A 72,089-nucleotide genomic window follows, 5' to 3' on the forward strand; every position below is an offset into this window, starting at 1 on the left:
TGTTCCATATCGACTCTCCACCCTACAAAGTCATTATAAATCAATTTAATTAAATATGTCTAATTATACAAAACAAACAATTAAAGTATCTAAATAAAAGTAGAATTACCAGTGGTCGCCCAAAAGATTTGCCACGATCCTTAGACTTGCCCATAATGTGCTCCCACCCACTTTTTTCCCGTCGCATGCCCTTGTTCAACTTTCCCCAACCTTTACTCATCGCATTAATTTAAGGCTCCTCAAATGAACAACGTTCGGGGTAGATCTCTGAATGGAGTACCTGAGAAACATACCTCATGACTGCAGGATCCCTAGCATGTACCTCGGTCACTAATGACATGAAGAACTGACGGTCCTGATCGCGCACAGATAATATCTCAGCCGAATTTGTTCCATCACCAATGGCTAGTCTGTACCAAAATGGATCAATCTCCTGACAGTATAGGAGACGCCTGGTCTCCAAGGAGAAGAAGGTATGGCAAGAACCACAGGTATGTGTAGTCGCTAACAAGCGCATCTACTCCAGTCCCCGTCATGAGCAGAGACTCTACCAAGCTCTGCCTGAATCAACCCCAAACAGTATTGAGAGCAAACACCATTCAACGCGCTATATGGTGGTGAGTCAAACTCAGTCCCATAACTACGGCGGGAGGCTTCAAAGGAGTTTCTGATCTTTGTTACTGTCCGGCAACAAAAGCATAAACCTGCATAAACAACGTGTCGATTGCTTCGGTTGGAGTCGCAATCCACGCCTTCAAAGCCGAATTGAACTCTCGCATCTGTTGTTAGTTGTGTTGCCAAAGTGTCGTACTCGATCCATCCAACATTGCACAAACTTCTCCTTGTGCACAAGCCAAGTCTCGTGGATGTAGGTACGAAAGTCAACGGATGTGGTTTTCCCAAGTCCACCCCACTCCTCTATCATATTGGCTACATTTGTTTCATACTCATCCTCGATTTTTGACTTCATAACCCTAGCCCAACATCCTTGCACTAGTGGAAAAATGAAGAAGGGCTCCGCTGAAAAAGGCCTGTAGGGCTGCGCTTTTTGACAGCAGCCCTTTCAATAGCAGCCCTTCACATTTTTAGTAGGGCTGCGCTAGAAAAGCACAGCCCTTCACTGTGAAGGGTTGCGCTTTTTAGGTAAAAGCGCAGCCCTTCATAGCTAGAAGGGCTGCGCTTTTTAGGTAAAAGCGCAGCCCTTCATGGCTAGAAGGGTGCGCTTTTACCTAAAACGGCAGCCCTTCCTACCAAAAAAAAATAATTTTTTTTTTGACATTTTTTACTCATAATCTCACATTTTCTGAAATTATACAGAAGAGAAGAGAAAGAAATGAAAATAAACCCAAAACAAAAAAAAAGAACGAAACGAAAATGAAAAAAAGGAACAAAAACTAATATACAAAAGTTATAGATCTGAAAATACAAATTAATCAAAACGAATATGAAAATACAAGAACATTAATCAAAACAAGAGAAGTATACAAGAACATTAAATCAAAACAAAGAGAAGTATACAAGAACATTAATCAAAACAAAGAGAAGTATACAAGACTATAGATCTGAAAATACAAGAACTACCTCCAAACATTAACCTAATAATGTTTAAATACATAAAACAAAACCCTAATACATAATTAAGGAAAAAAAATTTCGGAAAAACTTAAAATGGCTATTTGGAGGCTTAAACGAACTCGGATGGCTTAAAAAGCCTAAACTCACGCTAGCTGTGTGTTTGACTCGTTGGCCCGTTCCGCTTCCGAAAAGGTATCACAATAGGCAATCGGACTCCGTCGGCATGACTCGTGCAAATCATTTTAGGCTTTTTGTCGTGTTTGTCGCATTTTCTGGGAGTTTTTGAGAGAGAAGAGAGGATGAGAGAGAAGGAGGAAAGGGAGGAGGGTCGTGAGAGAGGGAGAGAAGGAGGAAAATGGATGAGGACGTGAGAGAGGAGAGAGAAGGAGGGATAATATATTGAATCCCGCTCAATATTTCAAGCCCGCGATTTTTTTATTTCAAATTTTTTTAAGAAGGGCTGCGCTTTTCTTCAAAAGCGCAGCCCTACTTAGTCAGAAGGGCTGCACTTTTTATAAAAGCGCAGCCCTTCACATAGTAGGGTTGCACTTGTAGAAAAAGCGCAGCCCTTCACTCTGAAGGGCTGCGCTTTTGTACAAAAGCGCAGCCCTTCACTAGTAGGGCTGCGCTTTTATCAAAAGCGCAACCCTTCCTCCGCAGCCCTTCCTTTTTTTTCCCCTAGTGTTGGCCGAACTGAATCCCGATCTTCTTTTTACCGCCACACTTCTTCGCTACCCATGCTTCCACATCATGGTTAATATGCCACGTGCAGAGTAGATGAGCAGGCGTGGGAAAAACCTCCGAGATATATTTGCACAAAGCCAGATCTTAATCAGTCACAATGGCATTTGGCGCCAAACTGCCAATGAGGTTTTTCGGTGTCGACAACATCTAACGATAACTCTCAGCATCCTCATGCTGCAATAAAGCCCATGCAACAAGAAAATTCTTGTTGGTTGGTGTGACACTAACAATCTCCACCAAAGGATACAAGTACATGTTTGTATTGTACGTTGCATCAATGTGAATCACATGCGGATACGTACGGACTAAATTCACGGACGTCGGATGTGCAATGAATGTATGCGTCACCCTACCTATCTCGTTCGAATCAAGCCAAAACAAATAATTGCTTTGAACAGCCTGATGAAGAAACTACTGAGCTGCATTTCTGCCTTCTGATCTCACCCTTTTTAACACAACTATACAATTGTAGATATGCCTCATGTTAGGCTTCAAAGACGGAAATGCACCTTCAACGGCTTTCATGATGTGCTGCGGTTTCACATGGGCTGCAGATAGTTCTCCAACTAACTTCTTCGCACCGGGATTGAGACCGCTAATCTGTCGATGACCCTCAGGGTAAAACATAATTGGGTAATTATGAAACCCATGTTCCGCCCTAGTCTCGACAACCCAATACGAATCGTTGTTCTTTGGGGCAAGGAACAACCGAAATGGACAACCACATGTTTTCTCTCTTCGTTTTTCTCCTGATTGCTAAATTGAAATCACAAAGTTCTTTTTTCTTGCCACAATCACAATCTAGAAGTTGATAATTCTTTTTGTGACTGGTAATCGTCAAGAAAAAACCTAACCCAAGAGCAATCTTCGTAATTCCTACACCACTCGACAACATCATCACGAGTATAAAATTCACGACAGTTGCCGAAATATTGATTATAATTAATCCCATCACTAACACGCTCCTGAAAAAAGAAAACAAATTATCATTAATTACAAAATTACGTAAAAAACTAAGCTAACGTTTGGCCAGAACGTTCACCCCATGGGCGCAACATTTGGCCAAGACGTTGCATCCATGGGGGGAACGTTTGGCCTGAACGTTCACCCCACGGGCACAACGTTTGGCCAGGACGTTGCATCCATGGGGCGAACGTTCTGGCCAAACGTTCACCCCATGGACGCAACATCCTGTCCAAACGTTGCGCCCATGGGGTGAACGTTCTGGCCAAACGTTCGTTATTTTAAAACACTTAAAAAAAAATACCTTTTCTTCAGAAGACGACATGTTTCGGTGTTAATGGCGTCCGTGCTGCGTTTTGTTGGAGGTTGACGGTGCCGATGAGTGGTGGTAATTTTAGAGAGAAGTGAGAGTTGAAGTAAATTTGAAATAAAGTAAAAAAATTCAAATGATAAAGTAAAGTAAAATGGTAAAATGTTGAAGTAAAGTGAGATTGGTAAAAACAACAAGGGCATAATAGTCCATTCATATATAGGTTTGGGCGATTTTACGTACTTTATGGGCGACGAATAGAAGTTCAGTTGAAAAGATCTACTTCATCCGTTTTTTTACTTGCATCACTTTTTAAAAAGGGAAATTATTAATTATTTACAATATTTATTACTTTTTTTTGTCCTTTCTTTCTATCTCTTTCCAATTACATGGATCCTCTCTTTTTTTCCTCTTTATTTCTCTCATATCCAAATTTTGCATTGGAACTGATGGAAAAAAAGTGTTGCAAGTAAAAAAAATGGAAAAAGTATCTTTTTGTAGCTCTTTTCTCGAGCATTCAAGAAAACCAATGATTTTTTGTAATAGGGTTGTGTTAATAATTTTACTTCTTTTTTTTTTCTTTGCAATGGGAAAGCAAGCAGTAAATGGAAGATGGTTTGGAGCCATGCATAGGATTATAGGACTATAGGAGTATATGTATTATTTCACTAAATCATCTCCATCTACATAATCGTGTATTCTAAAATGAGAACTAAAGTAGCAATCCAGTCCGGATCCGACCCTAGTCTGTTCTGATCCGAAGGAAAAAATTCGAGTCAACTCCGACAAAAAAGTAATCTGATTACGACTCTGTTTAAAAAGTCCGACTCCGAGTCGGAGGAGGGTCGGAGTCGGATCTCACAAAATAATCCGACATCCGAATCCGACTCCGACTTTGAGTCAATCAATCCTTTTTTCTTATTTATGTTAATGTATAATTTATGTATTACTTGATTTCGACTTTCAGCCAACTCTATTATATAGGATTTTCCCATTACGGCCCGTTTGGTAGTTGGTCATAAATGGTGGTAATGGGAATGAATTTGTATGTAAATTTGTGAAAAATATCATTGTTCATTCCCATGGTAATGCTAATTTATCCTAAAGTGTCTACTTTCCTTCTTGAATGTTCATTCCCATCCAATACCACCTTGTAGATGGTAATGAGTGGTAATGAAAATGACTTCCCCTTGGAGACAAAAACACAAGTTTGAGGGTGAGATTGCTTGCCCATGGAGAAAAAATATCTCCTCATGGAGATTTTAAGGGTGCTTACCTAATAAAATTACACTTAAAATTCATTCCCATTACCGCAATTTATTAACGACTACCAAACGAGCCGTTAAAGAAATGATTGTTAAAAATAATAGTAATATTTAGATTATTTGTACTAAATAAGGTTTCCATATAATTATTAGAATAATTTATAATAATTAGATTATTGTATTATAGTAGACTATTCTTTTATTAAAAAAATGGCAGAAAAATAAGTCTAATCGGGTTCGGAGTCGGATGTTCGGATTTTAAGTCGGATCAGATTCTGGGTTGGATGTTAGGGTTTTAAGTCGGGTCAGATTCAAATTTTCGGAGTCGGACTCAAATTTAAAATCCGACTTCCTATAGGGTCGGAGTCAAATTATGCATAATCCGGTCCAAGTTCGACCCGTTGTCATTCCTAATCGTAAGGTCCTCCTTCCATCTTTATGACAGGGGTTTGATTCTCATTCCTTACAAGAAGGATCTCCAATTTTCTCTTTCCTTGTAAGGAAATTCTCCTTACCTTCAAAAAAAAAATTCGCATATTAAAATAATAAATAACCTTTTAAAAAAACTACACATATTACATGTTTAAGAACGGATAGGCAAAACATATTAGGTATATAAATTGCTGGCTGTGGGGTTCGAACCCACGCGCACTTATGTGCAGCAGATCTTAAGTCTGCCCCCTTAACCACTCGGGCAAACCAGCTGAATGGTTGTGATAACTTCGCAGGTTATGTACAGTACGTTTTAAAATCAACTTTTAACAATAACTTTCTTGATTTCTTATTCTCAATTGTCTGTGTGTCTATGCTAACACGAATAATGCCATTGTAGTGGTATTATATTACTTCAAATACTTTGTCTAATTTCTTAGTTGTACCTAAAGACATTAACACATTTATCAATGCACAACTTCTAACATTAATATTTCAGCAAAGGCTACACATACACTAGGTGTATCATGTATGTGTTACTACTAAAATCTATATCTTGTATATGTGTTACTATTGAAATGTATATTATTACTAAAAATATTACTAACTTACAATGCTTCGACAGATAATTTTATTTTTAATGATTTGTTCTTTATCTTTGTTTAAAAAATCTTTTTTATGAAATTTTCTTTGGTTAGATTTGTATGATCCTTTGTTTAAAACTTTTAAAAAAATTCATATATTAGCTTCATCTTCACCATTTTTCTACTATTGATTTCTACTACATTTTCCTGTCGTTTTCAATTATTTAATTTGTTTATAGAATAAGAATGTTATATTTTTATCCCTACCATATAATAAAATTCAATTCGAAATATAGCATTTCAATCGTCTATATATTATGTAAATTCAAATATCGTTGAATGGCAAAATAGGTTCAAATGATTGTAAGTTTGTAATTTTTTTAGTAACACAATATAGATTTTAGTAGGAACACATACAAAAGATATACAATTAATTTTAGTAGTAACATACATCCAGTATATGTGTGACTCACATACACCGAGTGTATGTGTATCATCTCTCTTAATATCTCTAACTATGTATATAAATAAAAATCATAAAAAGTAGTTAATACTATAAATATATAGGACAAGACGAATCCGATAAAATTCCACAAGGCTATTATTTTCCGTATGTATATATAGTTAAACAAGATTAAAATGGAATATGTGAATATTATTAAAAGTCGATATTGTTGAAGTAAAAAGAACGGATTTTTCACTAGGTACCCCTGAGTTTTGCGAACATTCATCGGGTACCCTCGCAGTTTCCAAAATGCACGAGGTGCCCCTGAGGTTTTTTAAAAATATTTGGAATATCCTTAATGACTAACGACTGTTAGTTTCCTTAGTCATTAAGGCTAAATCAACCCCTAACTAACCTAGTTATAATTAATTAATCCTAATTATTACTAATTAAATATAATTAACTCTAATTAAACCTCTGCCTTAAAAAAACTCTAATTAAACCTCATTAACATTAGTTAATTAAATCCCACCCCTTCTCACCTACCAGCTACCCCAACCACCGCCATGCCACCTTACCAGCCACCATCACCCCGATGACCTCCGCCCTCCTCTTCCTCGGCCCCGAAGACCTCCCCATCCCCCTCCCCTAGTCGTGTGTCGGACCTCCCCCACCCCTGTTTTCGCTTGGTGTCTTGGGCCTCCCCTTCCCCTGTCTTGTCCTGTTTTTGCTTGGTGTCTTGGGCCTCCCCTTCTTCTCCCCTGGTTGTGCGTCGGTTTTTCCCTCCCCATTTTTTCGCTAGATGGGATTCCCCTCCCTGTCCGTGTTAGTCTGTCGAGTCTACTTCTCCCTTAGTTGGTCAAGTGTTATTATCCCTAACCCCCTGGTTGTTATCCCTTTTCCGTCCCAGCTATGTTAGCTAGTTTCGGTGGTATGTCGTGAAACAATTGTAAGTTGTTTATTTGGAGTTGATAAGGTTGGGGTTCGTAGTTGGTTATTGTAATTAATAAATGTTTGTCAGTTGCATAAGAGATGGAGGTGTACTAATATTGTAGTAGTAGAATATGTAGTTCTTCTTTTGGACTCTTTGATGAAGGAACAGTTGGATCAAGAGAATGAGAAGTGTGACCGCGGTCGAGGCGATGATCGGTATCCATGGTTCGGATATGTGTGTTCTGATTTTCAAAGTCAGAGGTGTTTTCGAGAGCTCACAATGTTTAGCTTATTGGCAGTGATCTTAATGGTCCTTGCCTTGAAAAATTCAAATCTGCAGGCGGCACCCCAGTTGCATCTAGGGATGGGAACGGGTAGGATCTGGACCGGATCCTTAAGGATCCAGATCCAGATCAGTTTTTTAACTAAGGATCCAGATCCTACCCGGATCCGATGGGTAATAAATTTGAGGATCCAGATCCGATGGATCCTACGGATCCGGGTCCAAAACGGATCCTACCTTATTTTTCTTCAAAGGAACCTAATTTCCATCCTAACATTAAAATAGTTTAACAAAAGTAAACAAATGAAAAAGTAATTTCAACAAATTCAATCAATACACCAAAAAATCAACAAGAAAATAATTCAGGTTACATATTAACGCAATTTGAAATTACAATGATGCTGATATGTAAAAACTTAATGATGCTGAAATGTAAAAATTTAATGATGCTGAAATATAAAAACTCTATGATGTTCAAATATAAAAATTCAATGATGCTGAATTTACAAACTTATCGCAACTAAAATGATATACAATGATAGAAGCGGACATAAAGCAACAACAAAACCAACGGAAATAATTCAGGTTCATTTCAAAAACGAAAATCAAAAAGAATTTTAGGGTTTCGGCGAAAACAGAAATGAGGACTAAACTGGCTGCTCTGGCGCGGTGGTTCGACTGTTCTGCCGCGATGGTCTGCCTGCACGGTCGTCCGACTACTTGGTGTTCCGACTGCTCGGTGCCGGAATTAGTGAAGATAGAGGAGTGATTGACTGGCGTGAGGAAGTGAGGACTGAGGGTTGCGTGAGCGTGACTCGGTGAAGAGGAGTGAAACCAAGTGAAACGGCGCTTAAGTGATTTGAGTGAATTTAGGGTTTAATTTTATAATTTAAATTTTAACTTTAAAAAAACGGGTAACGGATCCGGATCCGGGTAATTAAAAATTACCCAATCCAAATCCGTTTTCAAACGCGAGGATCCAGATCCTACCCGGATCCGCCGGGTCCAAATTTCAAGGATCCAGATCCGCTAAAACGGATCTGGATCCACGGATCTGGGTAGGGTCCATTACCCACTGCCATCCCTAGTTGCATCTGGTAGATTTCAGCTTGCCCTGTTTCTCATACCTAAAGGAGAAACCTCAAATACTCTCGAGAGAGAGTCACCAGTCACCTAGGAATGTAACTCTTCAACAGATCACAAGCCAAGAATCTCAAGCGATTGAAGCTCGTTGGGATTGCTCATGTGACGAGATGCGAAACTCGTCATTGGTTGTTCGTTGTCCGGATCGTGAACGACATTCGCTTCTCCTACCAATTCCATTAGTTATCAGGTTTTTGACTTTGACTCCACCAGCACGATCATCGACGCCTTCCTTAATATGCGACTCTCTGTCGATTTTATTTGTTTATGTTTTTAGGGCATGTAAGCGACTAAGAGCTAATAAAGCTCTTTTAGATTTTTCTTTGTTTTATATTTGGTTGTATTAGCAGTAGGTTGTACTTTGTTGTTTATTAATGCAAGTTTTCTCGATGTCAAAAAAAAGTTAAGATAACTGAATCGGTAAGCCACTAAGAAGCTTCAATTGCCATATAAACTCTCATCATCTCATCACAAATTTCTAAGAAACATCACTACTTTCTTCTTTTTTTTTAGTTGCAACACTTTCTTAAAAGGAAAATAATTAATTAGTTGCAATACTTTCTACTTTTATTTTTCATTTCTCGCTATCTCTTTCTAATCACATGAGGCCCTCTCTTTTTCTCCTCTCTACCTCCATCCTACCCAAATTTTAATTTTACATTGGAGTTGATGAAAAAAAGTGTTGCAACTAAAAAAAAGGGAGGAAGTGTTACGAATTTATCTTTTACCATTGTTTGTAAGCAACTTCATACTTCAGCTTTAATATGGGCTTCTTCTTTAGCAACATCACAAGAGCGAATTATACCAACTTTGAAAGAATTCTGAGCACCCTTCTTCATCAATTCGAAAACACAAATATCTCCTACTGTTAAATATAATGTTACTGAAGCTGCTAGTACAAGCCAGCTCAGCACTACACAGCAACCACCTCATCTTACATTCAGTTAGTTTGTTACAATGTAGTTAGTTATTCTGTTATGTTTTAATTAGTTTCTTTTCCCTTTTATTCTTTTCTTTCTTTCTTCTTTTTCTCTGTATAAATAGTTAAGAGTTTACTACATTTCATTCATTCAGAAATATAGATTGTAAATATACTGTAAGAATCTCTTCCATCAATGAAATTAGTTCTAAGTCCTGAGCTCCCAATGTAGAGCAGTGAAGGAAGAAAATCTCCTGTGTTCTTCATTGAATTTTTCTGAGTTTATACAATTCAGCTTATGAATTGTAACATGGTATCAGAGCTCCAGAATATGATTCTGGAAATTGATTGAACCTCAAAATCAATCGAGTGTTATGAAGGTATTCTTCATAAATATTCTTTCATACATCTCTTAAAATCTTCTCTGCTATAATAATCTGTAGATTCTTGAATGAAGTTAGTTTGGTGATTTGTGTTTCTGATTTCATTGTTTCATCTGAATTCATCTTCATTATTCATAAATTCAGATTGTTAAAATTCTTTTCCATTCAAAAATGTCAACTCAATCAACTGAAAATTCCGCAAACAGTACACAAAACTCACAAAATAATCCTAGTTCTCCATATTATATTCATCCTTCAGATAATCCTGGTATGAAACTAATTTCTATTCAATTCAATGGAAGTTGTTATGGAGATTGGAAAAGATCAATGTTGATCAGTTTATCTGCGAAAAATAAAATAGGTTTTGTTAATGGAACAATTCCAAAACCTAGTTCTACAGATTCTTTGTTCAATGCTTGGGAAAGGTGTAATAACATGTTAATTTCATGGTTACTTGGTGCTCTAGATCAGAATATAGCTAGAAGTGTGCTATATTTTGGTACAGCCAGTGAAATATGGAACAATCTTGAAGAAAGTATGGACAATCTTCTGGAACTCAATTGTTTTCTTTAAAACAATCATTGAATGATCTTAAACAAGGTCAAGACAGCATTTCTGCATTTTATACAAAGTTGAAAATGCTTTGGGATCAACTTGACTCTATTGATCCAATTCCAATATGTGAATGCACGAATTGCACATGTTTAATCACAAGGAAACTTCTGAAATCACAGCAAGATAGAAGGTTGATAGAATTCATGATGAAGCTTAATGAAGGATATGAAGTTGTCAGAGGAAGTATCCTAATGATATCACCTTTACCTCACATCACTCATGCTTATAGACTTCTAATGCAAGAAGAAAAGCATAGACAATTGTATAACAATTCAAGCAGAGAGGATAACAATATGGCTTTTGCTGTTGCCAAGAGGAGATATCCTGATTATAATGATAAGTCCAGAAACTTCAACAACAATTACAATAATCAGAATGACAGACAGAGATGGAATAGCAATCTTTACTGTGACCACTGTCATATGTCAGGACATATAAAACAGAAGTGTTACAAGATAGTTGGATATCCAACTAGTTACTTCAAGAAGAGAACTGCTGCTACAGTTCTCACTTCATCTGAAGAGAAGAATAATGATCCACCTGAGAAGAATGTCTCTCTCACAGCTGAACAGTATGATATCTTTGTTCAAATGATGAATCAACAACAAACAAATGTTGGTTCTAATAGTGCTCAGACAACATTTTCAGCAAATGTTGCAGGTACTTCTTGTTTCACTTCTTGTTTAAATACTACATGGATAGTAGACAGTGGAGCTAGTGACCATATGTGTCATGATTTATCTCTTTTTGCTTCATATAAAGAGCACCAGCTGATAATTTCATTACAATTCCTAATGGGAAGCAAGTCAAGGTTACTCATGTAGGTTTGGTTCATTTGAGTAATGGCATACATCTAACAAATGTGTTATTTGTTCCTGAGTTTAGGTTTAATCTTGTTTCCATACCTAAACTCTGCACTGACTTGGGTTGTTTTGCCACTTTTGACAATGCTACTTGTCATATACAGGGCCCTTCAATGAGGCCACAGCTTCTTGGTAAGCTCAAGCATGGTTTGTACTACTTGGATAATTCCCTGGTTGCTGCAAACACAAGTTCTACTGCTTTGGTTAACACTGCTGATAATGTGAATAAGGTGAAATTGTGGCATTTGAGGATGGGGCATCTACCTGCCTCCAAACTTCATCATGTTCTTCCTTTCTTTGACAATAAAACTACTCTAGAATGCTTGTGTCAAATATGTCCTTCAGCCAAGCAAACTAGGTGTAGCTTTCCTATTAGTAGCATTAAATCTACACATGCTTTCCATATGTTACATGTAGATGTGTGGGGCTCTTTTAAAATTGCTACTCACAATGGGTGTAAGTTCTTTCTTACCATTGTAGATGACTACACCAGGATGACCTGGGTGTTTCTTTTGCACCATAAATCAGATGTTATTACTATCATTCCTCAATTTTTTCAATACATAGAGAATCATTTTCAAGCATCTGTTAAATACATAAGAACTGATAATGCTCCTGAATTATGTGAAGGACCTCTCAAACCATTTTATCTCAATAAAGGCATCATTAATCATAAGAGCTGTGCTGATACCCTCAACAAAATGGAGTAGTTGAGAGGAAACACAGACATCTTCTTGAGGTTTCTAGAGCTCTCTTCTTTCAAGCTAAACTACCTTCACAATTTTGGGGAGAATGTATCTTATGTGCTGTTCATCTTATAAATAGGATGCCTCTCCCAGTTCTGCAAAATGCTAGTCCTTATGAAAAACTATTTGGTCACAGTCCTCATCTAGACTATTTGAGAACTTTTGGTTGCCTATGTTTTGTTTCTACTCCTAAACACAATCGTTCTAAGTTTCAACCTAAAGCTTCTCCACATGTTTTCATTGGCTATCCTACTGGCCAAAAGGCCTACAAAGTTCTTAATCTAGATACTTTTAAAATTACAGTATCTAGAGATGTTGTTTTTAAAGAGCAACACTTTCCTTTTCACTATTCTACTTCTCCTAATTCCTCTTCATCTTTCCAGTTCTTCTTACCCACTACTACTGATTACACTCCATTCTCTTTTGAAGATATACCTGATGTTTTTCAATTTTCTCCACCTCTTCTTCCTATTCCTATCACTTCTCCTCCTACTTCCCCATAACTTCTCTCCTCTACTTCTGAATCTTCTAATGATACTTTAGTTGATCTCAGTTTATCTTTACCTCTCAGAAAGAGCTCTAGACCTCATATTCCTCCCTCACATTTATCTGACTATGTCTGTACTACAGCAGCTGTTACACCTTCTTGGTGTGCTCTCATTGCCTTCCATACTCTTCCTCCTTCTCACATTGCTTCTATTTCTCTCACTGAAACTCTTACTGAACCAGTTTCTTATAAAGAAGCAGTTACTGACCCAAGATGGGTAGCTGCTATGAATGCAGAAATCTTAGCCTTGGAGAAAAATCACACTTGGCTTCTGGTGGATTTGCCTCCTTCCAAGAAACCCATAGGATCCAAGTGGGTATACAAAATCAAACATAAGTCAGATGGTAGCATTGAACGTTTCAAAGCCAGATTGGTTGCTAAGGGTTATAATCAACAGTGGGGAATTGATTTTGAAGAAACTTTCTCTCCAGTCATCAAAATGACCACTGTGAGATGTTGATTGCTTTGGCAGCTAGTAGAAGTTGGGATTTATTTCAATTGGATGTTAATAATGCATTCTTGCATGGTGATCTCAAAGAAGAAGTTTATATGAAAGTGCCAGAAGGTGTTCCTAATCCTAATAACAAGGTATGTAAACTTGTTAAATCACTATATGGCTTGAAACAAGCCAGTAGACAATGGTTTGATAAACTTGTGGGAGAGCTTCTCTTGAAGGGTTTTACTCAGTCTAAAAATGACTACTTTATTCCTTAAGCACTCTTCTGGCACATCACTATCCTAGCTGTTTATGTGGATGATATTATCATCACTGGTAATGATCTCTCTGTGATTGAAGACATCAAAGCTCATCTACAACTGTTTTTAGTATCAAAGATCTTGGCAAGCTGAGTTATTTTTTAGGTATTGAAATTGGTTATCTACCTTCTGGTATTTGCTTAACCCAGAAGAAGTTTACCAAAGAGTTAATCTCCACTGCTGGCATCACTCCTACTAGAGCTGTTGCCACTCCACTGCCTATCAATCTTAAACTCTCTGCCACTGAAGGTGCTCTCTATGATGATCCCAGTCACTACAGGTGTTTGGTAGGCAAACTGAATTTCCTTACTCACACCAGACCAGACTTGGCATACACAGTTCAACATCTGAGTCAGTTTCTACAAGAACCAAGAATACCTCATTATGATGCTTTAATTCATGTCCTCAAGTATGTTGCTTCTACTATGGGTCAAGGTATTCTTTTACATGCTTCTGATCATCTAGTCTTGCAAGCTTATTCTGATTCAGATTGGGGGGCTTGCATTGACTCCAGAAGGTCCATATCTGGTTATGTCTTATTACTTGGCAACTCTCCAGTGAGTTGGAAGTCTAAGAAACAAGGCATTGTTTCTAAAAGCTCTTCAGAAGCTGAGTATAGAGCTATGTCTGCTGCTGCTGCAGAGGTTACTTGGTTGGTAAGGTTACTTGAAGAACTTGGAGTTACTAACCTTAAACCTGTCACTCTTCACTGTGACAATCAAAGCTCAATCCATATTGCTAAAAATCCTGTTCATCATGAAAGGACAAAGCACATTGAGATTGATGTGCATTTTACCAGAGACAAAGTATTGGAGGTCTTCTTCAATTGACTTACTTGCCTACTACCTCCCAACTTGCTGATGTTTTCACCAAGATCCTCCCTTCTCAGCAGTTCACTCATCTGCTTTCCAAACTAGGCATGGTTGACACCTTGCCAAGTTTGAGGGGGGGTGTTAAATATAATGTTACTGAAGCTGCTAGTACAAGCCAGCTCAGCACTACACAGCAACCACCTCATCTTACATTCAGTTAGTTTGTTACAATGTAGTTAGTTATTCTGTTATGTTTTTAATTAGTTTCTTTTCCCTTTTATTCTTTTCTTTCTTTCTTCTTTTCTCTGTATAAATAGTTAAGAGTTTACTACATTTCATTCATTCAGAAATATAGATTGTAAATATACTGTAAGAATCTCTTCCATCAATGAAATTAGTTCTAAGTCCTGAGCTCCCAATGTAGAGCAGTGAAGGAAGAAAATCTCCTGTGTTCTTCATTGAATTTTTCTGAGTTTATACAATTCAGCTTATGAATTGTAACACCTACACGTAAATTATTGTGGATTGCAAATAATTTCCATCCTTTGGAGATCTTCACATGTTCATGTTTTCGATTGGCTTTCACTGGCCAGGTTTTACCAGTCACGTTTTTGAGTATGAAGTTTACAGCTTCAGTGCTTGTGTACTGTTTGAAAAATGCGGATGGTACATTCTGCAGTACCAAAAAAATCAAAAGTGGAATTTCCTAACATAAGTTAATAAGAACATTTTAATGCATTAATTAAGAATTTTTAATAGAAAGCTCACCAAAACAAATGAGTATTGTACGTAAGATGGTCGCATTTTGACAGCGAATGAAGGATATCCACACTGATAAGCATAAGATTCTACGTTCTTGATTTCTTCAGGTGTAGCACCCCTTGTATTACCCCAAAATTTACTTCGTTTTGGTCCAACCATCCCTTTAGCTGATCAACAATAAGTTGTCACACATAGTATTTTACAATAAGCATTCACATAAAGTTGCCACCTTTGTCAGTACAAAATGATTTTTGATTTGAAATTCTCAATATAGCATATTAGCATTACTCACGTAAGAGTAATTTAAGGTCATAGCGGATTTACTACTGTTTCTTTTGTCATTCATATAATAGGTTAATTAAAATGCATGATCTTTACTAATTATAATAATTAGGATTTTTTGTGAGGAAGGACTAATTAATATAGGGTTTTCGTGGAAAAACAACTCTTATAATTTTTTTTGAGGGAATGACCAAATAAAATACTTATGTTGGCAACTAAACACTACATTACAATCTTCAGATCAAATTGTCAACTTTCCGGCGTTAGTTGGTTTTCCCCAAAACCTCGGATTTTTTTTCTCAACTCACATTCTTTGTTTTCCCCTATTTAATTCACGAGATCCTCATCTTTTCCCCCTCTCTCTCTCAAATCTTCATGTCGTCTTCTTCTCCTCCTTCTTACTCACTCACTTCTCCTTCTTACCCACTTCTCCATCTTCTCACTAATTAACATTCTCTCTTCCTCTCTCCTCACTCACTCACATTGTTCCAAATTTTCGTTTACCAACAATAACAAGCCTGATTTCTGATCTGGGTTCACCCGTTTCTACTCTACGAACTCGGGCGAGTGCACTTGCTCCGAGTTCTCTAACTAGTACTACTATCCGCTCCAAGGTTGAGGATGAGAGCTTTAGTTTCAATGAAATGAGGGAAATTGGGAAAAATCAGGGAAATTGAGAAAATTAGGGCTTTTAAATAATAAGAAGGGGAAAATAAGACCAAAAAAAAAAAACGAGGTTTTAGAGGCAAAGAAATTATCAACACCGAAAAGTTGACAATTTGGCCTGAAAATCGTAATTTGGTGTTAAGTTGTCAACGAAAGAATTTTAATTGGTCTTTCCCTCCCAAAAAAAAATTAAAGTGGTATTTCTCAAAAAAAAAAAAAAACCCCTATTTTAATTTATCATTTTCCACCTGTTTTATTAGGGAACCTCCTTATTGACCTAGACTTCAGGTTGTCTATATAACTCTGTTTGTTGCTAATGAGAGGCAGAGCCCCGAATTGTCTATAAATATTGACACAAACATCACACTGTTGTAATTCAAAAAGAGATATTGACAATGCGACAAAAAACAAATCATGGGAAGTGCAAATTCCTAGAAAGTAGAAGTATATGAAGTTGTTTGGTTGACAAAACCATGGGAATTTGCACTTCCTAGGAAGTTCTACTTCCTCCAAAATGGAGGAAGTTACTTACCTAGGTCCCCTTAGGTAAGTAGAGCTTCTCATAGGAAGTTCTACTTCTCATTATCAAACAAACACAATTTTACACTTCCTAGGAATTTCAAATACATGGAAAAAAATAACTTCCTAAGAAATATGACTTCCTATATACAACCAAACAAGGCCTTAGAATTGTAACGACAGGTAAAAGTAGCCGCGCATATATATATCAATACCTTTATGGGAAGAACTAGTTGGTGCATTCATGTTAGCATCCTTATTATTATTGTTCTCCCTGATCTTTCTCTTAAGGATTTGCTTGCATGTTTTGGTACGAAGAGGATAATCGATCTCAGATGCACTCATGTCAAATATATGGACATTGAAACGCAAACTTCCTGTGTATCTAAACATCAAAGCATAACCGTGGGAAATTGAGTAGAATTCCACAAATTTTGGCCACCCATTCTGCAACCAAACCCTTGTATTTTTTTCCTTGACTAGTTTCACTTTCCATATCTTACCAGTTGGAATGTTGAGGTATACAATGTCTGTCAGATCAATCCCATAATTTTTCATGAAAACCGTCGGAATTTCCTGGCAAACATTACATTAATGGCCGATAATGGAAACAAAAGAAAATTTTAAAAGTAAGTTTCTAGTGTAGCAATGCCAAGAGATCAGGATTCAGGAATGACACATCTCAAAGATAAATATGAATAAATGTTGCTTTTTCCATAATACTCCACATAGTTCACAACTTTTTTAGTTTTTTCTTTTAGGTAAGGAGAAATCTCAACAAGTTAAGCGAGTAATTGATCCCAAGACCTTTTTGAACCCAAAGGGATGCTCTAACCACTGAACTACCCCTTACTCTCATAGTCCACAATTGGATAGACTTAACTTAAGTTGATGATAGCACAATCAGATATACATGACACACACAATTTCAAGACTAGATCGAATCTGACTCAAACCATTCATCGTAAACACACTAAATAAAATAAATTCACTCGATCCAAAATAAATTAGAAGGACTCACATGCATCAACATAGCAAGAGACAATAATTTAGTTATCCTAATATAGCAATGTGGATAAGAAAATTTAAACACAAAACAGAAAACCATAAAAAGACATGATTCAAACAGGCTAAGTTTAAAAGTAATTATAGCAGCCAGCAGGGCAGCAGAAGTGAAATTGAGCTAGAAGAAAGGTGAGAAAGATGAATTATTACCAATTTATGAAGATCAAGTCTGGGTGCAAGAATCAACTTGAAGAAGCTGGGAAACCCGGATATTATATCATCATTTGTCATGATATAAAGAGCTGAGAATATTATAATGGGTATTGTATGCTTAATTTCTCCGGTAGGAAGCCTACTTACTGTCGACAAGAGGGTGCATGCAGGTGGAGAAAGAGAGAGAGGGGAAGGGTCACTGGCTCACTGCTAAAAGTAAAACAAGTCTCTTGTAATTATCAAGGCAGTACAACTTATGACAGCCAGTCAACCACCCATTTTTACCTCAACTACTAACAGTATTATTGACTTAGGGTATGTTCAGTTCACCTTATTTTTGCTTATTTCAGATCTAATCAGATCAGATCAGAAAAAATAAGTTCAGATCAGTTCAGATCATGCTTATATTTAAAAATCATTATATCTTTCATTACATATTAGTAGAAATTATAATAATTGAATATTAATAGAGTACTCATTGAGACAAATCAAACAAGATCCCACATGACTACATTTTTTCTTATGTATTGAGAAAAATCTAAAAGATAAGATCTTGTAATCAGATCAGTTCAGATCAGATCAGAAAAAATAAGTTCAGATCATATCAGTTAAGTTCAGATCAGAAAATTTCAGGTGAACTAAACATAGCCTTATTCTATGCTATTTCTTCAATTTTAGAATTGTTTGAACATTTTTTTTTTTGGATTTTTTTACCAAATACTCCCGTGTTTTCAAAAAATTCACCAAATACCCCATATTTTCAAAATTTACTAGGTACCCCTCAATTTTATATAAATAAACCTAAGTACTCTTACATCAGAAAGTCTCTCTAGAGGAGCGTCTTCTAGGGTTTGAGAGGGAGTCCTGGTTCTCCTTGTTTTTTGCTCGATTCTTCGAGTTTTTTGATCCCTATTGGGATTGGAATTAACTGTCATGGCTGAAGAGATTGCTTCTAGAATCTCAAACCTTAAAATAATGGCCGAGGAAGGTGCTGTAGTAGATTTCGAAGATGTGTCGAGTGATGAGATAAACCAAAATATTAATCTTACCCTAGTAGGTAAAGTGTTAACTGTTCGATCATATAACTTTGAAGCCCTAAAGAGAACCATGAATCAAATTTGGTCCTTGTCGAAGGGCGCTCTTTTTCGCGCTATAGAGAACGGATTGTTTGTGATCCAGTTTGCGAGTGCGCGGGACAAAGCGAAGGTACTAGCCGGAAGACCATGGACGTTTGATCAAAACTTGCTGATGTTGAATGATATCGATGGCAATCTACAACCATCGGATATTTCAATGACCTGTTGCCCTTTTTGGATTCGCTTATATAACCTGCCATTAGGATGTCGATCGGCGAAGCATATTAACTTGGTGGCAAGGAGTGTGGGGGAAGTTCTTGAAGTCGAGACGGATGGGGTAGGATGGGATACGTCGGCTCGGGTTCGCGTGATGATTGATGTTTCGAAACCATTGAGGAGAGTGCAAACTATCTCTTTGAGAAACGGGACTGCGTTGGTTGAAATAAAGTACGAGCGACTGCCTATGTTCTGCTATGTGTGTGGGATTATCGGTCATATTGAGCGAGATTGTTTGATGGCTGTTGATGATGATAAACCGGAGGACAAGCAGTGGGGTTCTTGGTTGAGAGCATCTCCACGTCGTGGTAGGCAAAAGATAGAGGAGGAAACCAAAGCTTTCTTTAGTTGTGCTCGGGTTATTAGCTTTGATAGCCCCCGAAAGGAGACGGAGACGGGAAACAAGTTCGTAAAGCCGTCAGTGACTCGCACCCCTATAGCTGGAGAGAGGGAGGGCCTTTCGAACTCTATGGCCGAGTTGGTGTCGGCAGCGGTGGTTCATAATGTGGGCGATGGTGGTCCTTCTCATGTAAATAGCGAGACTACGGTCGAGGCTAAGGTATCCCATGCTGTTGCGGTCAAGGCTGCTGCCACGGAGCCTCTTGGTGGCGTGGGTGTGGTGTCGGATCCGTCTACCATGAGTCCCCCCTTGGATGTTGTTGAAACTTTTCCGATCCAGGTGACTTTAATAAACAAAATATCAACCTGTATTCTTTTGTTGCTGGGGAGGGGAAGGTTGCCACAAAATTTAAAAAACAAAAACAAAAAATTCGGTTGACTAAAAGAGCTGGGGAGGCCCTTATTGATATTAATGATGTGAACCCATACAATATTGATTCTGGGGGTCAGGTAGGGGACAAAAAGAAGGATTGTTGATCATATGATTGTGGATGATATTCATGATTCTGATAACTTGAGTTCCAAGAAACCTAAATTAAATGATTTTTCGGACAATGACAAAAATGTTGATATTGTTGAGGCAGAGGTTGGTTGTAACCAACCCCGCCAGACATTATGAAAATCTTGTGTTGGAACTGTCAGGGTATGGGTAACCCTTGGACAGTTCGTCAGTTGAGAAGGCTTATTGCCTTTAATACCCCCGACATTCTCTTTATGTCGGAAACAAAGGTTACAAAAAATATTGTAAAGGAGAGTCTTGGATTTTCCGGGGCTTTTGGAGTCTCGTGTGTTGGGAGAGCTTGAGGTTTATGTATGTTTTGGAAGGAAGAAACGATCTCTTTTAGGATGGTGTCTTCTTCCCAGAATTATATTTGTGGTGATGTGGGGAGCAGTGGGGGTGTGCGATGGAGGTTTGTGGGTATTTATGGATGGCCGGAAGAGGAAAATAAACATAAAACTTGGGCTTTGATAAAAGGGTTGTGTGATGAATATGAGGGGCCTATAGTTTTTGGGGGTGATTTTAATGAAATCTTGAGTTATGATGAGAAGGAAGGGGGTGCTTCGAGGGAGCGGAGAGCTATGGTGGGGTTTCGTAATGTGATGGATGACTGTAGTCTGGGAGAGTTGCGTTTTGTGGGTCAGTGGCACACTTGGGAGAGAGGAAGGAGTCCGGAAACTCGAATTAGAGAACGCTTGGATCGGTTTATCGTCTCGCATTCTTGGATGAATTTATTTCCAGAGGCTTTTATTGATCATAAGATGCGATATTGTTCGGATCATGCTGCTATTGTATTACGTTGTCTGGGAAATGAGGGGATGCCGAGTAGGCGGGCTAGAGGATTTCGTTTTGAGACCTTTTGGCTTCTAGATGATGCTTGTGAGGAGGTGGTGAGGGATGCGTGGAGTGCAGCAGGAGGTGGTAGAATTTGTGAAAAATTAGGGGCTGTTGCGAGGGAGTTGCAGGGATCGAGTAAGAAGGCTTTCGGGTCTCTTAGGAAGAAAATTGAGGTAGTGGAGAAAAAGTTACATGCAGCCCAATGTGAAGCGATTTCGAATGACAGTTGTGTGAGGTGTGCGATTTTGGAACAGGAGTTAGATGAATTACACGCTAAGAATGAGGCTTACTGGTACATGAGATCGCGAGTGGCGGAAGTGAAGGATAGGGATAGAAATACTTCCTATTTTCATCATAAAGCTTCTCAAAGGAAAAAACGGAACCTCATTCATGGTATCTTTGATGGTAGCGGGAGGTGGCAAACGGAAGGCGAGGAGATTGAGTGTGTGGTGGAACGCTATTTTCAGGAGATCTTTACTTCTTCCGAGCCTTCTTCTAATGATTTTCAGGAAGTACTGCAGCATGTGAAGTTGTCGTGACACAGGAGTATAACGACATCTTCTGAAGCCTTACTCAAAAGAGGAGATTTTTGCAGCTTTGAGTGATATGCACCCTTGTAAAGCCCAGGGCCTGATGGTATGCATGCTATCTTTTATCAGAGATTCTGGCATATAATTGGTGATGAGGTTTTAAATTTTGTTAGCAGCATTTTACATAACTATTCTTGCCCAGGAATGTTAATTGTACTAATATTGCTCTTATTCCCAAAGTTAAATCCCCTATTGTTGTCTCTGAATTTAGGCCTATAAGTTTATGCAATGTATTGTACAAAATAGCTTCTAAAGCTATTGTTTTGAGGCTTAAACAATTCCTCTCTTGTATTGTAACGGAGAATCAAAGTGCGTTTGTCCCTGGAAGAATGATTTCGGACAACTCTCTCATTGCTCTGGAGATCTTTCATACTATGAAGAAGAGGAATAATAGCAGGAAAGGATTGGTTGCGATGAAACTTGACATGAGTAAAGCCTATGACAGAGTAGAATGGGGTTTTCTCAGGAAGCTACTATTGACAATGGGGTTCGTTGGACGATGGGTTAATTTGGTTATGAGTTGTGTTGCTACTGTTTCGTATTCCTTCATTATTAATGGACGAGTATGTGGTTCTGTGACTCCCTCCAGAGGATTACGCCAGGGTGATCCTTTATCTCCGTTCCTGTTTATCTTGGTTGCTGATGCTTTTTCTCAGATGGTTAAACAAAAGGTGGCTACGAAAGAAATTCATGGTGCGAAAGCAAGCCGGAATGGTCCAGATATCTTCACCTTCTTTTTGCAGATGACAGTCTTCTCTTTACAGGGCTACCCGACAGGAGTGCTTGACAATAGTTGATATTCTCAACAAATATGAAGCAGCATCCGGGCAGAAAATTAATTATGAAAAGTCGGAAGTATCCTTCAGTAATGGTGTAAGCTGTGAGAAAAAAGAAGAATTGATTAATCTTCTCCATATGAGGCAAGTTGATAGACACCAGAAGTATCTTGGTATTCCAGCTCTTTGTGGGAGGTCTAAGAAAGTGCTTTTTCGGGAACTCTTAGATAGAATGTGGAAGAAGTTAAGGGGTTGGAAAGAAAAGTTATTGTCGCGAGCTGGGAAAGAGGTTCTTATCAAGTCCGTTATCCAGGCACTGCCTACATATCTAATGGGGGTTTATAAGCTTCCTGTTGCTGTCATACAAGAAATCCACTCTGCTATGGCTCGATTCTGGTGGGGAGGAAAGGGGATGAAGGAAAATGCATTGGCTAAGTTGGGAGAAAAAGTGCAAACCCAAGTGTATGGGGGTATGGGATTTAAGGACCTTGCGGTCTTTAATGATGCTTTATTGGGTAAACAAGTTTGGCGATTATTACATAATAAAGAGTCCCTTTTGAGTAGGGTAATGAGTGCCAAGTATTATCCTCATGGTGATGTTTGTCAAGCGCGGTTAGGATACTCGCATAGCTACTCGTGGCGGAGTATTTGGGGTGCGAAGAGTTTGGTTTTGGAGGGTTTGATTTGGAGGGTTGGAGATGGTACGAAAATTGACATATGGAGTGCACCATGGGTGGGGGTGAAGAAGGTAGATTCATCAAGAGTGCTCGAGTGGAGGGCCTAGAAGTGGTGAGGATTTAATGGATGTTGAAAGGAAGGAGTGGAATGTGGAACTTATTGAGAGCCATTTCAATGAACGGACAACAATGTATTCTGGCCATTCCTTTAAGCACTAGATGTCTACAGGATGATTTAACTTGGGCGTACTCTAAGGACGGCACTTATTCGGTGAAAACTGCTTATATGTTGGGAAAAGGGGGGAACCTGGATGATTTTCATAGAGTGTGGAATATTTTATGGAGCTTAAATGTGTCGCCTAAGGTACGTCATTTCCTGTGGCGTGCCTGCACAAGTTCTCTCCCAGTAAGGAAAACACTTCAGAGACGCCACCTCATCAATGAAGCAGGGTGCCCCTGTTGTGATAGCGAAGATGAGACGCAACTACATTTATTCTATCGCTGCCCGATGTCGCTGAAGTTGTGGGAAGAGCTGGCGTCATATATTATGCAGGGGGGAAGATGAAGCATGTGTGATACCCTCGTCAGATGGAGTGAGATGGATGCAAAGGTGGTTCAAAAGGGTTGTTATATCCTATGGAACGTTTGGGTTGAAAGAAACAGGAGAGTCTTTGAGCATAAAAGTCACCCTGCCACTGTTGTGTGCCAGAGAATTATGAGACAAGTTGATGATTTTAATAAATATGCTGTGAAGATTTATGGAGGAGTGCGTTCCCCTGCGGATCCGAGCCCAAGCCGATGGCATGCTCCCCCGGTCGGCGCTATTAAATTGAATAAGGATGCAAGTTTGGCGAGGAAGGATGGGTGGGACTTGGAGTGATAGCCCGCGATCGGAAGGTAAGGTGTGCTTTGCTGCAACTAGACGTGTGCGTGCCTACTGGCCTCCCGAGGTAGCTGAATGCAAGGCTATTTACATGGCAACCCGCTTGGCCAAAGCCCATGGGTATGCTGATGTGATTTTTGAATCCGACTCTCTGGTAGCAACGAAAAGGTTATCGAAAGCAGCAATTTTCTTCTCGATTTGGATGCAATACTTGGGGACATTCTTTCTATGTGTAATGCTTTTCTTCTGTTTCTTTTCTCATGTTAAAAGGGATGGGAATACTGTTGCCCATAACCTTGCTAGAGTTGTGCCTTTTGGTGTTGACAATGTTGGGAGCATCACTGCCTAGTACTGTAACACCTTATGTACTTATGGACACTTTGTCCCTTTGATTAATGCACTTCTCTTTCCCCTCAAAAAAAAAAAAACCTAAGTACTCTTAATGACTAACAGCGTTAACTACTGTTAGTCATTAATCCTAATTTCTCCTAATTAACTTAAATAAACTCTAATTAACCTAAATAAATCCTAAAACCTAACTTCTAACTAACCCTAATCACCACCCAACCCTCTCCACCACCACCCAACCCCCCTCCTTCACACCCACAGCAGCCCGACCCCCCGCAGTATCCCGACCCCCCTCGACACAGCAGACCCTGGTGATTTCCTCCCCCATTGATTTCTTCTATTTTATCTTTCTTCGATCAGAGATGTTCAAAGTGCAAAAATTCAAGGGGGGAGGGGCTGCGGAAATCGAGGTGACTGAAACGTGCGAAAATTGAAAGGGTGGGGGTTGCTGGGCTGCTTGGGTAGGGGAGGGGCTAGCGAGGTTGCGGGGTGGGGATGGGGTGGGGGAAAGGGCAAGGGTGGTAGGGCGGTGGCGTGGTGGGAGGGTGGTGGCGTGGTAGGAGGGTGATGGAATGAGTGGTGGGAGGATAGATTTGGGTTTGGGTTTGGGTTTAGGTTAGAGGTAGGAGTTGTGATTAGGGATTAATTAGGATTAAAAAAATGAAAATTAGGATTAATGACTAATGGTGATTAATGTCGTTAGTCATTGAGGATATCTGGGTGTATTTACATAAAACAGAGGGATACCCTGTGACTTTTGAAAACATGGGGGGTACCTAGTGAATTTTTTGAAACTCGGGGGTACTTGGTGAAAAAACCGTTTTTTTTTCCAAATAATTAGTTTGAATACTTTCATACATATATATATATATATATATATATATATATATATATATATATATATATATATATATATATATATATATATATATATATATATATATATTAGAGTGAGATCGGTGGTAACTCTGTGGGTCAAGTAGGAGAACCGCTCCATTCCAGGACCGTTCCTGAATATTATTGGGCCCGGGACAAGAGAAAAAATAGGGCCCCTAAAGCACAAGAGATTAATAAAATATGCACTTTTGTATACCACCTTTTTTTCAAAACTTTCTCTTATTTCATATGATCAATATCTAAATCTTTTCAGAAAGATATTAACACTTGTTGAGACACTTAATTAAGGTGATAAATTATAGTATTATTATCAAATGTTATTGATATTAAAAAAATAGATGTGATCGGGAGTTCACTCATGGTACACCTGGGTGTACCATGAGCATGGTACACCTGGGTGTACCATGAGCATGGTACACCCAGGGGTCTTTTTGTAATAAATTGGAACTCCAGGTGCTCATTTGACACCAAATTTGCTCATATGGACATTTTGCTCATTTACTCATTTGCTCATTTTGCTCATTTTGTAATAAAAGTGTTTGTTCATTTTCTTAAATGAGTAGAAATGTTTGCTCATTTGCTCATTTGTTCATTTTGCTCATTTGCTCATTTGGAGAAAATAGTCTTAGGTGTACCATGAGCATGGTACACCCAGGTGTACTATAAATATTATTCTCTGTGATCGGAGTTGGTGTGGTATTTTTTTTATTGAAAAAGAGAGAAAAGGCTTAGCAATTTTTATTGTTGAAGATAGATTGTGGGCCAAAGGGGTTTAAGAGAACTAACATAATTTATAGTGCGATAATGCTAAACATAAGTGTTTAAATCGAATTTGAACAAAGAAAAAAAAAAAAGAAAGTGTTCAAACTATTTTGGGACGGAGAGAGTAGTCCATAAGAACTTGATAAACCAATAACTTGACGAATAAAATAGAAATATCGAAATATAAAATTAAATCACAAGGTAATACACTGGTGAATGGTAATAGAAAGGGAAATCAAAAGTCAAGTTGAACTTTTTGCAATAAAATAAAATAAAGTAACCAAGGAAAATATTTAAGAAAGGAAAGAATTGTCATGAGTTGGAACCATGGATTTTGTGCTATGCCCCCCATCCCCGCCCGCCCCGCATATTTATTACTAGCCTTCATATGCACGCGATGCGTGCGTTAATTTCAAAATTTGTTAGTTTATTAGGAACTCCATTCGTACTTTATTTATGATTAAACTTAAATGTGAAAAATTCAAAAGTTAGATGAATTTAGATATATTAATTCGCTAATGTAAAAAAATAAAAAGGTTGTGAGTGATTGTTAACATTAATTTTTTTGTGAATGAATATTGAACAGAAAGAACAAAAATAATGAGTTGGTTTAACTGAATTAAAGAGTATCAAAGGTAGTGAATGTTCAGACTTTTCATGTGCACGCTATGTATGCCATCTTTTTTTATAAGGTATAAATATTTTGTCCATTTAATTTTTGATTGAAGTATTTGATGCATATACCATTTTAAACTTGTTTTAAATGGCAAGTTGGAATGAGAATTTATAAATGATTTGCTTTGTAATTTTTTTCATTCCATTAATTAGATCATTAAGGGTATTCTAGTCACTTCAAAAGAGGACACCACACCTCCTCCCTTGGCTTATATAATAGAGATTAAAATTCTATTTATATACTTATATTAGTAATTTTATCTTGCAAAATATAAATATGAGGACATGACGTGGGTACAAAGCGGTGCGAGTACCCATGGAGTGGTGGGATGTGGATGAAGTGGGTACGACATTGGTACGAAACGGATTCAGGTGCTCATGTGGGTGGTGGAGCAAGGATGAGTTCAAATATGTACCTGCTGGTGCAGGGATGGGTCTGAAATTTTCCCGCGCAATGAGTTTTGGGGTGGGGATGGAGATGAGAATTTTATGCGGATGCATGTGTAGAGGTACCATCCTCCACACTTTCCCCAACCAATTGCCATATCTAAGTATAACACTTTGAAAACCAGGGCATTACCCAAGGTTTAAATCCTCATCTCAACAATATGTTGGGGATCATTCTTGTGGTGGCAGTGAGCTTTCGGGCCTGTTATTTCATGGGTTGTTTAGCCTAATATTCAACCTCTAATATTATGTGTTTGGCACGCTAATAGTCTAGTATGGATCGGTATTCGGGCCAATTATCTTTCCTAATAAAAAAGTTATACTTTTTGCATGATTTTAATAATATTATTATATTAACTTTCTTACATTCCTTTGTCTCATACTCTATCTTTATCAATAAAAAGTATCCTAACTTTATCTTTCTCCTTTAATTAAAGAATACTCGACCAACTCCTATGACGTTTACTTTTTAATGAAATAATATTTAATAACCAGACTACGTACAATTTATCACCTTAAACTACATATCCCAACAAGTGCATAGATCTTTCTGCAATTGAAGAAGTATATATATGTCCATTCTTTTAAAAATGATCACTTCCATTATCTAATTATAAATATTTATCCCTCTTCGACTTTTATTCTATAATATATATCATCCATATAAATGAGTTTGAAAGCTTGAAAAGCACACTCAATTATTTATTTGTTTGATATATCAATACACTAGTTAGCTAGTATGACATAAAAGTATAGAATGACCCTTTATCAGGAGAGATAGAGAGAAATAAAGTACAATAATATATTAATTATAATAACATTTTCCTTTTAAACAAATTACAATAACATTTTTTTTTCTAAAATAATCCCTCCATCTTTTTATTTTTCATTCTTCCGGAGACCTAAAGAATAGGGAATATATTGTGATTTGTGTTTAATGTAGCACTTGTACTATATTGGAAAGTAAAAGTTTTTATTTTTTTAAAACAAAAAGGCAAAACAACATAAATTAAAGGTATTTGCTAGTGTTGATTGTTCCTACCAATAAAATTAACTTAATGAACAAAAACTACTAATAGGATCACAATAAAGTACATAACTAAAGACCCCTAAAAAAAGTAAATAATTAAAGTAGATTGATATGAAATAAGAACATTTTCTAGACACCTACAAAGGAAAACAAGTATTATATTATGGGACGGAGAGATTACTAGATCTAAATTCACTTTCTATTTCATTTATGAGGATTGTTAATCTTTAAGGTCACCTAAACATTTTCCTAATATTAATACTTATTATCATGATAATAATATCTTGATAATGAAATTGAATTTGGGAAAATGCCTTACTATATCAAGGTATTCCCAACCCAATATGAAATATAGCACCTTAAGGGTAGAGGAAAGGTAACAATAATCACGTACATTTCCAATGTGGCCTTACTCATTAGTGATTACCAAGAAATTATAAGTTCACTTCTATATCAGTAGACCAAAACAAGCTTAGTATTATGATGACTAATGAGAAACTAAAAGAGTAGGGATTATTTAGCATACGTGAGTGTATATAAGAAAAAATATATGTAAAATAATAAAGAAATTCGTCACTACAAAACTTTGTTAGTTACGCCTTTTTAGAATAAATGACTCGTAAGTTTTTATTTCCTGAGCATATATATCATGTGATGTTAACGTATGTTACCCCTCTCTTATTCTTTGTTGTTCTTCTCAATCAAAGGAAAAGATTGAGGTAATTGTGGTAATCCTATGTCAGTCTCCTAATTATTTGTGTAATGTGTGGAATATATTGTTATCTAGAGTTTGGAATAAAGTGTGCTTTTGAGATGTACAATCTATTTACTTATTTATCATTTTACCTGACTATGTATTAAAATTAATGACATACCAGCGCAATTTAGTAATCACAAGCAAAGAAATGTGGAATAAACAAACAAAACAATATTAAAGTGACACGATAAAATTAGGATAGATACTTGAAAACTGAGAGAACAACCACCAACAATGATACAATGTATAAACTTTCAACAATATGTATGATATGATGATATGTATGATATGCTAACATAGCCAGACGCACTTTCTTGACCTCAAAATGAAAAGGTTTTCACTTAGATAGATTACCAAAAATAACTTTTCAAACAAGCTTGTGTAATTGTTTTCAATAAAACTAGTTACTAGATTGTTGACGAATAAAAATGAATTATATATATACCGCCTTCGAAAGCTACTTCTATCTCATTAATCTCAAAAGCCTTTTCTTTCCTATTTTTTTCACTTTTCAAAAACACTATCTCAACGATCGTGATTTTGTTATATTAAAAAAAAATATTTCATTTTGATATGTATTTATTTAGTTTTCATTTATATTATAAATATAGTATGACTTTAAATTAATGAATTAATGTTAATTTCCAAAAAATATTAATTGAATTTAGTCAAATCTTGTAAACGATATTTAAAAGTTTGATAATTACATCTACTATGAAAGGTGTGCCCCACATTAGTTATCTATTCTACTTGGCATTGATGATCCCTCTAATTTACTCAAAACCCACTCACTCCTCCTTTCAATTTTACTTTTTACCATTTAATATATTTATAAAAACCCAAGAAAAACATTCATTTTCATTCTTCACATCCCTCCAAGTTCTCCCCCAAATCAAGTTCCCAAAACCCACCGAAAGAACTCTTCTTCATCAGACATCAGCAGCTCATTCACAACTCACAGCAAAATCAAAACTTTATAAAAACTTGTACCATTTTTTTCCTAGTCTTCACCAACCATTCTCATCTTTTATCCCAAGATCTACCCTTTTATATTCCCCTAATCAAACCCACCAAATAAACAGTAGCTTACACTTAAACTTTGAGAGGAGAGAGAAAAAGAGCACAAAAAAATGGCGGGTTATGGAGATGCAAGCCAGAAGGTTGATTATGTGTTCAAAGTGGTACTTATTGGAGACTCAGCAGTGGGTAAGTCTCAGATTTTGGCTCGTTTTGCAAGAGATGAGTTTAGCTTGGATTCAAAAGCAACAATTGGTGTTGAGTTTCAGACTCGAACCCTCGTCATTCAACACAAGAGTATAAAAGCCCAGATCTGGGATACTGCCGGCCAAGAACGGTACTTTAGCTACTTTTCTATTCCTCTTCTTTTCTTTGAACTTTTGGTTTTTTTTTTTTTGTAACTTTTTTGGATATGGTTTGATTGTTTTTGTAATAAAGTTAAGATTTTTGGTGTTTAGTTAGATAATGTTGTTTTTTGATCTGGTATATAATGATCTGAGCTTGCTAGTTTAGTGATTTGTTGCTTGTTTAGTTGAGATTTAGCTGGTTTAAGTTCAATTGTTTGGGAACTTGAATGCTGTATTTTAGGTGGTGTTATTCTTCTAATAGAAAGGATACATATTTGGTATAATTTTGAAGTTTTGGTTTTTAAATTGAATGTTATAAAAATAATTCGTATTGTTCTTTTTCAGAATTTTAGTGGGATCTCTTAGATTTTTTGTTGGAAGCTTAAACTGAGCATTTCTGTGTACTAGCCTTGCTTGGACATCATTCAATTTTCTACCATTTTGGTTTAGCTTCATTTATTGATCTTTTAAGGTAGTAAGTTAATTATTCTTTAAGGTATTCATTGATAGAGGAATATATTACTTCTTTCATAGATTTTGTGTTATCTTTGATGTGTTTAACCTGTTTTCAAGGTGAAAATAACCATTGGATATTGAAAATTTCATGATATTGTGTTAGACCTTGTTTTGCCATGAGGCCCATGACGTAAAATGACATGGCCTTGCCCGTTTATAGTAATCTAGTCTAGCAGCATGAGAGATCCATAAAACCAGCGCTGCTTTACTGCCTGTTTCGTAGCCGTTAATAAATGTTGTTAATGGATGAATTGATATGTAATATCGTGAAGAAAGTAATGCCAATAGCCATAGTGATATCACATCATCTTCAAATGTGTTGTACTTCATAAAAAACTTCGTTACAACTCGATAGTCAATACCACCTCTGAAGTGTATTAGAAGTTTGTGGAGAAAAGAGGTAAGTGGATTGATGAGCATTACCATTGGCATTGGCATGAGATTTTTTCCATGATACCTATAAGTTCATTACCATCAGTAAGAACTCCTGGAAAACAGACCATTAGGGATTTTTCATATGGTGGAATACTATGCGGGCAATTTTGTGTTTGTTGGGGGCGGAGATGAACAAATTTTAGGAGTTGGAGTTTCATGGAGCATTGGATCTCACACAAGTTCCACTTATCTTTGAGTATATTGTTATTCGTGCTGATGGAGTAAAAATGTAGAAAGGTTCTTATAACACCTACTTCGTGTCTACTACTTTTTTTTTCCTAAGCTATGGTCCTTGAACTCAAGTGAGCAATGATATTCCCATACCGGGTATGTGCCAATACCATAGCATTTATGTAATTTTGATGACAAAAGTAATATTAAAAAATTATAAATTTTTTGTTTTTCTTATTTTTTTTTTTGGGGGGACTTGTTAGTTGAAATCTTATATCATATCATAACAATATCTTATCATATCAGTTAGCTATTAAATCATATCTGAGCTACATCTAATCATATCAAGTATCTGGTATGGAAAAAGTTTCCCCATGCCGGATATGGGAGTATACTTTCTCGAACTCAAGTACTTAACATTAACATCTTTTTTAAAACATATGTAGCTGAAACTTCAAAACAGTGTAACTACATGAGAATCATCTGGGAGATGACTTTTCTTTGAATGAGATAGATCATAGATTTTCCCACATGTAATTAAATTATGTCATGCCTGTAAAGTTATTGCAACAAAAATAGGGGCATGTGTTATCTTTGCTAATTCTCTCCTTGCACAACTTTGGAAATGACAACAGGTACAGAGCCGTCACAAGTGCATACTACAGGGGTGCAGTCGGTGCTTTATTGGTTTATGACATAACAAAACGGCAAACCTTTGAACACATACCACGATGGCTTGAAGAGTTACGTGGCCATGCGGACAAGAACATCATCATCATGCTTATCGGGAACAAATCCGATCTTGAAGATCAACGAGCAGTGGCAACAGAGGATGCCAAAGAGTTTGCTGAAAAGGAAGGGCTTTTCTTTCTTGAAACCTCGGCACTTGAAGCCACAAATGTAGAAACAGCTTTTATTACTGTCTTGACTGAGATTTTCACTATTGTAAACAAGAAGACCTTGGCTGCCAATGAGGATCAAAGTAACGGCAATTCTGCGCCGCAGGCTGGGAAGAAGATCTTAGTTCCTGGCCCTGGTCAAGAAATTCCAGCTAAGAAAGGATTGTGCTGTAGTTCTTAAACATGCTTTGAAATTTTGGTCTTATAGTGGTCGGTCGTATAATTGTTTGCTTTCCATTTTAATTTCTACCATATTTGAAGACGGAGAAGATTGTATCTGATGATGAGGTTGAGGAGAGATTTTTGGGTGGTTGGTTGCTAAGTCTGGTTTGTAAAAAAGAAAAAAGTGTCGGTTAGCTTGTTTGGAAGAAGGTACAGCTAGTTGATCTCATGCGTGATATTGTTGATTTATCCTTAAATATTACAGTCTTAATCCAAGCGTATTACATGGATAACTTAATTGTATTGTTCTCAAAGCCCTAGCTCTTGTATGGAACTGGAAGCGCTTAAGAGGAATGACAACTATTCGGATTTGGATCGGATTATGCATAATTCGACTCCGAAAATACGATTTGGATCTAGGGATGGGCATGGGTCCAGGACCCTACCCGGACCCTGTTGGACCCGACCCTAATTTAAGGGTCTGGGTCCAACTTTTTCAGACCCTAAGGGTCCGGGTCCGGGTCTGGGTCCAAGTAAAATTTTTAGGGTCCGGGTCTTAAAATTTTGGACCCAGACCCGACCTTTAGACCCTAAACTTATTTAATATATACATTTTAACTTTTTTCAAAAAAAAACAAAATGATTTTCTAAAAGACTAAAACCTAAACTAAAACACCAAAACACCCATTCTGAACTCTTATGTAAGTTGTGTTTGTTTCTTTTTTTTCAGTTTGTATGTTTTTGTTTCGTTTTTGTTCAGTTTATATGTTTGTCAATTGTGTTTGTTTCGTTTTTTTTTCAGTTTATAAGTTTATGTTTGTGTTTGTTTCGTTTTTTTCCGTTTATATGTTTGCGTTTGTTTCATGCTAATTCTTATGTTTGTTGCATGCGATTTTTTGTCTTTGTTGCATGCGATTTTTTGTGTTTGTTTCATGCGAATTTCAGATGATTTATTGATATTAATAATGCTGAAAATTTAGCAAAATAAAAAATTTAGGCCTGGACCCTCCAGACCCTCTAGACCCTCCATACCCTAAGGGTCCGGGTCTGGGTCCAATTTTTTCAGACCCTTAGGGTCCGGATCCGGGTCCGGATCTGGGTCTGCAAAAATATTTAGGGTCCGGGTCTAGGGTCCAGCTGCCCGACCCAGACCCTACCCTTGCCCATCCCTAGTTGGATCCGACTTTTCCCGCCCTTTTTTTTCTAAATGATTTTTTATGATACAAATAATCAAATAAATTATTACTATTTTTAATAATCATATGGAAATTATATATTATTATTATTTTTAACAATCAATTATGCAATGGAAAAATCTTATATACAATGTCCTAGAGTTAGAGTCAGATTATATACATAGTACATTAATATAAATAAAACAAGGATTAACTGCCTTAAAGTTGGATTCATATGTCGGATTTTTTTATTGGATCCAACTCCAACCTTCCACCGATTGAATAGTACTTTGTAAACGGAGTCAGATTTAGATTATTTTTTTATTGGATTCGGCTCGAATTTTTTCCTTTGAATCGAAACAGACTATAATCGAATTCGGACAAAATGCTCTCATACCATTTGTAACAATCCATCCAAAGTCGAGTCTATTGTCACCAATGCACATCCAGAATCAACAATTATCGTCAATAACCAAAACAAGTTCTCTCTTTTTGTTAAGTAGCCCTTTCTTTGCTTTGGTGACAACTTCTTTTGGGTCTGGAATAAGTAGCTTGTAGCTACATTGGTTGTCTTGACCAAAAATGGACTGCCAAGCTGATAGTGCCTCCAAACCTTGAGACACGGCCCGGACTCCCACGGGGGGCAGCAGTGGGGAATCTTGGACAATGGGCGAAAGCCCGATCCAGCAATATCGCGTGAGTGAAGAAGGGTAATGCCGCTTGTAAAGCTCTTTCGACTTTTTTATTTTAAGCCTAAATAAAAGAAATAAGAGGGAAGAAAATTGGGAATTTTTTTTTTGAATGGATTTGTCGTTTTTTTATTTATTTATCGTATTTTACCAGACTAATTTCTACTCTATACTCCCAGAGTTTGAAACTTGATTTAAATCATTTCGAGATATTTGTTGCAATCTTCTTTTTTTATAATCTCATTGTAAATCATATAAATACAATTCGGATTTAATATAGCGATTTGTGCAAGTATTTTACGATTCCGACGCATTTTGTCCTCACTCATGCGCACGCTGGGAAATTTTTCAGGAGGTCCCCCATCCCTGGACTACTCCCAACCAAGCATGCTTAACTATGTAGTGACTAAGGAAATAAGCTCACTAAAAGAAAAATAGATCTTGTTGGAATAAGTAGCATGTTAAATCCCTTTAAAGCAATCATGAGGGGTATTACATACACTCCCACTTGAGAATAGCAACGTGCTCGTTGCACCTGAGGACTCCACATATTCAGCATACAACCTGTGGTTCGCCCCAGTCTGAAAACTGATCACGTATTCGACACGCAACTCGTGATCCAGCGCCAGAATCCTCCCCTGGCTAGGTGACTAACCTTGGATTAATTATCCACGCGATCAACACGCAATCGCAAGGTTGCTCATATACCATTTGTAACACCCGAAACCCATCCGGAGTCGAGTTTACCGTCACCAATACGTATGAAGCACGCTTAACTATGAAGTATCTAAGGAAATAAGCTCACTAAATGAAAGATAACATCTTGTTGGAATAAGTAGCATATTACATCCCTTCAAAACAATCATGAGGGGTATTACAATATTATTCAGACATACTCTCTATATCATTCAAACACACACACACTATATTATAAATAAACTCACTATATCATTCAGACACACACTATATTATACAAATCTCATTATATCATTCAAACACACATTATATCAAGCAAAAACTCACTATATTATTTAGACACTCACTATATCATGCATAAACTAAATCATTCTATAAGTTAGAACACGTGTCATGATATATACAACACTACTTAGATCTTCTTGTATGTTAAAAAATTAAAATTCATCCACCATATTGCATATCATTTCATTTGATGTTTTCCGTTAATAAAATCTACTATATTGTATATAAGTTCAGTATATCTCTATAGAACTCACTATATGAAGTTAATATCAATTACCAACCCGATGCATACTAAATTAGTGTGCACCGGGTCCATCTGAGTTTTTTTTATTACGCATATTGAGAGAAATAGATTTTCTGACGTTTATAATGCATTACCAATATTACCAAAATACAAAATGCAAAAAGAAAAGAATAACATTAAATGGGACCAAATTAAAAAGTTGAGATGTCAGCTTTCAAAAAAATTAAAAACCAAAAAAAGGCGTCAAATGTCAATTTTGAGCGGAGGAAGTGCTGAGGCTGATCGCCTACCGGACACCGACTGTTAAAACAAAATAAGACCACATGAACTAGAAGATCAAGTAGTATCAGGCATCTGTCGCTTTCTAGGTTTAGATCCACATATTGGGGCCTACAGTTTAAACAAATACCACAAAAAAACAGCCATCACTTCACTACTAGATATCCCATATCCCGGGACAATTTAACAGGAAATCCATGACAAGAAAAGACCAATTTTATGCTTTCATCCTCTATTTTATGGGTTCATTGGCAAGCAAGCCTAATGGCCTGATAGTGATAACAAATTAACAACAATAAGTCTTACATGTGGATGGTATGAAACTATAGGCTAAGAACACATTCTGATTAACACTAGTGTTGTATGAATGCATTGGTACAAGAAAACGACATAAAAACGTCACAAAATTGTAATCCCCCTCGAATCTTCGAAAATGAATAAAGTAGCAAGAGGGGAAGAAAAGAGACTGTCCTTCAACTATAATGCTACCATGTCAGCAGTTGTTTCCTCCTTCATGTCAGTATCATTCGGGCTAGAGGCTCCATTCACCCCACCATTTTCGGGTTCAGTTGTCTGAGCATTATCAGTTCCTGTGCGCTTCTGAAGTCTTTCAAGCATATCTGTACAGTCGAGTGCTGTCACCATGACATTTATGTTGGATCTCCCTTTCCAGCAGCCAATTGCAACAGTGGATGAGTCAACTTGGATGGGGATGGATGATGCCTGGTGAGCTGCAAACAAGGACATGAAGGGACGATAAGTGGTTTTAGAAAGCGAAGGTTGATTTATTTATTTGTTCAGAAAGAAAGTAGAGCTGACAAACCTTCTTTTAGAACTACTACACAGCATCCGAGTACTAGTTTTGATGCACTCTCAACCAGTTCAGCATCAACAAGATCGCCAAATTTGATGGATTTGTATTGCAACAGGTGCTTGAAATCGACAAGGGGTGCAAGGAGTATTTGCTTGGTTATGTAAGGGAGGAGAAGGGGCAATCCTTCGGAGGATATACGATATCTACATTCTGTGGAGTTTCCATCCTTGGAAGTCTGCCGCTCCTGTGATTCATAGCAGATAATACAAAGAGCACTAAAGTTACTATCATCAATTGAAAGATGCCTCCATAAACATTTCAAGCTTTCACTAGGAAAATCAAGCAGTTATTTAATGTCCAGTGGCTTGATTAGATCCGCATACATCACACAGAAGCTAAATATGGAACTTCTATCAAAATAAATCTCATTTATATTCCCTAGAGCTCAATTAACTTTCTACTTGCACTTTATCTCATTCATGTTCCAATAATTCTGTACTCGGAACACCATATTGGTTTAGAATATATACTCCTATCTCCTATGTATCTGTAGCTTCTACCTTAAAGCATGGAAACTCTACACGTGGATGACCATTTTGAATAATTTCAAAGAAAAGTCTCTCCTGCACTTCATAAATGTTGCTATAAAGCACAGAATTAAGAATGACCAAAATCTATCAGTTAGAACTCACTGAGATCTGAGCTCCTATATACATTCATAATTTCTTGTTCAACATCTATTCATAGCTCTCCTATGGAGACACCTTGCTATGTCTTTGCAAACATTTCAGTAGTTAGTGCTAAAAGTAAATTATACTAAAGTACTTAAAGAAAATATCCTCAACTTTGAGCACCAATGATAAAAGAACTGTGAGGAAACAAAAATGAGGTACTTACAAACATCTTCAGGCCCACGGAAGCTATCTTAAGCTGCTGTCCAGCAAGAATATTCAGTTCCAGAACATCTTTGACTGACTTAGATATGTAGTATATTCTCTTCACACTGTCAGTATCATTATTTCTTGTGACAAGGTGACCATACAAGGGAAAAGAATCGTCTATTCCATAGAATGCTTTAATACTGTTGATTACAGATTCTTCTTTCAACAATATTACTGGGTCAATACCTTTCCATTTTCCTTGGTTCTTTAGCTTCCTCTTCATTCCGACTTTCTGTGGCTCAGATTCGTTTTCACCTTGTTTATCCTCTGGTTCTTCATCTCCCAATGCTTGGTTGGGCTTATTGTCCAAAGAACGTGCATCTATTTCTGCATCGCCAACAGAAGTTGCTTCACATAAATTTGCTTCCAAAATATCATCTGAATTGCTTGCAGTTTCCCTTGCAGATTCAGCAAAGTTTTTGTCTTTATCGAGCAACTGCCCGTTTCCAGTTTCGTTTTTGTCTTCAGCTGCAATAGTTCAGATTCTAACATTAATTAATATACAATTACCTATGATTAACTAACATTCAACAAATGCCTTGACTTGAGTCTAGCCTGGACAAAAAAGTGGTGTGACCACTTTTGACCAGTCACTTAATATTTTCAACTTTTGGAATAGATAGTAACACTATCTAACAGCAATACAACATTTTCAGGATGAGGCAAAGTCACCTGGAAAAGGAGAATGCTTGTGAAAGACTGCAATAAAGAAAGCTCCAGTATTCTGGTCATGAGGCACAATCCTCATGCAGCGTTCCAGAGGTAAACTAGAGACTTCATCGTCATTAACTTCAGAATGTGATGAAGTGCTATTTATTGTTGGCTGAACGGCGACATTTCCATCATCTCTCTGTGCTTCTGCCACTCCTTCATCATCACCATTATCAGATGAATCAACTATGCTTCTCCCTGACGGAAACATGCTGGAAAGCATACCAGGTCTACGATATACAGGAACATCCTTATAAGAAGATAGCCAAAGACCTTTGTCTCGGACCTGCAAGTCGGTGCTAGCAATGTCTTAAACTTTTAACATGAATGGTCATCATAAACAGATATGTACAGTTTCTGGCTCACCTTCCATTTCTTTAGACCAGGACGACGAACTAGCTGAGGAATTACATCAGAGACATCAAGGAGCTCAACTGAGTCACCACACCTCCGCAGGATCTAAGAAATAGACATCAAGAAATAGTTATCCTAGATGGATTGCATATAAAACAGCCAATAGAGCAAAGAAGACCTAGAGAACATATCCAAAATCAAATCAAGCCAACAGCTCCTCAAGAATAAAACATACCAAAACTTCTTAAAAACTTAACCATGGTGACTTTACAGGTAAACCCCGACTCCGGTTGTTAGACATAGACATGCGTCCCTTCATTCAAATTACCAAAACTAGTCAACCGTTATCCCCTACAATGACTTTCCCCCAGAAAGATAAAGACAAGAGAAATGATTTATGCACCCCACGAATCAAGATCGTTCGCCTTAAGCACTACTTTCTCTCCATAAACGCAATTGCAGGTCAAAATCAAGGTGGTTAGAAGGAGGAGAGCGAGATGATCCAGATTGCAACACTGCTCATAGTTTCAGATTAGTTGATTGCAGCTTCGTTTCTTTCTCCTAAAGTCCTAACCCCCGAAACAATCTTCTCAGTCTAACATCCTGCAAAATGTTACTAATTTCCAATAAGCCTAATCCAGCACCTATAAACTAACGTAATGTAATTTGTTATGATATTGTTGAACCAAAGAAATACTTAGAGGATGATATCCAAAAGTAAGAATATACCCAAAAAATTCAAATTTTCATGGCCACAGAACCAGATGACTCCTCCTAAGAAGATGGTGATCGCGTTGCTCAAAATTGTGATGCATGATTACTGAAGGGTAAATTATCAATTTCATTTCTTTGTTGATTCCATGGAGTAAAAAAATGGCTGTTCTATAATAAACAATGTTTATAACATTAGCTGTTTTAACTCGTTTCTAAAACCATTATGTATATTTTATACAGTTGAATTTGCTTATAGGATACAATTATGCTCATAATTTTAGTTAGTCCAAATGGTTAGAACATTTTTTTATAATGATTATAACAAAATAGGTTCTAAAAAGTACTCCCTCTGTCTTTCATAGTTGCAATGCATTGATTTTAGCGCTTTGATATACTAAGTTTGACCAGGGATACAAAACAAATTTCAGTATCTGAAATGTTGGATTTATCTCAATGTCTGTTACATAATATCAAATTTCTAATCACTCATAGATAATTCAAGATAGCAATGATCAAAGTTGTGTTGCCAAGTGTTGTAACAAATAAAAGAAGTGTGTATATATATATATATATATATATATATATATATATATATGGGCGAGATCACATAAGAATGCTCCTTACAAGAGAAATGAAAATGAATCTCAACCACACGATTGGATTAGAGTTACAACACGTGTTCATTAGAGTCATACTTTCTTAAAAAATTTAAAGCCCAAAATTTTTAATTTTTTTTTAAATTTTTTTTCTAAAATTCTTTTTTTTGGAGTTACGTCACTTTTTCATTAGAGTTATATCACTTATTGATAAGAGTTATAGCGTGTTAAATTCATTCTCATTTCTCATGTAAGTATGCATTCTCATATGAACTCACTTCTATATATATATATACATATTTAATGAATATTTACCAAATATCTTGAATTACGATAATAGAGTGGATATTTTCAATTCGTCAATTGATGATCATGATTGCAGCGAAGTGCATTGGCCGCAAGATCGGCTTCCGTGACTCTCAAGTATTATCCCAATCGCAATTGCAATCAGGACTTCTTTCTATGGTTGATTCTCTATGATCGCCCTTTAAGGAGTATGAATAGGGGCATTAAGACCAGTTGCACACTCTCATGCCGAAGACTAGAGCTAGAATTTTCTACTGCACATCATGCAGGGAAGACTACTCATACTTCCACCATATAAACAATTCAAAGAGGCAACTGGCAACCCATAAATATTTTTGACATACATCTAGATACCAAGTTCGAACATTAAGTTTGAACTGTGGAGCATTACAAGAATATTACCTCTGCAACCACAGCCTCATTTTCCACTGGATTCATAGAGCATGTGGAGTAGACCATTCTCCCCCCAACCTTAAGCAGAGATATGCCTGCCAAAATAAATAGATGACAACTTCACAAAATCAACAATCATTACTAGGAGCCAGGAAAATGTTTCTATTGATATGTGCCTAGTAAGGGACTCATAGAGTTCAACAAAGAAGTAACAGAGAAAATTTCTTAGGAAAACATATGTATTATCTTCTCAGCATATGTATGTACCAGTTTCCCACCTTGTCATCTCTTAAAAAGCATTTAGTTGTCATTTTGTAATACGATCACTGTTATTCTACCACTGAGTGATCTTGACTCGATTAACAGATCATCACACCAGTTCAAGCAGTAGTACAACTATGAGGAAAAATGTCAGCTCACCAAAAGTCTAAGTTAAGCTGACAGAGAAACTAGCATAGCATATCTGTTAACAAACTTCTTTTCTTTCCTTTTTGGGGAAGAAGGGGGGGTTGAAGTAAGAATCAGATTGAGTAAATGAACCTTCAATCTAAATCATTCAACAACGAGAGGGGAAAAAAATCAAATCAGCTCAAAATCCCCAGCAGATCAGCAACTGTGTTTAAAACAAGGCCGTAAGAATCAAGGATACTTCCTACGTCTTCTGATCATTGAGGTTCGAAAAAATATAGATGGAATCACGTTTGAGATTGGCAACAAGGTTGCTGGGAGATGATGGTGTAAAGCTCAATTTGCTTTAACTGTACTGCATTTAGCATTTATATTTTACACTCTTCCCAGTATTTTGGTAAATAAATTAATCTAGCCCTTCCATATTTCTGTGAGGACTGGATTCTAAAATCTGGAGGAAATTCAAGATGACATAATTTTGAATCAAATTCTTTTGGAAAGGTACCTCGCATAGCTATTTTAATCTGCAGACAGTGAAGACCATTACCCATTCCGACATTCCTGCAAAAGATGACCATGGAGGATCAAGGGAAAGAAGTATCACCCAACTGAGAACAGTTTAAAACAACTTGCAAGAATTACAAGAGAAAAAGAATTACCTCTCCAAAAAAAAAAAAAAAAAAGAGAGAGAACAGAAAATAATTGGAATCACAATTACCATTTCCTCCAGATGTCAGGGGCCTTCCTGAGAGTTCCATCACCACTGCAAGGTACATCACACAAGACACGATCAAAGACAAGCTGATTTATACTCAGCCCATTTGCAGATTGAATATCAGAAGAATTATGGTGAAATTTGCTGAGACGGCAGCCAGGAAAATCCTGCGCTTCATGGTTCGTGACTATTAGATTGGCAGTGCACATCCTCTTTGTTTGATGGATAAGAAGATTGCTTCTTTGCACATCAACATCATTTGCAACAACCTATACAAAAGATGAGCACAATTAGATGCAAAGAGCAGTTCTAATGCCAAAAGCAATGGTGGAACGTTTCTGATAACCAAGTGATTGTACACCAATACAAAACAAAACAGAAAGAAGGCCAATCCGAACACAGAGCTTAATAACTACTTCCTCCGTCCCCGAATACATTTCCCATTTGTCCTTTTCACGTTTGCTAATGTATATTTTGTACCATTAAAATCTCTAATTACATAGTAAAAATTATAAAAGTTTGATTTTTGTATTGTACTCAGTGATACGAATTAAACAAGACTCCACATGACTATATTTTTTCCTATATATTATTTGAAAGATTTCTTTACTCATGAATAGTGCAAAAATTAGAAACGGGAAGTGTATTGTGGGATAGAGGGAGTATTAATTATATACCATTCCACTTGGCAATGTTCCAGGTTTATTTGCACGATGAATTATCTCAAGTAACTGGAATGTTTTTGACCCTGGCGCAGCACACACTGCAACAAAGAAGTCACATCCATTAATTAAGCGCAAATTCCCGATAACAGTAAATAAGAAAGCTATCTACTTATTCTCCAAAACAGGTCTAAATAAACTAAAGGCATGCTTAGGTAATAATCATTGCAAGACTTTTCCCACAAGGATGAAAACATACTCTACAACATGACCACGTCTTCGGCCATATTAATAGATTGAACAGAAAACAGCATATACTTACTGTCTAGTACGAAATGATCTGGATGCACATCCAAGAAGAGAGGAGGTACCTGTTCATGATTGGCAGTGGAATCAGTAAAGGTCACTTAGTTTCAAAAACATACTCACTTAGTTTCAAAATACAAGACACCCTTGCTTTTATAGATTGAAATTGTCTGTCTAAACGCCACGAAGTACATTGACAAACTTTATAGAGCTATACCTTCATATTCACATAAAAAGTACTTCCCTTATTTACTTTTACACTTTATTTGAAAGAAAAAACAGTAAAGGTCCACCAGAGAAGTCAATGAGATGGAAAAAGGAGTACTTTTAAACATGCAAATAACAACTTACCATGCTGACAGCCTCCTGTCGTGTTATGTTTCCTATTTCATGCGCTAGCTTAAGAAACTCATGGAACCTGGAAATGGAGCATCATAAATATAGTAAGAGTAGAGTCACTACTTAGCTCCTGTAGAAATATCATTTCACATTATCCTACACGTCAATATTACCCAAACACCTCACAGAATGCTTACAACTGTGGCACAGTGGCAGGGTCAAGGAAAATTAAATGTATGAAGATTTACCCCTATGATAAGAAGAAGGGCTTTTCTCAATTGACCCTCGACCAAAGATGCAATAACTGTCTACTTTCAAAATGAGAAGGGGAAAAAAAGTGCAGAGACAAAAGGGAGAATAAGATATACTTCCTCCTTTCCGAATTAAATGCAACAAATCCACTTTTTCACTATTCACACTTTTCACTTTGACTAAAATTTGTGATTTATACATAATGAAAAATATAGTCAAGTTGGATCTTATTAGATGCGTCTCGTGACGTACTTTCATAAAATGTAATTTTTATAATTTTTACTTATATATAATTATAGATATCTGTAGTCAAAATAATGTCTCAAGACGCCTTAAAGTAGATTTGTAGCACTTAATTCGGAACGGAGGAAGTAGTAATACATTCCTTCAAGTTTAAGAAAATTATAGGCTTGCCTCTCCAGGGTCTGGGTTTTCCTCAGCTGTTTACGTGAAAAATTGGAATGCCAGGCAAGATTCTCTGGATACCAAGGCAGTGGCCTAAGAGCTTCTGCTTCATCCCCAGTGAACTAAGCAGGAAAAATAACAGAAGTTCAAGATACTACATCCATGTAAACTATTAATGCATGAGCCATGATTAATTACTGCAAAATCATATAAATAATAAACAAATTAGAGCATGTGATTCAACAACCTCGGATTGAAGAGATTTGACAAAATCATTCTCTAGTTGTGAGCGGATGTCCAAACAGAACTGGCTACTGCAAAATCACCAATGAAGAGCTCGTTGTGGGTCAGTTAAAGAGCTCAATATGAAATGACTTGAGTAACCCACCAAAAAAAAATTCATAAAAGTAAGAGCAAAGATTTCTTATTCTTTCACGCCCTTTTCTTTTGTCTGCACACAACCCCAAAATCAAAGAAGGGGGTGACATGGCGATGCCCGGCAAGCAACGTATGAGAATATCAAGTATCCTAAATATGGGAAGAAGCATACATGCTCCCACTAGTTCAATAAATTAATGAAATAATGTGGCAACCCCATAAACGGATTGCAATTGGGTTGCCAGGCTCCCACTAAGCAATGGGTATTATATCAACTTAGCTATTTTGCAAACTCAAATCCAAGACAATTAAGTATAAAACCAAATTTTTAAAAAGTTAGAAATAAGACTATACTCTCTCTTCCTCCCTCTCCAGTTGACTCTCAATGGCAAGTGATATTAAGAAGCAAACTGCTCAAACTCCAGCTGCATCCTTGAGTCCCACTTTATTGACAAATGACAATATTTCCGAGATGGTGCAAGTGCAGCCTTAGTCAATGACAAAAATTCTCAACCTTGTCAGTAGGCTCGCCAACCCTCAAAAATTATTCCCCTCACCATCATCATCTCTACTAACTCTGCCTTCCTCAATCTACAGGAAGATTAAGCTCCTTTGATTCATAATTTTCTCAAAGATTAACAGTTTAAGTAGATAGATTGAAGGATACAGAAGAGGCAAAGTGGACAAGAAGCATGGGATCAAGGAGATTTGTTAGATGTGTCATTGCACAGAACTACGTAGCTAACTAAATAAGCTGAGAAGCAGGACTAGCTTCTAATCCCAAATAGATCACCTAGCCTTAGCACGCAATACGCATAGGAGGAGAACATACAAATCAACTACCGCACACATATCGACATCCCAACCGCAACGAAAATCTCTTCCACATTAACTAAACCTCCACAAATATAAGAAAGTGTATTCACTACTTCATTTTGCATATTTCTCATTTCTCTAGTATTATTATAACCACATTACTGAAAGTTTATAATTATGTTATTTATGTTCAAAGCACCCTTCTCAACACTATTATTTTCTCTCCTATCAATTCCCAAAGATGTTCATCAAGCTGCCAAACATATTCCACTTATATCTAATACAACAACATAATCATAATTCATCAAAATGCAATAATTAACCAATAAAAACCTCCTATAAACCCTACATCACCTAAACAAAGATTATAGATCAAACAAAAGCACCTCGAATTGATTCGAAAAGCAGCCGGGAGCGGCTTCCGTAGAACTTCAATAAAAGTATCCCATTCTTCCGTCGTCACAATCCCTTGCTCCTGCCAAATTAGCATTGATTTTCAAAATGAATCATTTCTTCAATTTAACAGAAAAGCAAAAAGAAAAAAAAAGAGAGCAGAGATTAAACCTTGTAGTAATCTTCAAAAGCAGCGTTGTGAGTTTTCAAAGGCTCCCAACTATCCTTCTTAGTAGCTTCGGCGTCGCCGGATTTATCGGCGTCAGCGGCGGAAGAAGCGTCGGATTTAGAGCTATATTTCCAGACATTATCTCTGCTTTGTTTGAAGTGTTTTCTTTGAGTGCGGCTTCTTCCTCGGCCTCCCATGGCGTTTTCTGGGAAGTAGGAGAGAGGAGGTGAGGTAGGAAAGTGGAGGAAGGTTTTAGTGTTGCTTCAACGGAAGTGGAAATGAATCAGGAACGACGAAGTTTAAGTGCGTCACTTGGAAGTTGAAATAGCCCACTAGACCTAGTTTGTTTGTCGAAACTATTTGTTAGAACAACTACAATTACAAATTACAATCACTTGTAAGTTATAACTTTGTGTGCCACATTAGATTTTCAAACTACAACATTCCAAAGCTACAATCTCTCCCATTACAAAACTACAACCACGTGTAGTTTTGTAGGTTCCACATGTCATCATCATAGATTCATAGCATTTTTGTGGGTATATTTTTTACAATGTTGTTACTCCTATTTATAGACTAATATATGAAAAAAAAAGTTGCATATACTGTAGCACAACATTATCGTTGCAAATTACTCAACATCTCAAGTTATTCTATAGATCTATATTTTTTACTGTTGCATAACTCCTATTATACATAGAAAGTGTATTGGAAAGTAAAATGTGAAAGAGAAAAGTGAAAGTGAGGCCCACAAAAAATTGACAAAGCAAGTAGCTTTGGGGAGCTACTTGGCTTCAGAAAGCAAGAAGCTTGCTTTCTCTCCAACAATAAAGCTACTAGCTCTAACTTTTAGTAAATTGCAAGCTAGGACCTAAGAGCAACCGGTGGAGCTGCTCTTAGCTACCCACTCGCAGTCGTTGCATACTTCCTCAGTTCTAAAATAAATGTAATATGAGGATACGTAATATTTAAGAAACTCGTTTTTTCGCGATATCTTCCTTATTCTAAACTAAATATAACCTAGGAGTATGCAATATTTAAGAGGCTCGTTTTTTCTGGCATCCTCCTCCTCCACATGACCACCAAAAGTAGAAAGACTGAATTTTTTCCCTTGATTTTACTTTTAAGAGTGGAGATTGAGTATAAGCAAGCAGGAACTATGTGAAATAAAAAAAAATTAGAAGTTAGAAAATGGAGGAATTAAAGGCAAACACACGTAGGTTATGACTATTTTATCTACTTCAATTAGTTTAATCTTGCTATATCTCCCTCCTTCCTTCTCTTTTTCCTTTTCCACTAGCTAGATATTTTGCACACACTATCAAATCGTTTTTGTATATTTATTATTCTTATGGTCGAAATTATAATTTATATTCTACATCATATATTCATTATATATGTGTGTCATTTTTCATATAGTATATCACAAGATTTCAAGACAAGTAGTTAGTTGATGATTTGAATTATGTGAACTTGATATAAGTTATTAGTTGTATATTTGTATAACGTAGTATATGGCATCGAAGCATCTGCTAAGTCCATTCGCAATAATTGTATATTTTCGAATTATTTACATATTTGTAATCTTCAACCTACAATCATGTAGATCAAAATCAGTTCAATTTAGCCATTATTGAGCCTAATTTGAGGAGATGATTTGTAATTTTAGGAAATGAACCGTAAATAAATTTATCTGATTTGATTTAGTTTAGGTAAGTGTAATATTTTCAAGCACATTTAATTTTAGTAATTCAATTTCCACTTTTTTGATAAATATAGGCAATCAATTTAGTGTTGTTTATTTATTTAAAGTTTTAATATGCTACAAACAATCCGAATTAGTATTGTTTCATCTGCTATAATGTATTCTGAAGGATTCTTAATAATTCCAATTAACAAGTACGATAACATAAAATTGATATTGGCTATTTTTGTGGAGTTAACATACTGGCATACTAGCTATTAGGTAGATTTTCCTTTTATGAGCGTAGTCAGAACCATCAGGTCCATACTCCTCTGCCCTAAATGTTACCACCTACCCTCCATCGATCATTTTTTTATTTTTAGTAGCTTTTTTAGTTCAATTGCAGTTTTTTGGTTTTTAGTAATTATAATATGAAGAAGTTGATGATAAAAGAGGGGTGGAAAATAGGGAAATGAACTATTATAAATCTTATTGACACCGATCAACTAGCATAAAACTAATCATCAAATAAATATTGATATTGGCTATTGATTGGTGTCTATCTTCTATATCTATATTATTATCTAAAGTAAAATCATAAATCTTATTTGACAAGCTCATATTCACCAATCAAATGAAGAGCACAATCAAATCAAAGTTATCACATAGATTGTCCACGTGTATTTGATTTAGTGCATCCGAAAATTTTAAGTTTTAGGAATTGATTTGCGTAAATTATGGAATAAATATGGCAAGTTTATATCATGATCCCCAATCCCCATTTAAATTTGGCCGAAAATCATTCACTCCCATATTGACTATATTTTGGATTTCTAAATTAGTTCAAATATGGTAATGAAATTAATTTATCAATCATGCATGATCTATGTTAATTGTCAATCAACCATAGTTGCTTCCTATATTCAAGACCTCTAAGGTAGTGTAGCAACAACATGCACCAAAACAGAAGCCGCGAGATTCACAAGTGAAGGATGTAGTATAAGGGTTGACCAAGATTATGACAATCTTTTTTTTTTTGAAAACCAAGATTATGGCAATCTTTGATACTCTTATTGTAAATAATTAAGTAGATATATTCTAGGAATTATTTTTCCTTGATTCTAGCCTTTGATTCTCCTTAATTATAGTCCATAATTATAACTTCTACTAAGCACTAACCGTGCAATCCTACTGTAATTCCTATATATACTTGGTATCATCAATGAAATGAATACACTTTTCTCTTCTCATTCACTATATACTGAAATCTTCGGATGCAATTTTAGCCATTTCCTCACCACCTCTAGATGAAACTTCACTTTCACTAGAATTTTGGACTCTTCTAACACTATCAAGTAACAATTCTTATAATACACTAAGAATGAAGGCCTTTGATTTTTGACTCATTATATACGTCATGAATGTTAAGATATTTTCTAGACATCGTCGATGATACCATGAAAGAAGATAATTTCGTTGGTTTTGTTCTATATTCAAGACCTCTAAGGTAGAGTCCTAACAATTTTTGCAATGAATAGAGAAGAGAATAGCGATCCTTACTATTTACAAAATGTCGGTTCTATGCTACTATTGCTCGAGGCCGTTTCATGATGTACTATGTGTACCTATATAAAAAAAAGTTCAGTGAAATTAGATTTCTATGTATATCTAATGGTTGTTATTAATGCACCTTCAAACTTGAACATTGTTATTTCAGAAATTGATTAATAAAAGTCGAATTTTATCATGATTTTTATGCAAATTTCGCATTTCGATAAATTTTGTTATATAAATGTTTGTGTATTTCGCTATGATCAAACCATAATTATGTTATTATTGAGACTATATCATTAGAGGTAAGTACACATTCAATATTTTGTTAATGCATAATAATTTCTAATAATTGTATATTCAAAAGATGAAAATAAAAAAGGTTGCATTTTTCATGACGCTTTAAATAAGGTTTTAAACATCATATATCTCATATATGTCGAATAATTGAATGATGGACATCTCTAAGATTCATTTTTGGTAAAAAATAAAATTATGAATTGCTATAGAAATGGTGAACGCTATAGAAATGGTAAAATATAAGTATAATTGACTTGCTATAATATATAAATATATATTAAGAGATAATGAACGCCATAGAATTAATTTATATTCTAAATTGATTGATATATTTTTTGTTTAGATTATAATTTGGTTTTTTGTCTAGATTATAATTTTTTTTTGGCTACAGCTACAATAAATATTCTAGATTATAAAATATTTGTTTGGCTACATTAGATCCTACTAATAATTTTGGGTGATAAGATATTTTTTAGGGGTTTTTTTTCGGATACCCCTGTATTTTTTACTTATTATTTTTTGTTCTACATAGTTTTTTTCAACTTTGTAGATTATACTACACCACTAGCGTTGAAGTATGTAAAAAGATACTCGCTCTGTTTTATTTTGTTATTCCTATTTGGAATCTGGAAGAAATGAATACAACTCAATAAATGGGCAAGATTTCAATATTTTAAATAAAATTAGAATTAACTTAAAATAAATATTTTATCCTTTTGAGTTATTGGATGTTAAGATACCAATGATACAAAATAGGAACAACATATTGAAATCCAATGAGAAATTTCATTCATAAATTATACTATATATGGAAAGATTAAAATAGGAACAAGATATTGAAATTTTCCAATTGAAAATACAGAAACAACAAAAGAAAACGGATGGATTATGGTTTTAGCCTCATAACTATTGTTCAGAATATTGTCTATAAATAAGAGTTACAGCTTTAACTTGAAAAGGATGAAACTCTACCACAATAAAACATTGTAAATAAAATCTAATAAAGGTTCGAAAAACTATGGCCTTGGGCCTTTAGCTCCATAACTTACACTTAATATTTTTTCCACAGTTAGCAACTAAATATACATAGAGAAAACAAAAGACAGGACTCCTGTGATTACAATTGTAATTTTAAGTTCGAATAGATACTCAAGTAAAAGTCCGTTAAAATCTTATGCTTATCCAGGTTGCAGTTTTAATAGTACAAAGCAAAGACTACATTATTTATCTAGAAAAATACAATTTATCCTCAATTGAGGAGAAAGAATGTAGTAGTTTATCCTATGCCTTCATCTTTTTTCTTTAAAGCATCAACAAATCTATTATCAGTGTGCAAAAGGGAAGCCAGAGAGAAATGTGAGCAACTGGAGACGAAGTGGTTGAATGATTGGGTCCCAGTAGTGTGAATTATAATTTTAATTTATCTAATTCTCAAGGTAAAGCAATGGATAGAGAAAAGAGTTTCTAAATCAACTTATATTAAAAATGGTTAGTGACATTTTGCGCCATAACTAGGCTTTAAAATCAAAATATGATTTTTGGAATATGATGTTATATGACTATACTCGATATTGTTTATTTGCAAAACTTGAAGCTGCGATTTAAGCAAATTTGTCATGATGCTTTTTTTTTAAAAAAAAATATCGTGAGCAGACGAAAATCATAATTGTGCAACGTGCAAGTCATAAGCCCATTCTAATTTTTCTCAAAACAAGATCATAACATCTAAATCACAAGTTATTAGTTTTGAAATTCAGATAGAATTGTTCTCATGAAGTTCTCAAACTATATATATAGTTAATGATATTGATGGTAGTATGTAAAAAATATATTTCATATTGCCAATTCAAAAGTATTGAACTAAAATTCATATATCAAGTTCAATTTACGAAAATCATAGTTATAAAACATGTGGATCATAAGCCAGTTTTAATTATTCTTATTATAAGATCATAAAATATAAATCACAAGTTATTAGTTTTTAAATTTAGATAGAGTTATTCTCATAGAGTTCTCAAGTCCAAAAGCATTGACTATAGGCAATGACATCGATGGTAATATGTAAAAACTAATTTCCTTCTTTACAATGTCCATTCACTTCTATTTCAAGGTCCAGAATTTGAAAATTTTAATATAATTTTAACTTAATATCCTGTATATGTTAAAAATATCGTATAAGATATAACTAAATCCATTAAATTTGTTAATGATATATTACAAAAAGTTGATGATCAAATGTTTGCATTCAAGATTCTATATAAGCAAAGATAACAATATTAAAGAATAGAGTGCGATGGTGCAAGAAGAGAAGAGAGATGATGAATGGGACTGTCAAAAGTGGGAACGAAAGCGGGTGTATAGCTTAGTGTCAGTGGTTGTGCGAATTGTAATTTATTTAGACTTTAAGGAAAGCAGTAGACAGAGTAAGGGCTATTTCAATCAACTATTATTTTTTTAAAAAAGGGGTGACACGTGATCCGCCATGACATTAAATTGCATCAGCCACTAACCACACGTGTTAGAAGTCAGGTTTAAAATATTCTAAATTCATGATTATAATATTATAAATCACAATTAATATTCATCGCCATGATTTTAGGAGAAGCTTGTTAAAATATTCTGTTCATATAACAAAAAACTTGGAGCCCAAACAAAGGAAAACAGAGAGATGATAGATGATTGCATTTGATTAGAGAAAATAAAGGTAATATTTAGGGGTGATCATGAGAGAGGAGAGTGATAATGGTTTTTGCATAGTATGAGATGGAGAGAGTGCGTGTGGTTGTTGAACTTTAATTATATTGCCAAATAATAATGTTAACACTTAGAATTATTAGATCTATAATCGTACTCAAAACTATTGTTCGAGCCTCACTTTACAAATTGCAATTACAAGTGTAGAGATGAAAATTTCAAGTTTATATATAGGAGTAATAAAATAATGTGGGTAATGGTAGTGATTGTACACTCAAATCTATTACTCCTATTATTATTTGGGTACTGGGTTAATGGGGGTAACGGATAATATCAATCGTACTTAAGTCGCAATTCGCAAGTGTATAATAGGAGTAATTCACAAATGTATTATAGAAGTAACTCACAAGTGTATCATACTCAATTAGATGTATACATTTTTATAGAATGTACAATTTAAAGGGACATGTTGTATATGAAATTGCAAGTATTAGTACATCAAAAGACATCATCTTACATAACTAAGTAGCTTGCTTTTGGATCCGCGCAAAATGAACGGAAAAGTTCTATTTTATCAACATGAAGTATTATGTGTTAAAATTCCAATTTATATGATGGTAAGTGCTAAGGTGTAAGCCAATTAGTATTACTAATATTATTTGTATGGGTTAAAAATACTAAGTCGTGATTTTCCTCATTATAACATTTTTTTTATAAAATAAATTACGACAAGATATTTGACACACACACAACTTAACATGAGTAACATATAATCTATGATATAACTATTTCATATAAATACTTTTCGATAAGTTTAAGATTTTAAATATAAAAAATTTCATACAAGTACTTTACGATATATTTCATATAAATTTAAGATTTTAAAATGCGTTCCTTGGAATATAAGTGCTTTTCGATATTCTAAATATTTCGTACAATTATAGAGATTGGCAGATTATGTAGATAAAGTAGGAGACACATAAGAGATCATTTGGGTAACGTTATATGTATTACATATGAACTCATAATAATTATTTTGAAGTCATAATAGAATAACGTATAAAAAACGAGTATAATTAAATCGGTACATTCTATATGATATGTTTTTATATATTTATCATATTTTCACTAATAAATGTAATAATATTTTCAAATTATGAGCAAAATTGACAATAAATTGGCCTTAATTCATGTTAGGCATTAGAAAAGAAAATGGCTTTCTACTTATATGATTATAAACTAAATTTAACAAAAAATAATAATATGTTTACATTCTATATGATATGTTTTTATATATTTATCATATTTTCACTAATAAATGTAATAATATTTTCAAATTATGAGCAAAATTGACAATAAATTGGCCTTAATTCATGTTAGGCATTAGAAAAGAAAATGGCTTTCTACTTATATGATTATAAACTAAATTTAACAAAAAATAATAATCTTAATTATATTATTTTACACGAGATCTTGCCTATAGTACTTGAGATTTTAAATTATCCAAAATTATGTTATAATTTATATGATGACTAGAATGTAGCATATTCGTTAATAAAATATCCGAGAATCAAAATGTACTACTTAAATGGAAGGATTCAAGTCTGGAAGGATGTATATACATATGAGGCATTGCTCAAGGCATGCATGTTGCAAATCTAGGAGGATGCAAGGTCATGTGGCGGCCACAAATCAAAAATTGTTTCAGCATATTAGTGTGCATTTCATCATATTCTTAAAAGTACATGACATATCTTAGCAGAAAAAACTTTTTGCGCTATTTTTTCATGAGAATAGGGGAATTATCATTAATAAAATGGCATACTGCATCTACAATAATATTAACCCTTATATTAAAGATAATATAAAACATCAATCTGAATGTTTTAAGCCAAACTACTAATATAGATGCTTCGTGAACGATGTCGTCATATGGTAATATTCTATATAGTTCTTTTTTGAGAAGAGAAGGGGAGCAGGCAGGGAGAAAGTGCGAACCAAGCAATGGATGAGTCAAAACTGAGCAAGTGGGAAAGGAGATTCTTGAAAAATAAAAGGATAAAATCATTTACAAGAATGAATTAAGTGCCATATAGTTTTTTAAACCCGTTAAATAGGCTTCTTATCTTTCAAAAAAAAAATATTTCTTTAAGTCATTGGATCAATTTTTGAAGACATGTCCCATAATTTTTAATATTTCTTAAGTAATTCATAGTGGGAATTACTAAAAGTAAACGATCATAGTTTCCATTATTGTGGTCATTTTCCCTACAATATTTTATTTTTTTTAATTGTAAAACCATAATAATTAGAAAATAATTGTAATTTAGAATCATAAGCATGTTTTGTAATTGCTTCAGATTTTGTTTAATATGTCTTTCTGTATTTTTTTTAAAGTAAATATAGGTTACTATGACATCATATTTTAAATAAAGTTTTTAATATGTAATTATTATTAGCATTATTACGATCTTGAGTGATTTTAAGGTAATTTTTTTAAAATGTATGTAAGTATATTTTTTTTCATTTCTTTTTTCTTCCTATTCTGATTGTGCTTATTTTCCACTACACTTCTTTGACCTTAAATATCTTTCATTACCTATTAGTTAAAAATTATAACAATTGAATTTTATAGAGTATTCAATGAGAAGAATCAAACAAGATCTCATATAACCAATGTTATTAGGATATGGGCCCTACTTTGGACCATAGAATCATAAGATATGGATCCGAATTTTAACAACAATGTACATGACTATATTTTTTAAAATAATTTTTTTTTTGAAAAAAGGTTGATAAAGTGTTCTACCATAATATCAACTACATTAGTTACTAAAAGCACGGGAGTGATTTTCCAGCTTTTTGACCATTTTAATACATGATGACTGTAAAAAATTTTAAATCACGAGCTAATATCATACCACATTTTTAAGAGAAACATCTTAAAAACTAAAAATTATAAAACAAAAAATTATCAATGTGATCATGAGTTAATATTTAAAAGTGCAACTCACGGGTTGTAAGCAATAAGTCACAAGTCATACTTATTCAACTCACGAGTTGTAAGTCAATTTCACCATAAGTAACGCGATCAATACTAATTATTACAAATAAGTCAAAAGTCATAATCGCAACACTCACGGGTTATAAGCCAATTTCAAATTATTCTGAATTAATTTTACATTTTTTACTCTTTCAACTTTATATGCATGCATTCTGATAATAATGCATTTAATAGATTTGGAACTGAAAAAACTACTCAATATATTAAAAAATTTACGTGCATTATGCACAAGGGACCCATTTTCAGACACAGTCAATTTTATGTTGCCTTTTTAGAGTGACGAGCAAAAAGGGTATGAAATTCCTTCCGTTTGATAAAGAACACGATGTGCGTACAAATATAACAAATGTAGTTTACAAGGAAGTGTTCAAAAACGTATAAATTGATTTGAAATTACATGTGTAATTATTGTTTTGTCACCAATCTTACTTTATGATTTTATAATTTTGTGTGATACGGGAAGTTAAGTAATTGTTATTGTGTGACTTTTAAAATATATTCTGTAATATAGTCAAAAATACTCCTATGCATTATGCACGGGTCATAAAGCTAGTGACACGAATAAGAAAAGATATCCCCCCACATAAACCCCCTAAATTCCATGGTCGACTGTAAATTGGCTCGAATCCAAGGGGTAAAGTCCAGGTGGGTCGACGCAGGAAGATTTGCTAGCTCCCAAACACTCACATCATATTGACAATTACGAATGATTTGGGCCGAGTCTTCTTCTTGTATCAGACATCTAGGACAAGAGCTCGACACAACAATATTTCTTTGCACCAAGAGCTTGCATTGCGGAAGCCTATCATACCAAGACTACTCAAATACATTACTCATCTTGGAAAGTCATCTGAGTTCTTGTAATCTTTCAACTGCATATAATGTCTTCCATTTTTCTCTTTTCTTTTTGTTGCCAATTCGGTCAAAGAGAAATGTATAAGTATTAAGAAAATATTAACGAGGTGAGTCACTATCACATTATGAATTGGTGCCATGTAACCAAACAACTGAGATTCAAAATCATGGCAAATTGGCAATAATCTAAAACAGCTTAATCACCTTCAAAAACAAGGCAAGTTCAAATATGAGGCTTAATTACACGATGAAAGTTAGCGTCTGATCTCTTTTCACGAGTTTGCTCAGGAATCCATCTAGAGATGGTATGTGCTTCTACGTTACAATTCTCCAAGCATATTGGAGAATCAGTCTCGTTACTAATGCCCAGGACATGTAAAACTATCAATGTCTTGGCAACGCCACCACAAAGCCGAATTGTGCCATACAAATCAGACCATAACTTCAACCGTTCATTCGAAATACCGTCTCTTTCTGAAAGGACAATAACTGCATATTCTGAATGGACCAAGGCTGGATGGTGGCGATACACAACATAATCAACACCATACTGGGATCCTGACCTCACTACCCAATTATTCTTTCTTAGATGAGAGTACGCCTGAAAAAACTTGGGAAACATATCAACTTCTGAAATCATGAAGTGCCACAACTCTTTGTTACTTTTCACAACACCGTCATCTCCAATGATCTTCAAACAATTCAAGGTATAGCACAAGTACAAAGCTTCATGTAAAGTAAGCTCATACCATTGTCTATCCTTCTGGCTGGTTACAATTAATCGACCAAAACATGCACGGTTCAGAAGCTCAGATTGTTCTGTGTCTGCTTCAATCAAAACCCTGCATCCAGATATTAATCCTTTGCATTTGGATGTGGTTAGAGATGACCGAAGTGCTAAAACTATTTCCGACATGGGTTCTGCAAGGGCTTTAGCTTCTGAATCCTTCCCTTTCCATCTTGGGGCCATGAAGTCTCTCTTCAGAATATTAAGGATCAGGAATATCCACACAACAATTTTTTTTGTAGTAGTAGTACAATTTATAAGTTGCAACCTTAAACAGACATCGCGTCGTCTAACTGCAAATGGAGAAAGTCTTCTCAATACAAGAACATGATGGTCAGCAAGAGCTTAAAGCTTTGTCAAGACTCAAGCATTAGAGCAACTTTTGTCTTTCTTTTTATCATCTCTGATTTTCTCCAAATAAAGTTACCAATATAAGTTATCTCTTCATTTTAATCTGATGCACACACTAATGGTCATTAATCATTACGTCATTTTTTATACAAGTTTAGGCAAGGAGACTAGAAGAAAACTATCTATCTGTAATAGAGGGTAATTTGCAGCAAGAAAAGAATGAACAAGAATACAAGAAGATCAAATATACAAGGTATGTTATGTTGTATTCCTATATTTCGTATTTTTCCTGTAACAAAGTATAGGGCATTTGAGAGGCAAACTCACTCCCAAGAGAACTTATAATTAGAAATTTAGAATATAATTAACCTGGATGCCTCTAATTCCCCTCCCCTTCCTCATTTATACTGCTATCTTTCTCCTACCTGTTCTCACTCTATAACCAACTTTTCTGACAAGTTCTTTTACCTAATGGAAGTCCTCCAGCATGCACTTCACTGATATCATAACAAAGTCAAAGTGTGTTGCCTGAGTTGCCCTTACTTTGTTGCCTAGAGCAGGTGAGTCTCACTTGTGGCCAGGGCTGAGCAGCTTGTCTGTTACACTGTCAGAATACATTCCGGAAAAAAGGTTCATACAACTTAGAACTAAGTCACGAAGATGAAGATCTATAGCAAAGTAATCAACAAAGTCATGAATGGATGACAAAAAAGTCAAGAAAGTCATGTATAAACTCACAAAAGGCTCTAGTAATCTAATTCAAACTAGCTTATCTTTTCCGTGTAAAAATTTCTTTTTTATATGATCAAATGAAATCAATGTTCACTTATGCAAGGAACAAAGGACCTGCAAGGAATCTTGGGGTGTAGTGGGTCCTTAAGGGAGTTAGTTATCAATGGATAATTATGTCTTTCAGTGGACATACGCCATAAAAGCCAGTAAGAGGAAAGTATGGAAGAAACGGTAAGTTAGTTACGGGGAGATCTTAACTTGTCAAAAGTTAAGGGTTGTGGGAAATTGATTTCCCTGTTCATCCAAATACAACTACTATTTCAGCCTGATTCATTATAGTTGATTTCAAATAACATTTCCTTACTCTTGTAGTTGATTCCTATAGAGAGTTGCAAACAAAACTCTTCATCTACACTAACTCCTTCATTTTTTATAATTATCTATTCTCATTTTGATACTCAAACTCATATTTGAAACCAATTTCAGTAAGTTCATCAACTACATTTCAATTAGCACATTTGGCCTATACATCATAACAAAATTTAATGCTCTAATTCTAATTTCTAACCCTAATTAATCCAGTAAGGGAAAGAGGGTAAAAAATACTTCTATATATAAACCCTAAGCAGCTACCTCTCAACCCACAACGCAAATTGGATTAGCGAAAGAACACTAATGCCAAAAATGAATTTCCTGAATTCAATTAAACACTATAATATCAAGATTGACAATTGAGAACAACAAATTGAAAATTCATACGATTGCAAAACAAGGTATAAAATTATCTAATTCACATTCCCTGCTACTTAAAATATAGTGGCGGATCCAAGATTTTGCGAATGGAGGGTCACCCTCTTCCATCAACCACATATCAATCAATAGCCAATGCATCGATAAAAAAAAAAATCATAAAAAGTAAGGAGATGATTTAGAGTCGGTGTTCTTTAGTAAAAAAAAAACAAAAACTTGATATTCAAGTCAATTATGCGTTCGTTCTTTTCATTCTGAATTAGATTTGGTCAAACTATGTAATTGATAAGGATTATTAACTACTTATTAAACTTTTTTACACAACAATATAAATAATTTGTTCAAATTAGCATAATAAATAAAAGAACAAATTAGTTAATTCTTGTCCAAGTACTAAGTAGTAACAAACTAACAAGAAACAAAATGAAACAATGAACACAATCCAATAAAAGCATTAAGCATAAATTCGAAATTAGCATACAATTAAAATTAGAAAACAGAAACGCTAATAATGTTGATGTAGAATAAAAATTATAAATACGACATTGAAACAACAATCATAAACAATGGGAAATGAAAACTTGAAATGGGAATAAGTAAAAGAAATTAAGAATGAGGAAATAGCAATTAAGATGGAAAAGATGAGTTAGTTTACCTAAATTCCAAATCTGGAGTTTGAAATTCAAATGATTATTCACAGAGACAGAACCTCAAAAGTGCAGTGAGCGTCAGTTCGGACTTCCGAGAGAGAGAGAAGATGAGTTGCCAAGAGAGGCAGCGTCTTGGACTGTTGGTACTTGGTACTTAGGAGTTTCTGGAATTCTTTTCAACAAAACTAAATTAAGATTTTACAGCAATCCGTTGTAGTCTAGTTGGTCAGGATACTCGGCTCTCACCCGAGAGACCCGGGTTCAAGTCCCGGCAACGGAATTTATTTTTTGATCCATAACATTGTATAAATCTTTTTGAAAAAATTGACAATAATAATCCAAACTATTACCGTTTCTCTCAAAATAATTCTAATTATGGATTATTTTAGAAAAATTCAATCTTTTAATTATCCTATATATAATGACCCAAAAGGGATCATTGAAGGCAAGAAAAATAAAAGTTTAAATTATTTTGGAAAGGTATCCCAAATAGTTTGAATTATTTCAAAATAATTTAAAGTTGGGATTATTTAAATGGACCTATCATAGTGGGATTAATTCCGTCAATTTTTCCATTAAATTATGACAACCACATCAAATTCCCAACTTTCGCTTTGATTGCGGTTCGAAATTGAACTAAGATAGTTTTGCCAAGTTTATACGTAGAAAGTGTTTTTGCTTCAAATGCCTTAAATTGATATTACCTCCGTCTTTTTTTAGTTGTTATATATACTTTAGCAAACATATCAAGGAAACATGTGGGTATTATTGAAAATATAGCAATAAAGCATAAAATAGTTTTTTTGTATGATGAAGACAAAATAATGGTATAAAGGTAAATAATATGTGGATACCACATATTAAAGTAGAAATATTTGGCAAATGTAGCAACTAGCAACTAAGAAGAAACATGTCTAAATGGTAAAATATAGCAACTAAAAAGAGACGAAGGGGGTAATTTTTTGGAAATTCTCAATGATAGGCTCCTATACTTGAGAATTCCCAATGGTAGGTTCAACTTTCTCTTTTTTCCATTGTTAGGCCTTAGGTTTCCTAATTAACCCAAAAATAGCATTAATGAGACTTAAAATTTAATCGCATTTTAAATTTCGATACTTCTATTAAGTTTTGCCTAACCCCTACTAAGTATGTTTTATTTAGGTCTAGACTCCTAACCGCCGGCAAATTGGATCTCACATTTTTCCAATGACCTCTACAATTTTGCACTTTCTACGAGCCCGTGATGATTCTCAGGTCGTTTCTTGTCACAAATTAAGACTCTAGAGTCTCACGATGCATATGGACATGATTATTTAAATTCCTTAAATCATATTCAAGGATCAACACTTAAACTATATGTAAATCATTCTAGAACTATCAAACTACAAAAAGTATCATGTAACTATATTTATTCTTAAGCTACTCATTTACTTATAGATGGATTTGTAAATGAAAAAAAATCTTATCTTTTTTCTTTGTCATGCAACTACTATATATCTGTATCGATTTATGGCTATCATTGTTCAATTTACACTACTAATATAGTAGTAATATATACTTTCATGACTTTTAAAACCCATTCGTATAGAATTATGAAATTTTTTGTTAGTCAGTTAGGAGTTTAGACCTAAATAAACCATAGTTAATTGGAGTTAGGCAAAACTTAACAAAATTATTAAAACTAAACATGAAATTAACGTTTAAAACTCCTTAATGTTACTTTTGCGTAAAATAGAAAAACTGAGGCCTAGCAATGAAAAAAAAAAAGAAGTTGAATCTAACATTGCGGATTCTCAAGAATAGAAGTATATCATTGGAAACTTCCCTATTATCTTTTAGTATGGCATTCATCATCTGAATCCCCTTCTAAATCCCTTATATACCATTTTACCCTACCAATCTATATGTTATCACCAATTCCATCAAATTCTAAGCGCTTTCACTTAATGCACATACATGAATCTATATTATTATTTAAAGCAAAATTCTAAAGCCTATTTGGCAAACTCATATTAACCAAGCAATTTTAGAGCACAACCAAAGCAAGCCTATCAAATCCGGTGTCCAGGTCGCACTTATGTACATTGATTCTCGAAATTGTAAAGTTTTAGGAAATAAAATGTTAATTGCGTTAATTATGGTATAAATGAGACAATTAGTATCATGATCCCTGTATCATGCTTATGTTAATCAATTACAATATTTGAAATATGGAAATAAAATATATGGATGCTTACATCATGTGCAAATTTATCATCTAAATCAAAATAATTCCTAATTTCAAAAATGTGATTTTATGGATTGATTTTTGACACTTTATTATTTACTGTTTTCATATGATAAATAAAAAACCGAGTCAATATTTTTAACCCTAAATCTATCACTATAAATACTATCATATTTGCATTGCATTACTACTCCAAGTTCCATAAATCCTAAACTTGTTGCCCTAAAACCGAAATTTGATATTATCTCTATTATTAGAAACATTTATATATATATATATATTATATTATATATAATATATATATATATATATAATATATATATATATATATATATATTATATATTAGGTTTAAGTTCATATAAGAACCACCCTTATGGTGAGAACCACTCATTTTTCCTCATTTTACGAAGATTTTGATCATTTCATAATATTTGTGCTCATTTTTTGTTTCACTTATTTTATGGTTTTGTTTATTCAACAATTTTATGCTCATTTATCAACATTTTCGCTCATTTTACGTTTTGCTCATTTTACTTTTTTTCTCATTGAACTTTTTTATGCTCATTTTACATTTTTCTTCTTTTATATTTTTGTTCATTTTACGTTTTTGATAACTTAATGTTTTCTACTCACTTTATGTTTATGCTCATTTGTTACTTTTTTTTTGTGCTTATTTTAGAAAGTTTTTGCTCATTTTTAAGTGGTTCTCACCATAAGAGGGTTCTCATTAGAACCCAACCCTATATATATACTAGTTGCATATGCACGCGATGCGTGCGTGACAATCTTAGGTAGGTATATACAAATGGACATGTTCTTTATCTAAAATTATTTTGGTTTTGATGTAAATTATTGAGGTTCTTTTGTAGATGTTATTATCTTTTTAAATTAAAGGTGAATGATTTTTAATTGTTCAATACTGTCACTGAAAAATTTGGTAGATGATTTAATAATTTCTTCTTACGACTTTAGTATACTTCTTTAACAATTATAAATGTTAATAAACTATATTATTTGAACTTTGTAAATTTGAAATATTATGTTATCACAATATATTGCAAACCTTTTTTTGGTTGAAGATTCTAATTGATTTCCTGAATTGATTGTGTCAATCTAGTTTGTCAAGTTATCAATGGTATTGCATATTCTATTTTTGACCTACTCATATGGCAAGTTTCATTGATTTCTCATTAGAAAATATTATTTTAAATTATTAGAGGGTATTCTAGTCACTTCAAAAGAGGACACCACACCTCATCCCTTGGCTTATATAATACTAGAATTTTTTGCACGCGATGCGTGTTTGAATTTTTTTTCGAAACAGAAACTCGATTTTCTTCGGCATAAGAGTCAAAATTTGAACATTAGATATACAAAGTATAATTGTTTTTAGTTGCAAAATTTGATTGGTTTAGTTTCTGTCTCTTAAGTCTCTCACCATTCTTTTTTTTTTTTTACTTTTCAAAGTTAAATTCTATGAATAAAATAGAAATTTTATTGAATTTATTTATGATTTCTAATATTATAATATTTTTAGTTGATTTTTGAACTAAGTACAGTACTTCATAAATTGTAAAGAAAGTGCACACTTTGATTTCAAGTCAATTTTTTCATAGGTTGTAGTTTGTAAGTGAATTTTTAAGTTTTTGTAAATTTTCCTCATTTTAGTGATTTGCATAACGTAAATTATGCAATTTTATAATTTTAGTTGACTTGTGAGTGATTGTTATAATTATATTTTTGGTATTTTTGTTTGAAGCCCCCTTTGATTTGTAAGTAAATTTGCAATTTAGAATGGGAAGGGGGTAACATAATCTCTTCATTCGGGGACACCATAGCTCCCCCTTCCCTTATATAATCGAGATATGTTGTACTTTAATTCTTGAATGATATTTTACATAAACCTTTTTACCTTGATAATTAATCGTCATCATATAATAGAAAAAGATAGGTTCAAATATATGTAAAAGTTTTATTATATATAGGAAACACTGTAAAAAAATAAATAATTTTTTTCCTTGTCTAACTTTTAAATTCCTATTTCACTACAAATACACCTCTATTTTTTTTTTATCATGGTCCACCATTAATTGTGAATGGTTCTTGAGAATAGTGATTTGTAAGTAAATTTTTGTAAATGTTTTGGTATGTATTGACGTTCTAGGTTATTAGTTTTAGTTTTATGTTAATTTTAAGTTTTAATAAAGTTTCCTGATTATTTGAGTGATTTGCGTGATTTTCATAACGTGATTTTCTCAATTGTGTGAGTGATTTGTAAAGTTTATTCTTTTAAGTGATTTGTAAGTGAGTGTTGTAAATTAATTTTCGGTAGTTTTCTTTATTGAGTGCCGATTTTGATTTTGACATTCCTATTGTAATTTAGAAAGAGAAAGGGGGCAAAATAGGCATTTCAAAAGAGGACACCATTGCTCCTCCCTTCCCTTATATAATAGAGATATATATATTATATAAGGGAAGGGAGGAGCAATGGTGTCCTCTTTTGAAATGCCTATTTTGCCCCCTTTCTCTTTCTAAATTACAATAGGAATGTCAAAATCAAAATCGGCACTCAATAAAGAAAACTACCGAAAATTAATTTACAACACTCACTTACAAATCACTTAAAAGAATAAACTTTACAAATCACTCACACAATTGAGAAAATCACGTTATGAAAATCACGCAAATCACTCAAATAATCAGGAAACTTTATTAAAACTTAAAATTAACATATATACAAACTAAAACCAATAACCTAGAATGTCAATACATACAAAAAATATTTTCAAAAATTTACTTACAAATCACTATTCTCAAGAACCATTCACAATTACATACTCACAAAAGTTACCTATAAACACAAATCTGAGAAAAACAAAAGATTTTCACAGCAATATCACACATTCATCCATCGACAATTTGCGAACTTCCAAAAAGATACATAATTCTTTTAACCTTCAAAATTATTTCGCATTAGTTGAAATAAATAATAGCAACTTAGTCGACTGTTATGTAGTTAAAAAAAATGGAGATGATAGTAATGACTTCAAAAGGGCTTTTATACAATCAGACTTATATTTAATTCATTTTCATATTAAAAACAAATTTCGTTTTTTCTAAAAAAATGCCAATATTAAAACTTTTGCCCAAAACTTTTGCAAAAAATCCACGTTCAAAAATCCATTTTTTGAAAAACAAAACAATATCAAACTTTTTGCGAACTTTTGCAAAAATCCATTTTTAGAAAAAAAACTACATTAATTTGCGAAAAGTAACGATTTTTATTTTTCTAAAACCGATTTCAATATCAAATTGTGTATGAAAAATTTAAAATTTGATTTCAAATATAATTGAAGCTAAAATGTTAAATTTTAGAAAAGGACAAAATTAAAAATTATGAAAATTTTAAATATCAACGTGTGAAAACAAAATTTAGAAGTTAGACAATGAAAAAAACTTAAATTAGTTTATACTTTCGGTTACAATCTTGGGATCATGGATCGAATTTTACCCTTGCTAATGCCCAAAAAAGTTAGACAATCTTGGGATCATGGATCGCGTGCGTAAATTGCTAGTATATATATGTGAGAAGAGAGTTTTATATGAGAAGTAAGAAGAAAATCTAACCCTTAGATCATGTCTTATTGAAGGGCCAGGATTAAAAACCTAAAACAATTAAAATTCCAAATTTTAAAATCATAAACTACTGCCTTTCTCCTCTATCCTCTCTCTTCTCTCTCTCCTATCTCCTATTTCCTCTCTGCTATATTCTCGACGGAATCTTTTAGTTTCACAGACTAATTTTTTTTTTTTTGCAATACTAGTTCAGCGAATTTCGTAAGAGATACATTCTCTTTATAATTTCTTTGCAATACTAGTTCAGTGAATTTCGTCTAGAATTCGACACTCAATATCAAGATTGCCGACAATTTGGGAGAGAAAGGTTAGTTTTTTGGTTTTTTTTTTCGTTCTTGTTTACATTTTTTGAGGTGTTTTCAGAATCGTGAAATTGTTGCTATATTCAGTAGTTGTTGCTGTTAAACGAATTGTGATTATGATTGGGGATGTCATGAAATTTCTTGACATTAATTATGCGAATTTTTTTTTTCCGTTCTAGTTTACATAATTTTGAAATTGTTGTTATATTCAGAATATTGGGTGTTGTTGCTGCTAAACGAAATTTGATTATGATTGGGGACTTCAATGATGACATTAATTATGCAGAAATTTTCGCAATCTTCTTTGCACATCTTATATTATGATAAGTTGATAAGTTGAATAGTGGTGATAAGTTGTATCCTGAAATCTAATTCTTTGCATATCTTTCGCAATATCTTTATTATATAATTCTTTGCATAACTTATATTATACAAAGAATTATATACGCCTCGGCAATGGCAGTAATCCGCAGCATTAATGAGCTGCTGAAAGTACTTCCTGGCTTCATTATTTTCCTTAAGTCTGCACTGTTTCGCCTGTTCAAGATCAATATTACAATCTTCCTGATATTTTCCTGCTCAAATAGAATGGTATAAATAAATTAAACATGAAAGTACGAAATCAGTACATTATAGCCTTAGCTTAGTAAGGAAGAAGTTTTCATTATGGAGGACTTACTATAATGTCAAAGAGCTCGCCTCCATCAACTAGTTCAAGGACAATATAGATCTTTGTTTTGCTTGCCATGACCTAAGAAGAAAGTGATTTATATTAGAACTCACAAGCACTATAACTAAATCAGTAAGTACGATATGTTGCACCAAATTGTTTCCTGGTAGATGATAAAATGGAACAAGGAATAATGCAATATCGTTTTATCATAGAATTTACCTTCTAAATGTGCAGCCAGTATGTGTTTCATTAAAAAATTTGGATTTTAACTAATTCAACCAGACAATTAACAAGTAGGAGATAGCAAGTGCCAAGTAGCAAATTGTTAATCACTACTTGCTCGACTGCTGGTTAACTGCCATGTGTGCACTCCATTCTTAAGTAATGCGATTCTTCATAGATGTATTAGTTTCTTTAAGAATAGTATAGATTAGTGTTCTATATCACTTCTTTTATTGACATATATGAAGTTATTTTAATTTGATTGAACTTAATGATTACAACTTATTTATGTAATTAAGGCGTTAAAACTTAACGGACTTATCCAATCTTATTATTATATTCACTCAATTGATATGGTAGTTTTGTGTTTGTAGCTCCTCTTATCTCAGGTATTTGATTTACATTGAGACTTAGGGACAATGGAGCTCTTGTTGATGGGTTGTAGTGATAACTTTGACATAGTCGTTGAATTTGTATTTTAGGCTATTTACCTAACCATTCTCCATGTAACACAGTGTTGTATTCAATATTGCCATTCTTATCATTAATTACCTTACCATAGTTTGTATAATTTTTTACGAATTTGGGGTTTGAGAGTTTTTTAACGTCATGTATATAATCTTTGGAGATTGTAATTATCAATCATCTTAATGGCCCACATTTTCCTAACCACAAAATACAACTATTGTTGCTATACCTCAGTAACATTATTTTAATTCGTAAAAAAATAAATTAGTATTACGATACCTCGTAGTGGTTTTAATGTTGACGTTTGCAAGATTACTCCAATAGGTGAATGGCTTTATTTCAATGGCGCTACCATTGACTCTAGTGCAAGAACCCTAAATTGTTATATTCTTAGTGATCCAAAATTGATTGAAGTGAAGTTTATAATAAAGTTTAATAATGTAGAACATGGATAAGCCAAAATTGTACACTAGTACTGGTTTTCCCTATAACTCTTAATAACTGTTGACATAACCGTAATGACTATTTTTCATAACTCTAAATAAATCATGCAACTCTTTAACATGTATTATCATCACTCTAATAGGTATTTCTTATAACTTTAACTATTTATTCGTATAACTCTAAAGAAGTGTTGTCATAATTCTAATTTATACATCCTATAACTCTTAACAAGCATTGATATAACTTTTAAATACTACTGCCTACTATCCAAAGTAAGTGTTGTCAGTACTCTAATTAATATTTCTTATAACTTTAGACAAGTATTGGTGTACTTTTTCACTACATATCTTACAACTCTAAACAAGTGTTGTCATAATTGTAAATGATAATTGATGTATACATGTGGGGGTTACTTAATGTCATGATGTTTTAGTGATGATTCAATTTGTGTTTGATCTTTGTGTTACTCTTAACTTAGACACCTGTGGCAAACATGATTACATGAGTATCATTATGATTGATATTTTATGTTTTGAATATTTCTGGTTGTATGAATTTGTATGTAGATATGAACATTGTCGAGGTTGGTAATGTGAATGGTAAACGTAATGCAAGTCAAAGTATGAATTTGGTTGAAAGAAAGGGCAAATTACTTAAAAAGGATATACATCACATGTACCGAAACAAAAAAAAGCATAGAGTTGTCTACTCAATGTAGACCGAATGATTGGTAAAGCTTATAAATGACTTATCTTCGCAACAAGTTCAAGATGACATTGGTTTTGGAGGTCTTTGCAGTTTGCATTTGACTCAAAGTCCTACTACCATGATCCCTTTTTTAATTAAGTCTTTTAATCCTGGAGTTGGTTTAGAATCGATGCGGTGAATAAATTTGTGGTAAGTAAGTTTGATGTGCATGAGGTTTTTTTGCTTCCCATGGGCGATTATGAGGTTGAGGAGATTCCACTGGTAGAGGATCTAAGAATCTGATAATTCTTGAAAAGAAGTTTCGATTTAAGTTTGATTTTGATGACAGCAATGAATTTCTTTGAAGGATATAGCTGCTAAGATTCGATCTAATGAGATGCAGTCGGGGGGAAATGAATTTAAAAGTCTATTTGTCCTTTATGCTATGGGTAGGTTTCTTGCTCCTACGTCAAACAATAAAGTGGATTTGAAACTTTTAAAATCTGTGTCTCAAGTAGGTAAAATAAAAGAATTTGATTGTTTCATATGTGCTAGAGAAGCTTTCTAATGGATTTGTGAAATATCATGTAGATAATTTGGCTAATCTTGGAGGTTGTGTTATCATGTTATATACTTCCATAGGTTAGTTCTCAAATCTCAGGCGTTACCTAGAGATCCCTCCCTTGATGAGTTAGGTTTTGGTGGTTTTGGGAATGGGATTTTGGATTTGGAGAGTCGTCTCTCTTCGCGTCTTTTATGTAATTCAGTAGCTTCAGTCCACGATATCCAAAGGAAGAATCCACATAATATAACTGTTGACATTTGTTCAGTTGATATTTCTCACTGCAAGAAGGTATTTATCTTTGAGTATCCAGATAGCTTGCCTTCTGATGAGGAGATACATAAAACTGCAACAGACGTATGTCCTCCTATAACTCTTATCATATATTTTTATTGCAATTTCATGATGTCCTACTATGATTTTAATCATTATCTTATATAAAACACATGCAACATCTAATTATTCATATCTAATTTTGATAAGTTAGGTTATTATTACATGCGACTTTGTTTCCACATAATATTTTTTTTATCATAACTCCATTGAGAGTCCTTTGATATATGATAACTCTAAAAAAGAATTGGCATAACTCCAAACAAGCATTGGTACAACTCTAAATACATAATTTCTAAAATGAGAAATCCAATTAGTGGCTAGCACTAGTGTAACTCTAATTAGTAATTCATATAATTGTAATCAAATACTCCTTTAACTCTAATTTCAACGTACATAACAATTAACTCTAATTAGTAATTCATGTAACTCTAATCAAATACTCTTATAACTCTAATTGGAAGTACATAACAAGGAATGTCATAACTATAATTATAACTCTTATGACTAGTCAAATACTCCTGTAACTCTAATTAGTAATACATATAACTCTAATCATATACTCCTATAACTATATTATCTCAGTCTAGTCTATCTTTTATGTATCTCCGTATATTTTAAGATTTTATCCTTTCCTTTTCATAGGGCCTGCATGAGATTTTGTTGTTAATGAAAAGAGATTTGGACGTTGTGTCTTCCCATTATATTGATCGATAGATCATGAATTATTGCTGGTTCAGTTTACAGAAATTTACTAAAAAATGGCTATTGTTTTTCTGTGAGTAATGTGTGTTTGTATGTAGAGAGAACTTCTTGCTTTCGGTTGTTCCGTTGATTGGCCTTGTTATCTTGCGTTTTTTTTCGGTGTTGGATGTTCTTAAGCATTTGTGCTTGTGTATTCGTCCTGATTGATGATGTTCAATGTTGAGCTGAGAGTTTTCGTACATGGGATAAGAGTTTTCGATAGATCATGGATAACACTAGTGTAACTCTAATTAGTAATTCATATAACTGTAATCAATTACTCATTAACTCTAATTTCAACGTACATAACAAGTAACTCTAATTAGTAATTTATATAACTCTAATTAGTAATTTATATAACTCTAATCAAATACTCTTATAACTCTAATTAGAAGTACATAACAAGTAATGTCATAACTATAATTATAACTCTTATGACTAGTCAAATACCCCTGCAACTCTAATTAGTAATTCATATAACTCTAATCAAATACTCTTGTAACTCTAATTAGTACTTCATATAACTCTAATCAAATATTCTTATAACTCTAATTAGTAATGCATATAAATCTAATCATATACTCTTGTAACTATAATTTCTCAGTCTAGTCTATCTTTTATGTATCTCCGTATATTTTAAGATTTTATCCTTTCCTTTTCATAGGGCCTGCATGAGATTTTGTTGTTAATGAAAAGAGACTTGGACGTTGTGTCTTCCCATTTTATTGATCGATTGTCAAAAACAAAGAGTATGATCAATAACGAAGAAAATAAAGGGAAAGATAATATACATGTTTCTGATTCTCCTACTTTGTCTCCAACTCCGTCTTTTGTGCATAAAGATGCATGGCAAATGTATATTGATAATTTCACGAATTCTATTTTTGCTATGAAGAAAGCAGCTGATGATATGCCAACTTTCCAATTACTCTCTCGGTCTGAAAACAAGTTATTAATTGGTGCCAAGGGCCCGGATGTTTTTTCCCCATCCTTTGTTGACATTTCAATTATTGGAGATGAGAGTGTTAAGTCGTGTTCTCATGTGGACGAAATCAACAAGGAGAGAGATGGTTGTGTTAGATCTTCAATGTCTTGGTTGCGTACATCGTCTAATAGCCATAATGTCAACAATGATGGTCTTGGTTTCCTCATATAATTGTGGGATTCAAAAAGTCCCTATCACTTTGGTTTCAAGATTTATGCGCCAAAATGGATCTATATTATTACACATGCCATTCTTTCGGAAACATGTAGTTTATTATTGTATGGTAAATCACAATAACACTCTCATCTCTTTTGGCGCATAAATCTTGAAACCAAAGTGACATGGACTTTTTGAATCCCACAATTATATGTAGAAACAAGACCATCATTGTTGACATTATGGCTATTAGAAGATGTACGCAACCAAGACATTGGAGATCTAACACAACCATCTCTCTCCTTGTTGATTTCGTCCACATGAGAACACGACTTAACACTCTCATCTCCAATAATTGAAATGTCAACAAAGGATGGGGAAAAAACATCCGGGCCCTTGGCACCAATTAATAACTCGTTTTCAGACCGAGAGAGTAATTGGAAAGTTGGCATATCATCAGCCGCTTTATTCATAGCAAAAATAGAATCTGTGAAATTATCAATATACACTTGCCATGCATCTTCATGCATAAAAGACGGAGTTGGACACAAAGTAGGAGAATCATAAACATGTATATTATCTTTCCCTTTATTTTCTTCGTTATTGATCATACTCTTTGCTTTTGACAATCGATCAATAAAATAGGAAGACACAACGTCCAAGTCTCTTTTCATTAACAACAAAATCTCATGCAGGCCCTATGAAAAGGAAAGGATAAAATCTTAAAATATACGGAGATACATAAAAGATAGACTAGACTAAGAAATTATAGTTACAGGAGTATATGATTAGATTTATATGCATTACTAATTAGAGTTATAGGAATATTTGATTAGAGTTATATGAATTACTAATTAGAGTTACAGGAGTATTTGACTAGTCATAAGAGTTATAATTATAGTTATGACATTACTTGTTATGTAATTCTAATTAGAGTTATAAGAGTATTTGATTAGAGTTATATAAATTACTAATTAGAGTTATATAAATTACTAATTAGAGTTACTTGTTATGTACGTTGAAATTAGAGTTAAATGAGTAATTGATTACAGTTATATGAATTACTAATTAGAGTTACACTAGTGTTATCCATGATCTATCGAAAACTATTATCCCATGTACGAAAACTCTCAGCTCAACATTGAACATCATCAATCAGGATGAATACACAAGCACAAATGCTTAACAACATCCAACACCGAAAAAAAAAACGCAAGATAACAAGGCCAATCAACGGAACAACCGAAAGCAAGAAGTTCCCTCTACATACAAACACACATTAACCAGCAATAATTCATGATCTATCGATGCTCTATCGATCAATATAATGGGAACACACAACGTCCAAGTCTTTTTTCATTAACAACAAAATCTCATGCATGCCCTATGAAAAGGAAAGGATAAAATCTTAAAATATACGGAGATACATAAAAGATAGACTAGACTGAGAAATTATAGTTACAGGAGTATATGATTAGAGTTATATGCATTACTAATTAGAGTTACAGGAGTATTTGATTAGAGTTATATGAATTAGTAATTAGAGTTACATGAGTATTTGATTAAAGTTATATGTATTACTAATTAGAGTTACAGAAGTATTTGACTAGTCATAAGAGTTATAATTATAGTTATGACATTCCTTGTTATGTACTTCCAACTAGAGTTATAAGAGTATTTGATTAGAGTTACATGAATTACTAATTAGAGTTAATTGTTATGTACGTTGAAATTAGAGTTAAAGGAGTATTTGATTACAGTTATATGAATTATTAATTAGAGTTACGCTAGTGCTAGCCACTAATTGGATTTCTCATTTTAGAAATTATGTATTTAGAGTTGTACCAATGCTTGTTTGGAGTTATGCCAATTCTTTTTTAGAGTTATCATATATCAAAGGACCCTCAATAGAGTTATGATAAAAAAAAAAAAATTATGTGGAAACAAAGT

The 72,089-nt window shown here is 34.4% G+C and overlaps 5 protein-coding genes and 2 non-coding genes across 11 annotated transcripts; 3 read left to right on the plus strand and 4 right to left on the minus strand.

Moving 5' to 3' along the window:
* Positions 1–5,478: 5,478 nt before the first annotated feature.
* Positions 5,479–5,561, minus strand: TRNAL-UAA (transfer RNA leucine (anticodon UAA)). The gene has a single exon. It is a non-coding gene; the product is annotated as a tRNA-Leu (tRNA).
* Positions 5,562–9,092: 3,531 nt separating this feature from the next.
* LOC104896015 (B3 domain-containing transcription factor VRN1) lies at positions 9,093–17,976 on the minus strand. The gene is made up of 5 exons (XM_048645791.2): positions 17,763–17,976; positions 16,763–17,123; positions 15,087–15,247; positions 14,823–14,991; positions 9,093–9,539 (listed from the first exon to the last, which is right to left on the minus strand). The coding sequence occupies exons 1-5, from the start codon at positions 17,841–17,843 to the stop codon at positions 9,424–9,426; spliced, it is 888 nt and encodes a 295-aa protein (XP_048501748.1). The 5' UTR covers positions 17,844–17,976; the 3' UTR covers positions 9,093–9,423.
* A 4,381-nt stretch (positions 17,977–22,357) lies between these two features.
* On the plus strand, positions 22,358–23,002 carry LOC130591777 (uncharacterized mitochondrial protein AtMg00310-like). The gene has a single exon (XM_057395690.1). It carries the CDS (start codon positions 22,358–22,360, stop codon positions 23,000–23,002), a length of 645 nt encoding a protein of 214 aa, XP_057251673.1.
* A 6,533-nt stretch (positions 23,003–29,535) lies between these two features.
* Positions 29,536–32,534, plus strand: LOC104896017 (ras-related protein Rab11D). The gene is made up of 2 exons (XM_010682686.4): positions 29,536–30,048; positions 31,816–32,534. The coding sequence occupies exons 1-2, from the start codon at positions 29,825–29,827 to the stop codon at positions 32,258–32,260; spliced, it is 669 nt and encodes a 222-aa protein (XP_010680988.1). The 5' UTR covers positions 29,536–29,824; the 3' UTR covers positions 32,261–32,534.
* Positions 32,535–35,807: 3,273 nt separating this feature from the next.
* On the minus strand, positions 35,808–45,607 carry LOC104896018 (uncharacterized). Its single transcript, XM_048645790.2, has 15 exons — positions 45,284–45,607; positions 45,106–45,194; positions 43,773–43,839; positions 43,535–43,647; positions 42,881–42,947; positions 42,546–42,594; positions 42,239–42,324; positions 41,565–41,830; positions 41,352–41,407; positions 40,448–40,533; positions 38,442–38,534; positions 38,037–38,361; positions 37,321–37,832; positions 36,433–36,667; positions 35,808–36,340 (listed from the first exon to the last, which is right to left on the minus strand). Exons 1-15 carry the CDS (start codon positions 45,476–45,478, stop codon positions 36,087–36,089), a joined length of 2,493 nt encoding a protein of 830 aa, XP_048501747.1. The 5' UTR covers positions 45,479–45,607; the 3' UTR covers positions 35,808–36,086.
* Positions 45,608–55,061: 9,454 nt separating this feature from the next.
* Positions 55,062–58,867, minus strand: LOC104896019 (tRNA-splicing endonuclease subunit Sen2-1). 5 transcript variants are annotated; one of them, XM_010682690.4, is made up of 3 exons: positions 58,705–58,867; positions 57,036–57,171; positions 55,062–56,509 (listed from the first exon to the last, which is right to left on the minus strand). In XM_010682690.4, exon 3 carries the CDS (start codon positions 56,397–56,399, stop codon positions 55,653–55,655), a length of 747 nt encoding a protein of 248 aa, XP_010680992.2. In that variant the 5' UTR covers positions 56,400–56,509; positions 57,036–57,171; positions 58,705–58,867; the 3' UTR covers positions 55,062–55,652. The 5 variants fall into 5 exon arrangements, with proteins under 5 accessions (XP_010680992.2, XP_010680990.2, XP_057251939.1 ...); XM_010682688.4 differs by having other exon boundaries at positions 55,062–56,526; XM_057395956.1 differs by having other exon boundaries at positions 55,062–57,171.
* A 39-nt stretch (positions 58,868–58,906) lies between these two features.
* TRNAE-CUC (transfer RNA glutamic acid (anticodon CUC)) lies at positions 58,907–58,979 on the plus strand. Its single transcript has one exon. It is a non-coding gene; the product is annotated as a tRNA-Glu (tRNA).
* The last annotated feature ends 13,110 nt before the right edge of the window (positions 58,980–72,089 follow it).

The sequence above is a fragment of the Beta vulgaris genome, chromosome 6, assembly GCF_026745355.1.
Source record: "Beta vulgaris subsp. vulgaris cultivar EL10 chromosome 6, EL10.2, whole genome shotgun sequence".
Lineage (NCBI taxonomy): Eukaryota > Viridiplantae > Streptophyta > Magnoliopsida > Caryophyllales > Amaranthaceae > Beta > Beta vulgaris.

Bases quoted from the DNA above. Each gene is read 5' to 3' on its own strand.
- LOC130591777 (XM_057395690.1), top strand. From the start codon at position 22,358: ATGAGGCAAGTTGATAGACACCAGAAGTATCTTGGTATTCCAGCTCTT.
- LOC104896017 (XM_010682686.4), top strand. From the start codon at position 29,825: ATGGCGGGTTATGGAGATGCAAGCCAGAAGGTTGATTATGTGTTCAAA. The intron at 30,049-31,815 runs GTACTTTAGCTA...AAATGACAACAG, and splicing joins GATACTGCCGGCCAAGAACG to GTACAGAGCCGTCACAAGTG.
- LOC104896015 (XM_048645791.2), bottom strand. From the start codon at position 17,843: ATGACAAATGATGATATAATATCCGGGTTTCCCAGCTTCTTCAAGTTG. The intron at 14,992-15,086 runs GTGAGCTTTCTA...TTGGTACTGCAG, and splicing joins TACAATACTCATTTGTTTTG to AATGTACCATCCGCATTTTT. The intron at 9,540-14,822 runs GTGTTACAATTC...ATTTAACAGTAG, and splicing joins CCACAATAATTTACGTGTAG to GAGATATTTGTGTTTTCGAA.
- LOC104896019 (XM_010682690.4), bottom strand. From the start codon at position 56,399: ATGGCCCCAAGATGGAAAGGGAAGGATTCAGAAGCTAAAGCCCTTGCA.
- LOC104896018 (XM_048645790.2), bottom strand. From the start codon at position 45,478: ATGGGAGGCCGAGGAAGAAGCCGCACTCAAAGAAAACACTTCAAACAA. The intron at 45,195-45,283 runs GTTTAATCTCTG...CTAATTTGGCAG, and splicing joins CTTTTGAAGATTACTACAAG to GAGCAAGGGATTGTGACGAC. The intron at 41,831-42,238 runs GTATATAATTAA...TCTTTTGTATAG, and splicing joins GAACATTGCCAAGTGGAATG to GTTGTTGCAAATGATGTTGA.